The sequence below is a fragment of the Rhinolophus ferrumequinum genome, chromosome 18, assembly GCF_004115265.2.
Source record: "Rhinolophus ferrumequinum isolate MPI-CBG mRhiFer1 chromosome 18, mRhiFer1_v1.p, whole genome shotgun sequence".
NCBI lineage: Eukaryota > Metazoa > Chordata > Mammalia > Chiroptera > Rhinolophidae > Rhinolophus > Rhinolophus ferrumequinum.
In genome coordinates, this window is record NC_046301.1 from 61,453,848 (window position 1) to 61,522,098 (window position 68,251).

The 68,251-nt window shown below is 56.3% G+C and overlaps 3 protein-coding genes across 16 annotated transcripts in view; all 3 read left to right on the top strand.

Moving 5' to 3' along the window:
• Positions 1–12,693: 12,693 nt before the first annotated feature.
• TCF3 (transcription factor 3) lies at positions 12,694–52,092 on the top strand. Of its 12 annotated transcripts, none has more exons than XM_033133696.1 (20): positions 12,694–12,711; positions 17,068–17,184; positions 21,021–21,093; positions 34,195–34,268; positions 34,512–34,590; positions 37,128–37,195; positions 38,299–38,428; positions 39,355–39,404; positions 40,680–40,782; positions 40,858–41,024; positions 41,131–41,260; positions 41,650–41,708; positions 41,816–41,894; positions 42,723–42,796; positions 43,211–43,372; positions 43,447–43,570; positions 47,055–47,190; positions 47,337–47,572; positions 49,997–50,142; positions 50,389–52,092. In XM_033133696.1, the coding sequence occupies exons 2-19, from the start codon at positions 17,113–17,115 to the stop codon at positions 50,137–50,139; spliced, it is 1,959 nt and encodes a 652-aa protein (XP_032989587.1). In that variant the 5' UTR covers positions 12,694–12,711; positions 17,068–17,112; the 3' UTR covers positions 50,140–50,142; positions 50,389–52,092. The 12 variants fall into 12 exon arrangements, with proteins under 12 accessions (XP_032989587.1, XP_032989585.1, XP_032989595.1 ...); XM_033133694.1 differs by lacking the exon at positions 12,694–12,711 and adding an exon at positions 14,767–15,050; XM_033133695.1 differs by lacking the exon at positions 12,694–12,711 and adding an exon at positions 16,676–16,906.
• A 4,759-nt stretch (positions 52,093–56,851) lies between these two features.
• On the top strand, positions 56,852–58,837 carry LOC117037575 (cytochrome b-c1 complex subunit 10). Its single transcript, XM_033133706.1, has 3 exons — positions 56,852–57,008; positions 58,205–58,346; positions 58,686–58,837. The coding sequence occupies exons 1-2, from the start codon at positions 56,959–56,961 to the stop codon at positions 58,320–58,322; spliced, it is 168 nt and encodes a 55-aa protein (XP_032989597.1). The 5' UTR covers positions 56,852–56,958; the 3' UTR covers positions 58,323–58,346; positions 58,686–58,837.
• A 1,999-nt stretch (positions 58,838–60,836) lies between these two features.
• The window catches only part of MBD3 (methyl-CpG binding domain protein 3), a 9,338-nt gene continuing 1,923 nt past the window's right edge, over positions 60,837–68,251 (top strand). The window contains exons 1-5 of one of the 3 annotated variants that reach the window (XM_033134743.1): positions 60,837–60,981; positions 65,803–65,962; positions 66,438–66,575; positions 67,278–67,368; positions 67,709–67,886. In XM_033134743.1, the coding sequence (XP_032990634.1) occupies positions 60,968–60,981; positions 65,803–65,962; positions 66,438–66,575; positions 67,278–67,368; positions 67,709–67,886 (581 nt within the window). In that variant the 5' untranslated portion in view covers positions 60,837–60,967. Of the gene's footprint in view, positions 61,078–65,802; positions 65,963–66,437; positions 66,576–67,277; positions 67,369–67,708; positions 67,887–68,251 lie in introns of all 3 variants that reach the window. The other 2 variants (XM_033134742.1, XM_033134744.1) reach the window with 2 other exon arrangements.

Genomic DNA, 68,251 nt, shown 5'->3' on the forward strand with positions numbered 1-68,251 from the left:
TCCTGGAAGCTCTGGGAGATCTCCAGGCCCCTCCCTGGCTCTGTGCCTCAGTTTCCCTACATTTAGGGCCTCAGAAATACATGACCAAGCCCCTATCCTCAGTGGCAACCCTAGGGTGAGACACAGACAGATCTGGGTTTAGAATCTCATCTTCCAGGCTGAGTCCGCCACCTCCCTGAGCCTCAGTTTCCCCTTTTGCAGACATGTCCGTCATATTTCCTGCCTCACAGGGCTGTTGAGGGAATGAAGCAGGTAGCTGGTGCATACAGTTGGCACTCCATAAATGTTAGGACTGAATAATTGATGGAGATTTGCTGGACGATGAGGCTGGGAGGATTATCAAGAGCAGAAGTCCAATCTGAGTGGTAACAATTTAATTTGCTACTACCACCATTATTGCTAAGTACTATTGTTTAGTCAATCCACAAACACTCGCTATGAGAGCACTTGGAACCGGGCCTCTGAGGACGCATTTGGGGTGAATGTGAGTGGCCATCTGAATCAGCTCCTACTGTGTTTTCCCATGTGTGCGGGGTCTGGGGCTACGCACCCAGGTGCTCAGATGAATGTCTGCGCCTGTGTGGTGGCCATGTGTGTGCAGAGTGGGAAGGGAGCTTATCCTGCACCGCACTCCCATCCGCGTGCAGGTAGCAGGCTTCGGTAAGTGGAGCTTTCTCCATGCTTCAGAAATTGGGGGCAAAGGGGGCGCCCTCAGCCCCCCACCCATCAGGGGGCACATCCTATCTCCTCCCTCTGCCCATCCCACTCACCATGTCCTCAGCCCACTCAAGGCTAGATCTGCCTTCAGCCCTGGCTCCCAAAATCAAATACCTCCCAGAGGCCTTTGCTGATGTAGAAAGGGGTAGGGTCAGTGGAAGGGCTGGGGTCCCCAGATCAGTTCCTTCCGTTCCCTCTCCAAGTAGCCCCACCAGGGAGGATCCCCAGGAATGAGCCAGTGGCTCAGCTCCTTTGGCTTGCAAAAGCTGGAGCCTCAGTTTCCCCACCTGTATAATGGGATCATAGACTCCCCCACGCCATATATTGCAGCCGCCTAAAGTCTTCGCAGGACAGTAGGGCCAATCATGAGCCACAGTTGTTATTTATTTAATGACAATAATAATATGATTATAGTTTTCTATACAGTGACTATTGGATTAATGAGCCCCACACACGCCGGGCACACATGAGTCGCTCTATAAATGCAGCTGGATAAATGGATCTTCCTGGTTATGTCACCTCTCTCTGCGTCTCCGTTTCCAAAGCCACACAATGGGAGCCCCGATGATGCACCCCCTCTTCCAAGGAACACTGGGCAGGCGGCACCAGGGGAGCCCCAGGAACGAGTCCCCCATGTCCCAGGTCACCGCACCCTTGGGGAGCCATTTACAAGAAGCCTTGCTTCCTCCTCCCACCCCCCCATCCTCCCCCCACCCCCCACCCCGGCGGCCCCCCGCGGCCCCCGCCAGGCTGCCGTTCCCAGCCGGGGTAATCTAATCGCGTTTCCAAGGCTGCAATCGATAACCCCCAGGCGGCGCCAAAACGAGGCTCTTAAAGGGCCAGCAGCCCAGCCCCGGCTGGCGGGGAGCGGTAGCGCCATACATAGTCAAGCCCGGACCCCAGCTCAATGCTCCCCCCATCAGCACAGCCATGGCATCCCTCACCCTCAGGCTGTGTGGTCCTGGGCCAGCAGCCTGACCTCTCTGAGGGGCTGCTGCCACGGCTAAAAAATGGGCCCCAGGAGGCCCACTGCAAACTCCTCCATATCTCCATCTGCCCTCATTGCCAGGATGGGGAAACTGAGGCTCAGAAAGGGGAGAGGGCAGCAGAGGTATCTTCTGTACTCTGCTGTACCCACCCTTTCACCCTAGAGAACCCACTCAGCTCCCAAGGTCCCTCTGAGTCCCCTCACGGTGGGCCCAGGCTACCTGTCCCAGGATCTATACAAATGCACTTAGCGATCAATGTCCTTACAGGACCCAGCTCATCAACCTGTGGGGAGGCGGGACTGGGGCTGTGGCTCTCACCCCTCATGGGGCCCTGCTGAGCTGTCCCCACTAGACTGCCAACAAGAGAGAAAGCCTCCTCCTCCCAGGGTGTTTGGGGACCTTCCGCTGCCTGGTCCTACAAGGGAAAAACCTAAAGGCCCCTGACTGCTTCCCTGGGGAACTGGAATGGTGCACTGCTCAGAGCTGGACCAGTGGACTCTTCCAGAAGCAGGGATGGAGGAATAGTCAAGAAGCAGTAATGGTGGACTCTTCCAGAAGCAGTGATGCAGCCAGCTCAGGAGCTAGAATGTGGACTTGGTGTCTGGTGTACTTTGGACAGAGCCCTGGTTTCCAGTGCCAGTTACCCAGACCAGTGCTTGGGTGACCTTTGGTGGTCCAAGCCAAGTCTGCAGCCATGTGGCCTTGTCATCAGCTGTAAATTGGGATGAGGACTGAGCCTTCCTCCCAAAGGGCTGGAAACTGTGCTCAGAACTGGTGAGTGCTCCAAAGAACTGGCTTGGACTGGACTTGAAATCTGGATGTGTCTTGGAGGAAACTGAGGCCCAGGAGGGCCATACTGTCCATGTATGCCAAGGGTCGCTTGACGTCTGACCTTGTTCACCCTACGCCCCAGGGACCCACTCTCCCTCTCTGAGTCTTGCTGCCCTTGCTCTGGCTGAGGGACCTCTGTCCTAACCCCACAGCATTCCCCCAACCCTGGACACCCAAGCTTGACCCCACTTCCTTGTCACCTTCCGGGTCCAGGGGTCAGGGCTGCAGGGGTGAGAGGAGATTGATTGAGTAGCTGACCTCATGGCCACCGTTGCCAAGGAGATGGCCCATGAGGGGTGTGTGTGGGGGAAGTGGCCAGGGCCAGGGGGATGAACTGAGAGAAGGAGGAGAGAGATAGAGAGAGGGGAGAGAGGGACAGAGGAAAGGACAGAGGGACGGAAGAAGGAGCCACAGCAAATGAGCACAGTCATCACATCAGAGCCTCCCGGGGAACTTGTCAGCTATGTTAACAACCATGGGTGCGGCCCAGGAACCAGTTTCCACCTATCCCTGAGGAACCACCGATGACAGACTCCTGTCTGCAGACACGGCTTGGACCACCAAGTCATCCAGCTGGGAGCCCAGGAACCCTGCCTGCTCTCCATGGTGGCCACTCATCTATTCATGCCCGGAAGACCAGGGAAGGTGCCCTAGAAGAGGGGCTGATAGTGAAGGGCCCTGTAGGATGAATAGGAGTTTGCAGGGGCGGGGAGCGGGAAGGAACAGTAAGGAGGGAGGGAGCCCCTCCTACCCTCCTGTAAGTGGAGAGGAAGGGGTGGGTGGGTGGGATAAAGAAAGGTCCCTACTTTGCTGGCCAGCATAATGCTGGAACCTCTGAGGCTGACTTGCTGTGGCTGCATTGTCGTAGCTAGGTATGGATACCTGTAATCACAGGGGCCACTGGGCTTGTCCTTCAGCTAGTTGGGATACTGAGCTGTGTACTGGGTGCCCACTGAGTGCCAGACATGGGGGGTGCCTTCACAGAGCACAGGACCTCATGGTGGGGGACAGCAGCCCAAACCCAGGTCAGGGTAACAAAGACATGGGTTGGGGGAGGGGATCAAACGGGGGCTGGCACTAACCAGAGGTGACACTGAGTCTGCCCATGTACATGTGTGTACATACATGAACATGCCGGAGCATGTGGACACATGTTTGCCAGGACATATGCATGTGCAAATATGCAGGGCCACACAAGAGAACGTGCCCGTGTGACTGCCTGAAGGAGGGCAGGCGACCAGATCAAAGCCCAAGGAAACGTGGACATGAGGGTGTGCCCAGCATGTGTGCACATGTGTGAACAAACATAACGCCTCAGATGTTCAAACATGCAAATGTGAACAGACAAGCCAGGGCACATGTACACGTGTGAACACACCTAAGCACGCCGCACCCAAGGGAACTGTCACAACATGTGTGTGCAGCCCCGGAAACATGCCAGAACACACGTGTAAATGTAAACACACATGAACACGCCCGAGTATACACGAGCGTATAGAGCGTTCACTAATCTGCCACCATGCACGAGAGTTCAAGGTGTGCGCGTCAACAAGACTGAGCACACTGAGCACGTGTGAGCACCGGCGAACACAGCTGAGCTGCGTACATGCACGAACACATCACGGCTCACATGAACTTGCGTTTACATGTGCCCGAGCCCAGGTGCGCCACGCACACGCCTGAGCCGGCCAGTGTACGCGCGCGATCAGGCACTCACGCGGAGATCCAGCACTCACGCGGAGATCCGGCATACGCGTGCGCAGATTGTAGCCACGCGCAGGGGCGCCCCCGCATTTCTGGGCGCCGAGTGCCCTCTGGTGGACGCTGGTCGTGGTACGGGCTCCGCTGCACATTCTTCCCTGCCCGCGCAAAGGAGGGTCCCGGTCGGGGCGGCCCCCTCTCCAACCAGGTCAGGCCGAGGGTCAATGTGGGCGTCAAATGATCACATTAGTGTGAGAATGGGACAGGAAGGTCCCCAGGGGTCAGGACGGGGCAGCCGGGTGGGGCCCCCATGTCCTTCTTCACCATTCAAGCCCTTACATCCCGCCCGTTGGCGCCCGAGCGCCCAGGTCAAGAGGAGTCTGGCCGGTTCGCTATCTCCGCACCTGGGGGCTTCTTGGGTGTCCCCCAGAGCAGGGTGGGCTCCATGGGGCGGGGACTCTTCGGGGCGCCACCAGGTGGCAGCAAGCGCTCAGGTGCGTACCTCAGGCCATTGGGAGAGAAGGGCTCTGGAAGGAGCCTGTGTGACCCCCACCCACCCAGCACCCGGCGGCGCCGTTCTGTGCCTGTCTCCCAGCTTCGCGATCGGTTCGTGGAGGTGACCGTACACGTGCATGGTGCAGAGTAGCACCGAGGGCCTCTGGTAAAAGGTGACCGTGTAGGAGAAGGACGAACACACAGGCGGGGGAACAGCATGTGCAAAGGCCCAGAAGCGGGCCATTGGAGCCAGGCAGAGCTGAGAGGCATCCTGAGGCTGGGCTGAGCGACCCTGGGGCCAGGTGTGGGCGCCAGAGGTTTGAAGGGGGAGCCCACTGCTGAGGCTGCAGAAGGGCCCTCGGGTTCTGCCCTGAACACAGGAGATTGATTTGTTAGCACCATTCAGGGTCTATGACAAATCCAAAGGTTTTAAGACAAATTCTGATCCCAAATTCTCAACTTCACCAGTATGGGATACTCAGAATGGAGCCACCTGCAAAAAATTCCAGAATCCCAGACCTTCTGGCTGATGCCAAAGTTGATGCCTCAATTTCAAAAGTAAGGACACCCTGTTTCCTGATAGGGGTCCCTGTGACCTGAGGGGCAGGGGTGACACAGAGGGGCAGGGATCCTGTACCCACAGACCTGGTGAGGAAGGCCCCATCCTCACCCCCAGAGTTTCTGTGCCTTTAAAATAATGCAGCAAAATTAGCAGTTCTGCCTACATTAATATGCAAAAATGCAAATCAGGGGTGATTAAGCTGCAGCCCCAGGAGGGTATTTCTGCAGTGATGGATTCTACAGTCAGCAGAGCTTTGGCAGATTGATGTGCTGATGGGGTGTATCTGGGAAATGAGGGTCCTGGGGGGAGCCCAGCTCCTGCCCCCCTTCCCCCATCTTCCCCCTCTCCCCTCCTGCTCCCCCCTCTCTCCCCCCCCCCTCCTTGCTGCTAACAAACCCCTTCTGTTTAACTTCCCCAGGGCCTGGCCTCAGTGGCCTGAATGTGGGAGCAGAGGGCAGGGTCAGCCAAGCCAGCTTGCTGTGTGACCTGGGGGTGAGGACCAGGAACTTGGCTGAGGATCCTAGTGTTGCAGAGGAAGCCCAGTGTGGGGAGATGGAGACAGACCGAGACAGAGGAGAGAGTCCTCAGGGCCTTTGCATAGCCCTGTCCCAACCAGGATGCCTCCTGGCCTCCATACCCCCTCCTGGGCACCCTCTGGCTGCCCAGCTCTGGCCCCATGACAGCTTCAGATGCTTCCAGTGGCTCCTTCAGGATTGTTTCCTTCCCGGCTGGTTGCAGTGACCCCCGCCCCCTGCGATGGTCCCACCAGGTGCCTATGCCAGAGAGGGGGCCCACAATACTCTATAGAAGGGAAACAGGCTCATGAGGTGGTGGGGACTTGCTTGGGACCCCCAGCCCATTAGAGGCATCTGCCAGGCTCCCCATATGGGGAGGGATAAAGACCATGGAACAGAGGCAGGGCGGGTCCTGATGGGCAGGTGGAGGTGAGTGGGATTCTAATATCACAGAGTGGGCCCAGTCCCCAGCCCCAGAGGAGGCAAAGCTCTGGGACAGGGAGACAGACAGGGAGGGAGGGGGAGAGAGAGGAGACAGGAACAGACAGAGACAGAGACAGACAGAGACCGAGACGAGAGCCAGCCCCAGCATTGCCCCTCCCAGCAGAGGCTTCAAGCTGGCCCAGGGCCAGCCGCCAGCTGCTGCCTCCCTCCCTCCCCACTGTACTCAGGGTGGGGGCTGGGCTCTGAGGAGCCCCAGCTGCCGCTGCCACACACACAGACCCACAGACTTGTTTGGTGGCCCTGCCAGCTGCCGGGGACCCACACAACCCCCTTAGCTGGAAGAAATGCCTTCGCCTAGGTCGGGGCTTCCAGGCACCACTAAGCTGTAGGACAGGCCTCTGCCTCTGAGCCTCACCTGTATGCCAGGCCCAGGCTGGGTGCTGGGGATGCAGGGGTGGCCAGGCTGGGCCCAGGGGCTGTCCTCGTGGAACTGGAGGTGGGGGTGGGGGACTTGAACAACCAAATCAGATGGTTGTGCATGTTGATAGGTACAAGGAAGAAAGGTAATAAACCAGCCTGACAGGTTGGAGAATGAGGGAGAGAGGACCAGCTGTCAGAAGGACCAGCCGCGCAAAGGCCCTGAGGTTGGAATGAGACTTGATGTCAGAGGAGGAGCCAGTATGGCTGGAGGGAGTGAGTGAGGCGGCTGGAGGGAGGCCAAGCTGGAGACCACATGATAGGTGCTTTGTGCCCCCCAGTTTTCTCCTGTCCTCGCATTATTTCTTTCCCTCTTGGCCTGCCCAGACTCCATCCCTGGATGGGGGTGTCTAGCTAGCTCTGGGTCTCCCTGAGCCCCATCATTACCAACACAGCCAAGCCACAAGAGGGGAGGGAATTAGGAGGTGGTGGGTGAATTTCTTGTTCTTCTCTGTGTCTGTTCTGCATCCTTATAAATGAAGCACAGAGAGGTCACAGGCTGGCCTGGGACGTATTTTTCTACCCAGCCCTTGGGCCAACTAGGGGTGCGAGGAAACCAAGAAGCAGTAAGGGGGCCAGACCCCTCACCAGGCAGTGGGGTGATGGGAAGGCCAGGCCCAGGAAACCACAGCTGGGGGACCTATAGGGGTTGGAGGCAGGGCCTCAACACAAATGGGGAAACTGAGGCCAGCAACCTTCAGAAGAGAGGCTCTGTAACCCAGTTCCTCTCGGTGGTGCTTGGGGCTTTCCCTGCCCTCCGGGAGGGGCCGCCCCTCCCTGCTCCCCCAGCACCTGCCTGGAGATCAGAAGGCCAAGCCTTGACCCTGCTGGGTGTTGTCACTAATCCCCTTTAACTGACCAGTGAGGGTGTGACCCCACTGGACTCCGCAGTGCTCCTTATACCCTGCTCATTCTCAGGATTGCCCTGGGGGGCCTCCCCAGGCCCCAGGGGTTTCCCCCAGAAGACCCTGCCTAGGGTAGCTGGAAACCTGCCTTGGCCAGGGAATGCCCAGGGAGCATTGTCATGGAAACAGTTGCCCCCTGCCCAGTGGAAACCCGCCCCTCCCTCTCATGGCTCTGCAGGGTCACACAGCTTCAGCATAGAGTTGAAAAGCTAAACTTTTTTAAATTAAAAAAAGAACACCAACCCCCCTTCCCCCGACACACACAGGACATACAGCCCACCTTCTGCTAATCCCACCTCTTAAATATAAATATAAAGTAAGAACTGAAAGTACCCCCCACCCAGAGTAACCACTGAAACCTTGGGCATTTCCTCCTGCACATTTTCAATACACGCTTTCTTCCTTTACAAAAACGCTACCCCAAATGGCGCCATGGGTCTCCAGCTTGTATTTTACTTGCACAGCCTGCCTCAGATGTCGTCCTTACTCAGAACACGAGTGCAGACCCCTCTGCTGTAAGGCGAGGACAGTGCTCTGTGTATGGCCATGTCTGCTTACACATCCCGTTTTTCTGGACACCAGTGGTTCTCAAGTGTTTGCTGTAAGCAGCACCCCTGTTCGTGCCATCACTTTGATCAGATTTCTGATTGTTAGCACTGGAATTGGAGGCAGAGTTCAAAGCCATGCAGTGTTTCTGAATTAAGCACTCCCCAGTGGTCCCCACACCCACCTTCACTATCGCAGGATGTGACCAATCTTTTACTGTTTTGCCAACTATAAGGACAAAAGGTGGTTTCTTGTTTGCGTATTTGTTTGCATTTATTTCCTTGTGAGTGACTTTAAGCTTGGTATTCTCTGTCTCTCCAGTGGCCATTTGTATTTCTTCTTGTGTGAAGTAATTGTTCATTTCTGTTTGGTTGTTTTTCTTATTGATTTGTAGGAACTCTTTGTATAGGAAGGATACAAATCCTTCTTCTGTTACGATGTTGCAAATATTTTCTCCCCACTAGTCACACCTCATCTGACCTCATCTGTGGGTCTGTTATAATTCAGAAATGTTTTGTTTTTATGTAGTCAAATTTGAAGATTTTCGTCCTTTTTACAGCTCTGGGCTTTGTGTCTTTTTCAGCCCTGAGGAGAGTAAGCAGGTGGGGGTGTGGGGAGAGGGTGGGCAAGGCCAGCCTTTTCTGAGTCTCCTCCTGTCCCAGGAGTTCAGGGGGCTCAGCCACGTCCAGGCATCTCCCTCTCTCCGAACCCGCCTCACATACACTCCCCACTGGCCATTTGAAAACTGTCAACTGTCGTCCACACAGGAACAAGTAAAGGCCAGGCCTGAGCCCAGACTCCTAAGGACCCAGGTACATCTCCCTCCCTCCCCAGGCCTCTTGACCTATTTGTGCAACTGATTTATTTTCTCTGCAAACATGCAGCTAGGTCACATTGAGCCCCAGTCAGGAGGGAGCACATGGAGTTGGTTGAGCCTCTTTGGGCCTCAGTTTCCTCCTCTGCGAAATAGGGCCAACCACAGCCCCCCCCCCCCACACACACACACTTGCTAGGCTGGTGGGAGGATCACAGAGATTCATAAAAATTGTGTCATAAAATGTGTCACAATGCCAGGCACAAAGCCAGCGCCCAGGTGACCCCATCAACCTGTCCCTTCTGTAAAACAGGTGTACACACACACCCAGGGACCCTGCCCTCAGGTAGTCCTGGGCACAGAACCCTGCCTGGGTTCACTGCTCAGTCATGTGGCTTTGATTAAGTGGCTACATCCCTTTGTGCCTCAGTTTTCCCATCTATAAAACGGGTGCTATAATGGTCACTACCTAATAGGGCTGGGGTGAGATTCAGTGACATGATACACTCGGGAAAAGCACAATACAGGCAGCTCTTGGGGTCTAGCCCCTGATTTTCAGAAGGGGAAACTGAGGCCCCAGAAGGGCAGCCCCTGCCTGGGCTCATATAGCCAAGACAGGGTAGAACTGGGATTTGAACCTGCATCTGTTGGTGAGCCAGGCCAAGAGGCCGGGAACAGGACTCATACTCTGTTTCCTACCCACTTCTCAGGTCACTAGGAACCAGGAGGCTTCCTGGAGGAGGCAGTACTCAAGCTGAGGGCCGAAGGATGAGGAGGGGAGAGTGAGGTACAACTAGAGGAAGGGTGGCCCAGGAGTAGGCACAGGCAGGGCAAAGGCCTGGAAACTCACAGGTGTTTGAGGAGCGGCAAGGAGGGGACCTGGAGGGTTGGTGAGGCTGCAAGGTGGGGAGTGGGCAGAACTGGGGTAGGGAAGGAGGCCAGGGTGGGCTCAGTGCCACTAACTGCCAAGGGCTCCCCATGGCCCTCAGCACACCTAGGGGATGGGTTTCAATGCCACCTCACGGCCTTGTCCCAGCTGTGCCCTCTTCCGGATCACCCTTGCCAGCCTGCGAACACCTCAGCATTTCACGCTCAGCTCCTGTGCCCCTAGTGACATCAACCACATTGTCCTGGCTTTTCCCCGGGGCCCTTGAGTAAGACCCACACTCTTTAGCCTGACAAGGTGCTGGTGACCTGGAATGCCCTTCCCCCATTTCTGGAAGGCACCAAGGATCAGGTGAAGGAGCTTGGGAGGCCAGCTGAACCCAGTGTGGGAGTCTGGCGCGCTTCAGGCAGGGGCCTGACCCTCAGTTTCCCCATCTGAACAATGGGGTGATTCCTACTTCCTCCTGCTTGAAGCTTGGGGGATCTGGAGAAGCCTCAGGAGAAGAGGGTCACCCTCAGTGTGCTCTGCGTAGATAGGGGCATCCCTCATGCTGCCATGAGCTGAGGTCAGCGAGGCTGCCCTGTGGGTGGGTACGTTGGCAGTGGGAATCCAGCCCGGCTCCCTGTTGCCTATTCCTCCCACCCTCCCAGGGAACTGAGCCAAACAGTGCCCATGGGGGGCAGGTGGGGAAGTGCCCCATGTTTGTACAGGCTGCCCCGGAATGTGGTGGGACAGGCCCTGGGGGCCCCTGAGTCAGGAGCTGTGGGCACCAGGCCAGGAGGAGGAAAGGCCGCCCTCAGCAGGTGGCGCTTGCCCTGGTGGTGGATGGTGAGCATGCCGGGGGGACCAGGTGCAAAGAGCTCAGTGTGGTGGTGGGGTTCAGTCCAGGTGAAGGGGTCCAGCCTAGGCTAAGGGCTCAGTCCGGGGTTGGGGCCCATGCTGGGTTTGGGTTCAGTCCAGGTCGGGGCTCATTCATTCGCTTACCTCCAACTGGCACACAGCCTCTCCTGGCCCGCCCTGTTCATTCCTTCACTGCTTGGTGAAGGCACCACTATTAATGCACACAGATCCCCAGCCCCACACTCAGTACTGATGGGTGACTGTCTCCTCGTCCCCAACCCATGGGCGAGCCGTCGTCAGTCCCCCCACAAACCAATCCCAAAGCCACAGCCCCACGGCCCACCCTTCACTCCCTCCGTATCCATCCCACCTTCTCCCCCCTGAACCCTCCTCCACACACAGCCACGGAGATCAAGTCCCTTTCTCTACCATGGCTCTCATACCCTCACCATTAAGACCTGACCCCTCCCTGCGGAGTCTGAGGCTCCGCCCTCCGACCTTGGCTCCTCTTTCCTCCATTTCTTGGGGCTCCAGCCTTGCGGCTTCCTTAAATACACCCTGCGCAGTCCCACCTCCCAGCCTTTGCCCCTGCAATTCCTGTCTAGGATGCTCCCTGCTCTGCCCATCAACTTCACTCCTCCTTCTGGTCACACTCAAGTGTCTTTGGCCAGGGGACCCAGCCCAGGGAGGTCGAGGTCCTGTGGGACTTGTTTAGGAAACCTCCTGGATCTTTATCTGACACTCCAACAATGGGAGGTGTGAGGCTAAGTCTCCGGTCACCTTCAGAGCCCCCTGCCCAGCTCTCATGGCCCAACTGCTCCCCAGGTCCAGTGCCAGGTGGAGGGGCAGGGGGGCAAGGGTCCCCTCCCCTCCTTGTATTCATGGTCCGAGCGCCAGAGAAGTCAGTCCTGGGAGCCACTGGTGGACCTGCTGCTTCACCAGCCACTGAGCACCCACCATGGCTGGCATTTCCTTCCTCATCTCGGGAGAGTAATACCTCCCCCATTCCATCTCCAGGGAGACCCCCAACCCCAGGCACAACCAGCAGGCCTTGGAGGAACCTCACTCCCAGGGAGAATCAATTCATGAATGAATGAGCCCCGACCCAGGTCACTGGTGAGAATGGCCATGTTGGGGTCAGGCCCCTCCATGAGGGTCAAATGGACCAAGAAGCCCCCAGCTCCACACCCTTGCAGGAGCGCATGCTGGGATGATGAAATACTGTGTGTGTGTGTGTGTGTGTGTGTGTGTGTGTGTGTGAGTATGAGTGGGTCTGGCTTGAGTGATAAGCACTCCTCCCTCCTGCTGCAGCTTCTGAAATGCAGGGAGGAGCTGGGTGGGGTGGGAGAGTGGGGGGGGAGTCTGTTCACACCCCAGGAGAAGGGGCCTTTTTTGGAGACAAATGAAAAGGGATGTTGGGAGGGTGGCCCTGAAGTCCCAGTTCCAATTACATTCTCTCTGGACAACCGAGGCCCGCATACCTACTGTGTCTGTCTTCTGGAAGCTTCCACCACCATGCCAAGTTCTGTCCCCTGCCACCCCCCACCCCCATCCCCACCCCGACTCACTGGTGGGAATCTGTCCTTGGCATTAGTTTTTCCAACCAGAAATGGGGTTACCTCCCTCATTGTGGGGTCCCCAGCCTGGGGTTTGAACAGTAGGTGTGGCTCAGGTGGAAGGAGGAGGCAGCAGGTGAGGGAGGCAGGTCTCTGGCTCCTGCCTCCCCAGCCTGGGGCATCCAGAGAACAAAGGCCGCAGTCAGGCAGGTGGGGGCGGGCAGGCTGTGGGCTGCCCTCAAGGGCCCCTGGCACCAGCCGCTGGCTGCCTGTCCCTGTGCCAGGGCCCTGTAGGGCACACCTGGGCCTCTGGGCTGGGCAGATGTGGCAACTTAATGGGGGCCCCATGGGCTGCTCCACCCGGTGACTCAGCCCCACACCAGGCCTCCCCAGGACAATGGTGGTTTGTGGATCCAGGAGGACCTCCAGGCAGGTATGAGCCCCAGGGGGAACTGGGGCCCAAGGAGGAGCTCTCTAAGCCTCAGATTCCTCATCTGGACAATGGGTTTAATCACTCAGGTGTGAGAACCTGACAGCCAAAAGTGTAGATGGAAAGTGCCACCTCTGGGACTAAAGGGGAGCTCTTTAGATGGCCCAGCTTGCTTTGGAGGACAGGGACTGGACAGGTCCCAAGTACCACTGTACCCCAATGCCCAGCATAAAATCTGGCACACAGTCGGTGTTCAATAATTGCATGGTCCATGAATGGACCATTCCCCTCTTCACTGGGTGTGTCCAGGGCCACCCCAGGAACACTGGCCCAACCCAAAGGTTTACACTCAGCATTGGGGGAGGAAGGCTGGCCCACCCGGACTAAGGCTGGGGACCCCAAGAAACCTGGCCCCAGCCTATTCCTCCAGAAACCTCCCAAGCTGGAGGGAAGCCAGAGTAGGCCACAGACCTGTGGGGTCAGGGCTGGGTCACTGGTAAGCGCTGGGGCTGAGAGGGCCCTCATTCTAGAGACCCAGATCCACTAGTGGGGAAAGGCTGATGGATGCAGGCAGGAGCTGTGGGCACCTCCTCTGTGTCCTTCAATTTTCCTGATTGGGAAACTGAGGCCTAGAGTGCAGCCAGAATTTGCCCAAGGTCACAGTGAGATGGGGAGAGAAGAGGGACTCAAATTCACAGCCCACGATCCATACCCCTTTCCCAGGCCTGGAGCATATGGGGATTCTGTGGACCAGAAGGGATCAGGGTGAGGATCACCCCAGTTCCAGTGTAGCAGGAGGGGCTTGTGACTTTATTAAGAGTCCCTGCGTCTCCCTGGGGTCTTCTCCACTCCTTTCCCCAGGACCCCCCCTTTCTACCTTCCTTTCAGCCCAGCTCTCTGGAGCAGCCCTAAAGTGGTGATTCAAGAGCTCTAGGTGGGGGTAGAAGAGCAATGCAGGCAGGGGACACAGCAAGGACAAAGACCCACATGTGGGAATAAGCCTGGTAGGTTCCAGAACTGGGAGGTGGCCCTTTTGGCCTGAGCTCCTGAGCCTCGCGGGCTAGGGGGATGGTGACACCTCTTCCCAAGCCTGGAAGTAGTGTGTAGCTTTCTCTCTGGGAACACAGGGAGCCACGAAAAGTGTGTTTTATAGTAATTTATAATAATTATTCCCATTCTGTAGGGTTTGTGGTCTTTAAAAAGCTGAGGAGCCCTTTGATGTGGGGGGAACTTTGGACCTAAGTGGAGACAGATCACTGAGAATCAGAAGGCCTAGTTTGGCCTTAGTCCTGTCCAAACTCAGGTCCAAATGCCATGTTACAGATGGGGAAGTGAGACCCAGCGAGTCAGAGGCACAGTGCGGGTTACACGCGGGACTCTCTAACCCTGAAACAGAGCTGGCCTCGGTGTCCCCGACAGTGAAATGGGTCTGATTCGTTCGCTCTGGGCCTGGATGTTCGCTCGCAACACTGAACACCGGAGCCAGCCCTAGGAACGCAGACACGACCAAACCCAAGATGCCGCGCGGGCGGCCACGCAAACCTGAGAATAAAACTCCAAAGCCCAGCCCCGCTGCTTCTCGCGGCCTCCCGCTCGGAGAGTCCCGCCTCTTTCTTCGCTGGGCCGCACAGAGGGGCGTGAAGGGGGCGTGGCCTATTCACGAATGGCTTGAGGTCCCGCCAATCAGGCTGTCGCGCCCTCCGATAGGATACCGTCGCTCTGCCTTATCTTTCCATCTCACGGTCCTTTCCCTCTTGCGTCATACAAGATGTGCACTCCCAATCCACGTGCGCCTCCGCGCTGGAAGATAGTCCTTGCTGGTTTCCGGCACCGTTTGCTGACGGACTCGCAGGACGCCCTCTCTTTCAGGCTCCGGGCTCTTCCACGACGCCGCAGCCACCTCCTGCGGACGCACGGGAGGGCGAGCCGCGAGCCTGAAGCGGGCCGCGCGGCCGGCAGCGGCGGAGGGATCCACGGTGTCATCGGGAGGAGCGTGGGGCGGGGCGGGGGCGTGCTCTGGAGTGGGCGTGGCCGGCGCGCGGGCGGGGGGCGGAACATGTCTCCCGCCGCAGGAAGATGAGGCAGCGGCGGCGGCCGCGGGCGTAGCGGGCCGGACCGAGCCCACCGGACTCGGCCGCGGGCACTGCGGTCTCCGCGCACGCCGCCTCAGCCAGCGTCCCGGCAGCGCACGGGCCCCGCGGGGCGGGCACTCAGGGAGGGGCCCGAACCACGCGCCGCGCCGCCCACGCGCGACCCTCGGGGCCCGTAGACGCCCCTTTGTCCGGGGGGGGGCCGTTCATGCGCCGCCCCCCGCGCGCTGCGGGCCGGGCCGCGCCGAGCAGGTAACCGCGTCGAGACCCGGCGGGCCGCGAGGCGTCGGGGGCCCAGTGTCTTTGTGCAAAGTTGCCCCGGGCCTCCCCACGCCGCGGAGGCCGGGAAGTTGGGACAGGGATGGCTCTCGGGAGTGCGCCCCTTGCCCCATGCGGGCCAGGCGCGGGGCAGCGGCGGCCGGAGTCATTGTTCTCCAACTTTGCGCGCCGGGCGGGGGGGGGCGGGCGACGTGGAGGGGTCGGCGCATGCGGGGCCCGCGCGCGCCCCTTCCCCGGTCGGGCCGGCCACTTAACGAAACTTTGCGGAGCCCCGGGCGGGGGTGCGGGGGGCGCCCGAGGGGCACCCAACTTTGTGGGGGGGCGTCGCGGCCCCGGAGCGGGGTTATCGGGGCGCCCCTTCCCTCCGGGAGGGGCCCAGCCGGGCGCTAGAGTTTGGAGGGGGAGCGCGGGAGGGAGGGAGAGTCCTTTTGTCTGCGCGGGGAAGGTGCGGCCGCGCGAACTGCGGCTCAGGTTGAGGGCTGGGGGAGCTGGGGAAGGAACATCTGCCCCGCGTTAATGCGGGGAGAGGCGGCAGCGGCGGCTTGGGGTCGCGAACAGAGCGGCGGTGGCACCCCAGCTTCAGGGGGCTCCCGGGCCGCGCCGCCTTCCCGGGCCGCGGGAATTGGAGGTGTGGGGGGGGGTTGGTTCCCCGGGCCTCGTCCCACCCCTCCCAAAGGAAGACGCCCTGTGCCCCCATGTTCTCAAAGTGGTTCCGAACACCTTTCAAGTTCCCCGTAGTCCTTGTGACACCCCATAAGACTTTTAACTCCCCTACAAAAGCCTGTTTCAGCTCCTCGTTCTAGTCTGTTTTAAAATCGGTTTCAACTACCCCACAAAAAAGTGCGGTTTCGTACTCAAAAAAGTCAGTTTCACACGGCCTCCAAAAAAGAAAAAAGTTAGCGGGGGAGGGGTGCGCAGGGGCAGCCGTTTCACACCCCGTCTCTAGTTGGCAAACAAAGCGGGGGTTTCTCCTTCTCTGAAGTTGGGTCTCCCTCGGCACCTCCTCTCCCCGCAGTCTCCGTGGTGTCCCCGCAGCCGCCCCCGCCTGGGGACCCGGGGAGGAAGCCAGAGGGGCTTCGCTGTCCGTATTTGGGACGATGGAGACCTGACGTGTGCCCCTTTCTGGGGGTGGGAAGGGGTCTGGCAGGTGGATACCCCACCCCGTTCTAGAATGGAGCCCCCTGGGACTATGCGGGGGACCTTGGTCTAGGTTCCCCTCCCCCAGGGGCGGGAGGCAGGGGATGTTTTCAGAGTTGCTTAAAAATAATTACCGGATACATCGTGACAATAAACGTAGGCTTGTTTTTTTCTTTTGTGACTTGGGTTGTTTTTTGTGGGGGGAGGAGATGAAGAATGGAGGGGAGCTTTGAGGGTAGGTCTCTGCGTGGGGCGGTCCCCAAATCAGTCGTGAATCGGGCAGGGGACTTGGTCTTCTTGAGGATTTCTTTCGCTTTGAATTTGGGGGTGACTTGAGACTTAAGCGTGCTGTGACAGCTGCTGGGGGGGTCACCAAATTTCCTCGGGGCGGGGTCTGTGTCGCCCCTCCCCCCTCCAGGGGGCGGGGCCAGGGAAGCCTGGGTGCTTGGAAATGGGAGATGTTAGCGGGGAGAGGGGCGGGTTCTGGCCCAGCGAGCCAGGAAGGGACTGCTCCCTTTCTGCTTCCAGTTTAAAATTTGCAACTTGAGTCCCTGGTGGTCGCAGAGGGAATTAGGAAATCTGTATTTGCGCACATCCCCCCTTCGTTGTTCAGACTCCTCGAGGGCTCTGGGGAGGGGTCTCTCCAGGAGCCCGAATCCTGGAATCCTGGCTGCCCTGCCCCCACGCCCTGGGTGAGGAAGGAACTCAGTCTAGGAGGACCTAGATCCTCAGGGCAGTTAGAAGGGCTTTCTACACAGTTCCCCCATGCCCCGTCTGTCCACCTTGGCCACGGTCAAACCTTTTCTCTCCCATCCCCGTTTCTCCCTGCCCCTCCCTGCATCCACCACTGCAGGCCACCACGCAAGACCATCTGTAGGCCCACCGTTGCAGCTGGAGAATGAACCAGCCGCAGAGGATGGCGCCTGTGGGCACAGACAAGGAGCTCAGCGACCTCCTGGACTTCAGCATGGTAAGCCAAGCCCTGCCCACCTCAGCAACACTTCCTGTGCCTCCAGGCTCCTGGGGAGAAGCGTCTGCCAAAACACCCCCAACAGTTAGGCCTCACACTTGTTTGGATGGAAGGGCCCCCAGGTAGGGCTGGGGTATTGAGGTACCCTCTGATGAGCAGGCTGACCACCCCATGGCATTGTACAGCATTGGGGCCTTTGTTGGCTTCCAAAGACACCTGTCACCCAAATGTTTGCTCAGGCGCAGAATGGGACCAGTCCACCAGTTTATAGATGGGGAAACCGAGGCCCAGAGACCAGGAGGGGCTGCCCAGAGCCTCCGATGCCTCCAAGGGGACTCCTGGTCCTGTGGCCCTTGCTTGGCTTTTGGCACACAGTGGCTCTGGCCTTCTAAGATCTGTAAAACGGGTGTGATCGGGGTTATTTTCTACATCATGGATGAAAAAATACACGAGGAGGGCCCAGCACCTGGCTGACTGATGTGGGGACCCTCAGTGAGTGGGGCAGAGGACTCAGACGGTGACAGTCTGATTCCTCCATTATTTAGCTACACGATGGTTAGCGCAGTCTGGTAATAGGAGGAGACCCCATAAGGAGTGTGGGTGTCTGTGGTCAGTATTCAGCCACCACCACTGTTACTGCCATTGTTATTGTTGGGGAGAGGCGGGCCTGTGAGGGTAGGTGGGGGATCCTTACACTTCCCAGGCTGTTTGATCCACCCCGGAATGGCCTGTTTCCCGGTCAGGCAGATGGAGGTTCAGAGGGGATGCTGGCGTCTAGAGGTCACACAGCCCAGACAGCCCCAGTGAGGTCAGAAATCAGAGCAGAGCTCTCTTGGGTGCTGGGAGTTAGCGTGCACCTTGGACCAGGGGCCTCTCATTTTATCCACAGTGGGCCACTTGTCGGGTGTCAGAGCGGGTAGTCAGGGTTTCCTTGCAAACATAGGAACCCAGTGTGGACAGTTGCTTAAGTCCCTCGCTCCCCCGTAGGTAACATTTTGGTTTGAAATAAGTTGGGGGAGGAAGCTTTCGGTCTGAATATAACTCTCTGGTCTGAATATAACTCTGCCAGTACAAGGCCCAGGTCACTGAGGTCTGTTACAAACAAGTCCCCAAACTGAAACAATGTCAGCTACTCTGCAGAAAAACACAGCCTGTGGAAAAACGCAGTGGGCCGCAGCTCCGGAAAGACCATGCCTGTATTTTTAAGCCCCGTTTTATTTTCGCCTCTCTGGCTGAGTAACCAGGAGTGCAGTTCGGTTTTTTTTTTGTTAAACTGACAAGTCACAGTCCACTGGGCTGGAACAGACCAGCTTGAGTGTGGGAGGGCACAGGTTTAGACCTGGCCCCTTCACCTCCACCATCCTAGAGCCCCTGAACCACTTGTCAGCCTCCCCCTTCTGTCAAGGGTCTGAATGTCTCTGACCCAGTTCAATCAGAAACCCTTTTCACAGATGAAGAAACTAAGCCTGAAGGGTCGGGTGCCTGGTGTCTCCCCTTGAAACCCACAGCTGGATTTATCCTCTCTACCTGTTACAGGAGGGCAGCCTTGCCAAGTCACGGAGCAGAGGTAGCCCCCCATTTAAGCTCACATCCCTCCATCGCAGCCCCTCTCACCTGCTTCAGAGAAAATTAATTTGTTTCTTTGAAACACCTTGTTTTTAGACTGAAACAAAAGAACTTAAAAGGAAACTGCTTCCTTGGCCACGTTTTCAAAAGTAGGAGAGGCAACAATTAATATTAATACAAAGAAACAAACGGTACTGTTAAATGCCTGGCCCTGAGCTTCCTTGGTTAGAAAAGTACAGCAGGTGTTGAGGGCACTTGGGTATTCCCTGAGGGGGCCTGACATGGCGCCTCAGCCTGCTGAGGCACTGGGAGGACGGGGTCAGAAGCGCTTGCCCGGTGACCCAGCTGGGCGCCCTCCTGAGCTAGGTGTGTGCACAGAGGCCCTCACGTGCACAAGACACCCACGTGGTCAGAGCCCTGCATCCCTTTCACAGAAGAGAATACTGAGGCTGGGGATACAGGGGCCTATCTGGGCTGGTGATGAGATGGCCTACGGGTGCCCACAGGCCACGGCCCAGTGCCCCTGTGGCAAGTGCCATGTCAGAGACCCTGGCACTTTAGGGTATGAAATAAAGGTAAGCCCTATGTGCTTGGCTGCTGACCTCCAGGTTTGGGGTCCAGTTGGTTCTGGTCCTGGCTCAGGCCAGCCCCTCCCCAATACAGTCCTTAGTTCCTCCAGTGGGAGAGGGGCCCATCTTAGAGAAATAGGGCCCTGGAGAGGTTGGCCCAGTTGAGTGAGCATAGTCATGCCCCCTCAGGCCATAGACCTGTGAGAACCCACTGCCACCCCTCCTATGGGCCTCTGCTCTAACTCCTGGAGCCAAGTGAACATGTGGCCTCAGTTTCCCCTCCTGTAGGATGCTGTGTGGGGGATAGGACCCCACTTCCTGGGCCCCTCCCAAAGCTCACGGTGCCCACATGAGAATCACACCCCTAGGTAAGAGCTGTGCTATCACCTCTTGGCTGGCTGGGGAAGGTTTGGGGGACCGTCAACTACTTTCTAACAAGCTCTGCCTTTGATTCTGGCTACTTTTAATGACCCAGACCCCAAATGGAATCTGTAAAACCGAGACCCTTGAGGCAGGGCAGGGATGTGTTTTATTTTTTCTGTGGCGTAGGGTTTATTGATGTTGGGTTTTCCTATTTGTACTGCTGAGCTGTTTAATCTTTGGGACTTAAATCGTTGGTTTGGATGGGGAGAGTGGCACCTGGGAGAGCCGCCTAATCATCCATGAGGGTGTATAGCCTTTCTCTGGCCTCTGCAACTTACTGCCTCTCTGAGCCTCAGTTTCCCCTAATGATGGTCAGGCATCAGTGGCGAGAGTACAGTGAAGGCCACCCAGGCAGCCACTGAGCACAGAGCCTGGCACATGGGGGACACTCGACCCAATCACTCTCCCTGTCTGGCGGAGGCTGGCTGTCCTCCCCACATCTGTGTCACTTGGGCTCAGAGGCACACAGGAGGTGACTCGGGGCTTGTCTGAAAAGGTCCTTAGCGGGGTGGTGGGCAAGACGGGCGGCTGGGGGGCGGATCGTAGCTGGTCTACCTATTGGGTGTAAACGATCTCACTTTTTGGAGCTGAAACGCAAAGAAAACTTTGTATCACCTCTGCGAGCAGAAAAATTGTATCACGGTCTAAATATTAGGTTGGTACAAAAGTAATTGTGGTTTAAAGGTTAAAAAGGGGGGAAAAAACGCAGTTATTTTTGCACCAACCTAATACCCTGTTTCCCCGAAAATAATACCTAGCCGGACAATCAGCTCTAATGCGTCTTTTGGAGCAAAAATTTATATAAGACCGGTCTTATTTTACTATAATGTAAGATCGAGTTTTACTGATATGATATGACGTGGTATGACGAGATATAATAAATACGATATGCAATATATATAATATAATACATACAAAATACCGGGTTTTAAATAAATTTTTGCTCCAAAAGACGCGTTAGAGCTGATTGTCCGGCTGGGTCTTATTTTCGGGGAAACACGCTACTTGCCTACCCCTAAAAATACAACCCCCTTGTAAATAGCTGCCTTTTAACATACTGGATACTGTTGCCAGTGTGGATGGTGCTGTGAGTGGGTTTGTCCCGTAGAACCTTTCTCCAGGCAGGGGCAGACAGTGGGGGACCCCTGGCTGCCTTTTTCTGCCTGGGCCATCAGGACCCATGGGGTGCCTGGGTTGCCTGATGGGACAGGACCCCTCGGCACAGCTGCATTCCCAGGTGTGCCCTCCCACCCCACTCACCTCTTCTTCTCTTCGCAGATGTTCCCCCTGCCAGTGGCCAATGGGAAGGGCCGGCCCACCTCACTGGCTGGCACCCAGTTTGGAGGCTCAGGTAGGATCCCACTGCCTTGGGGCTGCACGCTTGCACGGAAAGATGAGCATGTATAGAGAGTGGCCTGGGGCAGAGCCCGGGGGGCAGAGCCCGGCAGGAGGCAGCGCTGGGTGGGGCTGCACTGGGGGTCAGCACCAAAGCCCAGCCGCTGGAGTGGAGGATGGGGGCCTGCAGTGCACAGGAGAGCATGGGGGTGGGGGCGGGCAGCCTGAGAGAAGCCTGAGAACCAGTTACTGTCATGGTCATGTGACCTGTGTTGGCATTGAGTGTAACAGGGAGCCTGTAGGTCAGCAGTGTCCCCTGGCTGTTCTGCACATGGAGCCTGGGCCCTTGGCTTGGGGGTGGGGGCCCTTGTGAGGCCAGGACTTGAGCCTCCAAGGTCCTCTTGGCCCCATGGGGTCCTGAATCTCCAGTCTATCCCCAAGAAGGAAACTGAGGCCCAGGAGGGCGTGACATGGCAACCCAGCCCTTCACAAATCGTGCCCTTCCTGTAAGCCCTGTGAGAGGCCCAACTCCCCACTGTTTACATGCAAACGTGTGAGGCACTTATTGTAGACAGGACCCAGCACTGGACTGACTGACCATCCTGGTTTGCTCAGGACCCAGGGGCTTCCTGGTATCTGAGACATGAAGCGTTCAAACGGGGTATGTTCAGGCCAACCTGGACGAGCCAGTCATCCTACCGGGCACTGGTGCTGATGATGTGGCCGCAGGATGACAGAAAGTACGGCCTGCAGGGACTGGGGAGAGCACTGCCACAAAGCCAGGCCGATCAAGGATGGTCTCCAAGGAGATGTCTGAGAAGAGACCTGGTGGAAGGAGTGTTCTAGGCAGGGGCACAGCACGTGCTAAGGCGCTGGGGCAGGTCGGTACCTGGTGTGGCTGGAGCAGAGTGAGCGAGTGAGTAAGGGGGAGAGGGAAGAAGTGAGGACAGGGCCTTGTGGGCTGTGGAGAAGACTTGGGCTTTCACCCCCAGGGAGATGTCATGTTAGGGAGTCCACTCTGGCTCTCGGGCTAGGGGGTTTGGGGGATCCCCTGGGGAAGCTGGCTCAGACTCCAGCACATCTGCACGGACGTTGGTCTTTCCGCGGTCTCAGAATTGGGGCCGTATCCTTCCATGTCTCTGGGATCCAGGACAGAAGGTTCTTAGAGTTGTCTGCAAATTCCATTGAGGAATCCAATGAGCTCTGGCTGGAGGTAGATAGGGTTTTGAGGGGGTGGTTTGTGCTCATGCACCCCAGAAAGGGAGGAGCATTGTGTTGCCGCCCCCATTACCCTGCACTGGCCTTCCTCTCTGCCTGAGGAAGTAGCCTCAGGGCTGGCCGGAATCCTAACTGAGGTGTGGAAATCCCCACCCCCACCCCCCGGAAACAGCCCCCAGGAGCTGGGGTACTGCCACTTCCCTGCCTTGGGCAGAGGGTCAGTCTCTGGGGTCTTCCTGGAGGAGGTGGCACAGATGTGCCCTCATCTCCCCACATCCTTCCCCCGGCCTCTGCCCTGGGCTGTCTTTCCTAGTCCAGTGTCCATTCAAAAGGTCAGCACCCCTAAGTAGCCAAAGCCATGGCCCAAGGGAAGGGTCCCTTCCAGGATGCTCCATGCCTGGCCTGACCTCCCACGCACTGAACACCTGGCACAGCCTGAGTCCGACCTTGTGAATATTTGCAGATCGATTATCTGTGGTTTCTGCAGCCCCGGCCCTCCCTTTGGCCTTGCCCTGACCCCTTTGGATGGGGAGGGTCTTGGCTGCTCCTCCCCACTTTCATCATAAGTGGGTCACCCCCCTTTCCAGACGGGCCATGTCAGCTTAAGGGGGACACCACCATTTGTCAAGAGTTTCCGGGTGCTAGTCGGTCCCCTAGCCACGGTCTCCCCCTCACCCCTCTTTGTATGTCCTGGTCTGGCGTTTTTCCTAGTGTTACTGTAAGTCAACTTCTCTTAAATTCATTCCAAAAGGGCAGTTTCTATCAGAAAATCAGCAGCCTGGCCCGAAATGGGAGACGTCTCTGAAAATAATTGAAAGTAGCTGAGTGGGGTGTTGGGGTCTGTGGGCATGCTCGCCGAAGGGCTGCCTGGGCCATCTACTGTGTTTCCCCGAAAATAAGACCTAACTGAACAGTCAGCTCTTATGCGTGTTTTGGAGCAAAAATTAATATAAGACCTGGTCTTACTTTAATGTAAGATTCAGTCTTATGTAATGCAATATATAAGATCGGGTCTTATATTAATTTTTGCTCCAAAAGACACATTAGAGCTGATTGTCTGGCTAGGTCTTATTTTTGGTGAAATGGTATGTTTTTAAAAACTGGTGTCAGTGAGGCATTGAAGACCCATCAGTGCCAGGCAGAGGCTTTCTGGTTGTTCTCTGGATGGGAAGACATTTAAAACAAGAATTTTTCTAGTCCCTCCCCTTTGGGAAACCCCGAGGCAAAGATCTCTGCCAAACACTGCAGGGTTGAGGCCACACAAGACAGCGGGAAGTGCTTGTGCCACCAAAGGAAGCATCTCTCCTATTTTTAATTCCCCAGCAGCTTTCTTGGTTTGTATTAAACGTAACGCATGCTCGGGTAAAAATCTAACACTTAGGAGAGGCGGCTTCCACATTTCATCTTTGTAAGGACTCTGGACTAGCACAGGTGTGTGCACTGTCCTCTGGAGAAGTCACTAGATGGAAAACTGCTGTCTAGGGAGGTGTGTGCACCATGAAAATGCCCTCCAGGTGTCCCTACCGCTTAGCCAGCCCCAGGTCTTTTTTAATCTCTTTCTGTTTAACAGGTGGAAAAGAACGTGTTATTTCAATGGACATTTATTTGATTAGTAATGGGTGATTATATTTTTAAAAGCTGATAGGCCCATGAGTTGTTTTTTAAAGATTTTTTTATTGGGTGAGGGGAACAGGACTTTATTGGGGAACAGTGTGTACTTCCAGGACTTTTTTTTTTTCCCCCAAGTTAAGTTGTTGTCTTTTCCATCTTAGATGTGGAGGGTGCCGTTCAGCTCTAGTTGCAGGGGGCACAGCCCACCATCCCTTGCGGGAGTCCAACCGGCAACCTTGCGGTTGAGAGGACGCTCCAACCAACTGAGCCATCCGGGAGCTCAGCGGCAGCTCAGCTCAAGGTGCCGTGTTCAATGTTAGTTACAGGGGGCGCAGCCCACCATCCCTTGTGGGACTCAAGGAATTGAACTGGCAATGTTGAGGTTGAGAGCCCACTGGCCCATGTGGGAATCGAACTGGCAGCCTTCAGAGTTAGGAGCACAGAGCTCCAACCGCTTGAGCCACCGGGCCGGCCCCGGCCCCGGCCCGTGAGTTTTTGATGACTCCTCCCGCCCTCTTTTTTTTGGAGTTGATCAACTTTTTAGTGTTGGCTAACTTACTTAGAAGTTAGTCATCATAGATACACAGTAAGTTGTAAAGAAATGTATAGGGAGGTCCTGTGCCCCACCTCTCAACCTCCCCCTGCGGGGACGTTGTGTGTGTCTGTAACATAATATATAACTGGGAAGATGACCTTGGTACAGTGCACAGTGGTATTTGTGTCTCCCAGTGTATGTGCAGGTGCACGTGCGCATGCTTGCATGTAGTTCTATGCAATTTTGTCCCACGTATAGCGCTATTAAGCCACAACTACAATCGAGATACAGAGCTGTTCCATCACCCCACGATATCCCCCCTGCTGCCCCTTCATAATCACCCCTACCCACCACCCTGCACCCAGTGACCACTGATTGACTGTTCTCCATGCCCACATTTTGTCATGTCGAGAATGTTGTATACACGGGACCACACAGCATCTCACTTTCTAAGACTGGCTTTTTCCACTTAGAATACTCTCCTGGAGATCCATCCAAGTTGGCTGTTTCAATGGTTGCTTTCTTGTTTTGCTGCCTGAACTTTTTAACAACAGGAATCATAACACTTACCACAATGACTTATGTCACCACTTCTTAAGCACTCTACGACAGGCATCCAGCCTGGATCATTTATTGTAAGTCTTCCTCACAGGTCAGTGAAGTAGGTGCTGTTACCATCCCCATTTTACTTATGGAGAAGCTGAAACTCAAGAGAGTTTAGTAACCATCCAGCTAACTCACCAGTGCTGCTTCCCTGTAGTGTCCCATACCTATGACCCATGCTGTGCTCATTGATTTGCAAGAGCTCTTTATATAGAAAGGATGCTCGTCTTGTGGGATCTCTGTTGGCAGCTTTTCTCCTAACTCTTCAACTGTTGTTAGTTAGTGATGGAGGTTTTTTCCATTTGTGTTGGTGGTTTACGGGTTTAGTTTTTATGTTGTCAAGACTTTTTCATTTATGGTGCCATTTCTGAAAAATCCTTAAGAATTGGATGACAAGGTCTGTTCTGCAGTGCAGATGTGACAGTCATGAATGTGCCTGCTCCTCGTTACATCAGGTTGAGGAATATACGGGAAAGGTGCCGGAGGGCAGGAAAGTATGCTTTCACTGTCCTCGGCCAAGCAAAGACATGAAAAATAAGTGGGAGGGAGGAACCTTAATGGTGATCGAGGCTGAGCTAACATAGCCGTCTCCATCCAAGTACACACATCCTGCTCACCTGTGGAGCTGCTCAGAACACACACCCCTGCAACCTGGCCCCAGAGCCACTGATGAAAAGGCTGGGATGGGGCCTGTGAGAGCTGGTTCCAGGTGGTTCTGAGGGAACTTCCAGTTAGAAGTACTTATTCTTGAAAGGTCTGTAAGTAAAGGCCTATTACTCCTCTTATAATAATAATTGACCACATACTCGGCACAATGAAAGCCTCTAAAATTTAAAAAAAAAGCCAAAAAACAAAGTATAAACCCATGTTTAAGAACAACGCAGTAAATCTAGAAATAAAAGACTAAAAAAATATAAAGAAATAAAAAGCCTGACCACTTGGAAATATCAAAATTCCTTTTTACCCACTTCTTGAGTTAAAGAGGAAATTAAAACAGCCAAGACACAGAATAACATCAGCAGAAATGTAAAACACATTGAAACTATGAGGTACAGCCAGAGCTGTACTTGGGGAAGAATCATAGCCTTTAATTTTCTTCTCATTAGAACAGATAGAATGAAAAGAAATGGATTAAGCTTTTAAGTTAGGAAGTTCTAGAACAATAAATTCAAGGAAACCTTCCTTAATGGTTTGAAACGTATTATAGCATTTTCTAAATTACAATTACCCACAGAGTTTTTTTTCTCATCTTTTCACCTTGCTATCTGTTAACTACCCAGTGTTAATTACTGTGGCATTACAGTGTTTTTGTAGTCCTGTCTCAGTTATTCTTTTTCAGGTTTTTTCCCCTATATTTTTCAGAGATGCTAATTCTTTTCCATGATCTTGAGAATAATTAGGTCATGTCTCTTCTCCTCATTCCTCACCCCCACAAAAAAAAACCTGTTGGGGTTTTGATAGTATGTTAAATTCATAGGTAAGTTTGGAAAGAACCTTTTTTTTTTTTTTTAAAGTAGTGAAAGAACAGTTTATTAGAAGAAAAAGTACACTCCAAATAGTTTCGAGCTGGCCCCAAGCAAAGGCAAGGCTCAAGAGGGGCCCCATTTGTCTTTAAAATACTGCATTTTCCCACTATAAGAACCTGGCATCCTTTTCATTTAAGTTTTCTTTTTTTGACTCTTAGTAGTGTTTAAGATAAACTTTGAAAATTGAAGTATAAGGCACTTAGGTCGTTTTGTAGTTTTTTAAAAAATTTGATCATGTACTTTTCTGTTTGAGGGTTATTTCTATGTATTTTAGGATTTCTCGTGCTGAGGTTCCAGATCATTTTCATCATGTTTTTCACCTGGTTGCCTCCTGCCATCCCTTAATTGTTTGCATTTTCCTCTGGGTTCACTTTTCCAGGTCAACTATCCTCAGACACCTAGCTTCCCCCATTCCACCACAGCTGCCATGTCCGTTTCCTCATCCACTCATGTTTGTAGAACCACACAGCCCGTGCTGTTTTTCTTGTCAGCAGGACCAAGCCTGACACTGGCTGTCAATTCAAGATAGATCTGGCTGTTTATGTTAAGGGTGTTTCCTTCCAGTCCTATGTGACCATCCACAACAAATGTCTCAGAATGGCCCCTGGTTTTCCTCCTTCACCGTGTTGGGATTTTGTCATTAATGGTTTTTGTCACCCCAAATGCTCCTTGAATTTCAAATATGGTCTGTTTCCTTTATTACTGTGTTTCCCCAAAAATAAGCCCCAGTTAAGATCGTCAGCCAGACGGACGCATTTAGTACGTTATGACAATGTTCCAGAAGAAGATGACATGACTGTATTTGAATAAATGTAGATTGTTGTACGTGAAAAAATAAGACATCCCCTGAAAATACGCCCTAATGCATCTTTTGGAGCAAAAATTCATGTAAGACCCGGTCTTATTTTCGGGGAAGTACAGTATAAGACCCTATCTTATTTTCGGGGGAACACGGTATATTAGTTAGACCTACTCTGTGTTTTGCCTGTGTTCCTATGTAGTGTCGGGCTGTGGCTTCCTTAGGCACTGCTGTGTTTCTGAATCAGTTTCTCTGGAACAGTCTCCAATAAGTGGGACCCTGTACCTTGCTGTGTGGAGACCCAGCCCCGCCCCGTGTGCACCTGATACTTCCTGGAGTTTCCTCATTTTCTCATACGATTGGCCTGTCAAGATTTCATCCACTCCTCTTGTCGGTTTTAGCATTTCTTTAGGGAAAAAAATCCATCCACTTCAGGCACACTTAACAATGGCTAACATTGCATTCTTTCATAACGGATACAGTCACTTGTCCCTGTTTCAGGAAATGGCATCCGTGTCTCTGTCCTAAATCTACATGGTTTTTCTTTTTGCTCTTTTGTTCTTGATTCAGCTGCTTCGTGCCTTATCTGTTTTTGATCTTTGTTCATTGCTGAGTTGATACTTGTCAGTCAACTGCTCTTCTTTTCTCTCTTCCATCTTAATTCTCTTTTTAAGGTTCTCATTTGTTTTTTTTTTTACCTTCTCTCTTGTTTAGTGACCTGTGTCCAGGGTTACCCATTCCCTAATGAAACATTTTTTTTCCTCTTTGGATCATTATTTTGGAGATTCCTCATTTCCTGGTTGGAACTGGACAGCTTGTCTCTGGCCTGGCACATTTCTAGGTCGCCGTTGCAGAATCGATGCAGCGTGGGCAGCTGCTCGTGTCCAGGCAATAGAGAGCATTCCTGCTCTCACTTCATTGTTCTTCATGAACACTTAAGGGACATTTGGACATGGAGCTGTGAGGTCTGCGTTCCCGCCTGGCCACGTTTGGGTCTTCAGTCTGTTGAATATCAAGGACCAAGCAGCCTGTTTGCCCCTTCATGTTTGTGGGTCTCCGAGTGTCCCTGGCTTCTGCTTATTGCATGCTGGGTTATTGGTACATGAAACTGGTTGCTGGGGCTTTCTTTGTGGGTCGAAGAGTTGCCTCTTGAATTCAGACTTTTATATGAATGTTACAACCCTCCTTTGCGTTTCATTCCTTGGTTTGTTTTTCTGCCTTCGATTCTTTCTTGTCTTCCTGGGTTCCAGAATGTCTCCTGTTGGTGCCGTTGTTTTCGAGAAATTAACTGTGAGGCTTACATTTCAGCCTCGCTCCATACGCTGGTGTCCTGTTTTTCTGTCTTCACACTCCCTCCTGTACTCGTGTGTGTCTGGCCTGTGTTTTCTGGAATTGTCTTTGGAAGGTCTGTGCTGGTTGGCAGCTCACTGGAGGTTATTTTCATGGCTTTAAAGAACGTGTTGAAACCATTTCTGGCTCTTCCTACATCTTCCTAGGCTCTTCCTAGATGCGAAGTCACATCTCCCTCCTGCAGGCAAGCAGAGAAATGAGCCTCTGCGTTTCTTCTCCTGCCCTGATATTTGGTATAAATAAAGGGCCACTTTTAACAACATTGTCTTTGTTGGCAGTTGTATATATTTGTATTCTGCCGGAAACAGTCGGGGAAATGGAACAGAAACGGAAACAGTCGGGAAACGTGTGTCAATGTTGTATCCTGCCCCTTACTAGGAGGCCTTGAGCAAATGACTAAGCTTCACTGAGCCTCGGGGCCTCATCTGTCAAATGGGGATATTTGCAACCATTGCAAGGATTCAGTGGAGAAACCATGAAAAGTGCCGGGAGCATGGCCCCTGTGGGTTCCAGTCCCATTCTTGGTGCAGTGGTGTCTTCACTTCAGGGCTAAATGGGGTCACCCTCCCGACTCACATGGCCATGTTTGATCCCTCCCAGTCTGGAGTGTTTCTTCAGGGGATGATTTCCAGCAAGGGGGCAGGGTGCTGTTCTCACATGTGACGCTTGGGTGTAGAATCCCTGGGCCATCCCCTTTCCTACCTCCACCCGTGCCCAGTCTTATGCAGCTGTCCACACGTGATACTCCGTAAACGGGCACACGTTTATTTTAACTTTCTGTGCTTTTTCATTCGTTTTGGGGGTTGCTGGTGAGCCCTTGTGGTCTGCAGCTCAGAAATACTTGGTCAGCTATGTCTTCCACTCCAGTCTGGGATGTTTTTTTTCTGTTCTCTGCAGAGGTGCTGGCTTTCTTATGTTGGGTCTCACTTATGTCGATCGTCTCAGAATCCCTTCCTTCTCTGTGTTTGGGGGCATTTCCAGAACTTTCCCGCCTCATTGATAATCTTTTATGCACTATTCTGCATTCGCTGCCTCTGGTGTTGCTTTTAAAATTGGTGATAAAAATCTGAATTTGTTGTATGAACTTCTTTTCTTAGTTTTTCCCCCACTTCCTCCCTTTTTCTCTCTAAAATATCATCTTTTTTTCCAAAGAATTCACATGATCTGTAATTTCCTTTCGGGTGCATGGTGGTTGCTGTCTTAGACATGCTTCTGTTTCCCGGGATAAATCCTGAATCCATTAGCTTGATCCATCTCTTATGTTCTGTGTTTGTTTCCCTCTCGTGTCGGCTTCTTGCATGGAGGTCACAGGTTGGCCTTTGAGCTCATATTTGGGGGTGGGGGTACAGATTCTCCTGTCCCACACTTGGATACCACATGGGCCCCTCTGGAGCCTGGAGCAGAAAGGGGTCTTTCTGTTATCACTTTGGTCATTGATCTGAAATTTACAGGAAGAAGGGTGGGGCAATTTCTGCAGGTGAGGGATCCCGTTTCTCTGTGAATTACTCTGTATTTGTGGGGACACCCCAATCTGAGGGCCAGCTCTGCCTACCAGGAAAGCCCTGGGTTGGGGGTTGCCACCCTAGGGGTTCAGGAGAGGTTAAATTGGAACAGAGCCCCAGTTGGGACCCCCTGCTCTTAGAAAGGGTGGAGTATGGCCTCCGCTCACTTCCTCTGCAGCCTCAGATCTGCTTGTCAGGCAGCTTGCGGCCCTGTCTTCCCATCCCCCACTTTCAGGGACACATACGATGTTATAAACAGGGCTGATGATGAAATGGTTGAAATACAGATGATCTGGGGTTCAGACACATCCTGGCACTCCGGCAGCTTTTTCTCAAGTCTGAAATGATATGAAAATTAAAAACTTGCCCAAAGAGATCACAAGAAGAGACCCCAGCAGTGGTAGGAGCCCTCAGCCCACCTGAGGAAGGGCTGACCCCCAAATTCCAACCAGCATTTATCTCACTCACCCCTGCAACCCTTGTGAGACTCCAGGCACCATAGTGCCAGACCCAGGCAGGGCAGCTGAGTGGTCAGCATTCAGTTTCTTGGAGATTTTCATTTTAAGGGAAAAGCTGGAGGGAGAGCTGACAGGCTTGGAGTCGCATCAGCCACCTGGTAAAACGCAAGGAGAAAACATTTGCAGGAGCACTGGCCGAATAGTTGCTTAAGGCTTTGTTGTTAATTTCTTAGATGTGATCGTCATCCGTGGTCGTTACTTTTATTATTGTTGTCACTATTTTAGTCTTTATCTTTTGGGGCTGTGCTATCCAGTACGAGCAGCTACTACCCACACAGGGCGATCTAAATTTGCGTTAATTAAAATCACATAGAATGGGAAGTTCTTTTGCAGCCATATGGCTACCTTATGGGACACACTGTGATGGTTGGAGGCACGTTAAGTTACTTGTGGGTGCGATGAAGACATAGAAAACAATGGAGGCCATTTGGGGAGGCCATGTCTGTTCAGGCGACACGGGTTGCAGAGAAGGCCCCGGGCTAGGAGGGGACACGTGACTTCCCTGAAGGGGGATGACGAACCAGCAGGTGTGGGGACCACCAGGACAGCTGGGCAGAAGGAGGGGCAGAAAGGAGGTAAGGGAAGAGCCTAGTCTCTGCTCTGAGGGCAACCGTGAGCCCTCAGAGGAAGGAGTTGGAGGGAGGAGAGCCAGGTTTTGCTTCTGAAAGCTCTGTAGGGCTGCCTGGGGTGGAGTATGGGTGAGGACCCTGCTGCAGGGATGCAGCCAGCCGGTCTGTGAGCAGAGGCCAGGTGGGGTGGGCTGTGGGGGAAGGACGGGGTCGGCACTTGAGTGAGAGGGCGCTTAATTACAGAGCTGGGCTGCAGGGTGAAGGCCCCAGGCTGGGCCAACGGCCACCTGGTCGTACTGGCAGAGTTTCGGGGTGGGGAGGGTGGACAGGGCTGTGCCTGGGGCCCTGTGACAGCCTGGGTTTTGCCTGTCCCACACGATAACCCTGCTCCTCGTTCTAGATTCTGATAGTTGGGCTTCTTTACACAGAGGAACCGGCTCCTGGAATCTTCACCACACCAAGGTCAGCTGACCTTCTCCATGAAGGGCCAGGCGGCCTCTACTCTGCTGCTACAGCAAAAGCTGCCGTAGACAGTACAGGACAAATGGGCATGGCTGTGTGCCAATAAAACTTTATTTATAAAGGCATGTGGGGCCAGACTTGGTCCGAGGGCCCTGGTTTGCTGACCCTGCTCCAGAGGAATCCAGCACAGGACATGGGCCACCCGGTCTCAGCCGGTATCCACTGAGCACTTTTCAGAGCCCACTCCCCCAGTTTATCAGGCAAGGGCCAGCCCTCAGTCATGGCGCGGTACTCAGCTTGGGATGCCAGCTGTGCCACCTGCTCTGCCGTGGTCCTTGCCATCCTTGCAGCACCCCTGGCCTCCCCCATTTCCTGTGCCCTCTGCTCCTCCAAGTCTCCTTCTTTGCAAGGCAGGCAGGCTGGATATGAGCAGTTTTTCCCAGGCGCCCCCCACCAGCATGTCACTTCTAGCATTTTAAAAAAAGAAATCATTAAAAAAATGACACTCCGACAGCAATGTCTTACTGTATTCATACATTTTAATTAGAACATGAACAAGGGATGTTATGAATATTCATGGTCAGATTATTAAAATGCATAATTAATCGGTGGGGGCGTTGATAACTGTATTAATGGGAGTGGGGCTGTCCCTATTTTTGTCATTCTAGAAGGGAGGATGGGGGCTGGCTGAGGGTTTTTTCCCCAGAAACGACAGAGCAGCACCCAGTTGCCTCTGCCAGGCACTCATGGAACCGATGTGTGGGGAGTCCCTGAGCCCCACAAGCCCCCTTCACTACTGCCAGGCCTTCATGGGGTGGGGGTTGCTCCATGGGGGAGAAGACAGCAGACAAGTGCACATAGAGGGAAACTGACGCTCTGGAGGTGCTGGTGCTTTGCCCAAGGTCACCCCAACCTCACTGGCTGCTGTCCTCCTAGGAGTCCAAGTGGGAGTCCAGGACCTTGGGGTATAGACATCCCAAATCTGGCAGCAAATGCCAGATGGATTCCTGGAGACCATGGGAGCCCCCTGCCAGGTCCCCCACCCGCCGAGGCAGCCCTCCAGCTTCCTGCTGTAATCACATTGGAAATTTTTGATTAGAAAACAAAATCTAAATGAGATGTATGAATATTCATCAAGCCGGGAGATTAATATGCATAATTATGCAAATTAGACAACAATTAAACACCAGTTCTCTGGGGTAATGATTAACACAAAGGCACCAAAATAGAAGTATGCAATTTGAAGGAAGTTTCTGGACATGAGCAGGGGAGGGCGGGAGGCAGGGTTTAGGATTTGGGCCGGGTGCATGGGACGGCCAGAGTGTGGTGTTCAAGGGTGGGTGGGAGCAGGGTTGTACTGGTACATGTGGCCCCCTCTGCTCCATATCCCCCTCCAGCCTGGCTTAGGGAGCCTTTGGACTCACAGTGGGCTGTGGACACCTCCAGGGCTGCCAAGTAGGTCCTGTTAATAACTCCATTTACAGAGGAGGGAAACGGAGACACCAAGAGTGAAGGGCCTGAGACTGCTCCCTTCTGCTTGTCTAGGTCCTGCGCTCTCTGACTCCTGATGGATGGGGTTGGAGCCCCTGCCTAGGAAGGATGCAGGCACTGGCTGCCTCCCGGGGCGGGGGCGGGGGGGCGGGAGAAGATTGAGTCCTGGGTGGGTGCCTGGTGCCTGGGAGTGTCTGGGGAGATAAGGCCCCCCCCACTCCCGACCAACCCTTGAGACGAAGGTCCTCTCCCCAAGCTGGTCTCCCAGCCCAGCAGGCAGGTCGCAGGAGCCCCAGTTTGCTCCTCACTGGGATTGGGTTCCACGCTGGAGGAGCCACCAGCCTGTGCCTGGCGGTAGGTAGTCAGTGGCAGCTGCCACTGTTATTTCAACAAAGGGACAGTCTCGCCTCTCGTGTTGGCAGGGCTAGATAGGCAGGGGGAGACTCCCACTTGCCTGAGATCAGAGCTGCTTACGCATCCTATTTGCTGATGTCCTCATGAGTCTTTCTCACGGGGTCAGGAGGGATGGGGCACAGATCCCATCGCCAAGTGGTATGGTCAGGGCAGGACCCGAAGATGGGGCCTGGGGCTGGGGGAAGGAGACTTGGTGTGCGTGAGGGCTCTGCCTACGGCGGCCATGGTGGGTAGGTCTTTGATGGATAGGCAGGAGTTTGCCAGCAGTGATAGCTCATGGAATTTTTTGAGCCACTGACCTGGAATTGTGCTACGTGCCAGGGTGTCTGGGGCACTTGCCATTGACAGTGGTATCTGTGGACAGAGCTGGAGTTGGGTGAGGCCCGACAGGCTCCAGGGCCAGGTTGGACGAGGGAGGGCCCAGAAAGCCTGCTAAGTGGAGGCAGGACCACCTGAGTCGTAAGGCGTGGTGATGCAGAGCTGGGTGGGGTGAGGTTATCCTCTCTCTTCTGCCCACAGGTCTGGAGGAGCGGCCCAGCTCAGGCTCCTGGGGCACTGGCGACCAGAATAGCTCCTCCTTCGACCCCAGCCGGGTGAGGAGCCCTGTGGGGCCTGAGACCCTAAGTTTCCCTTTTCCGGGGGAGGGGGACATACGAGGAAACTGAGGCTCAGGGGGGAAGTTGGACGCCAGCCTGGTCTGCAGGGACTTTGGACTCAGAGATGTGGGTTTGAGTCCTGCCTCGGGTACTTACGAGCATGCCTGCCTCCTAAGCCTGTTTCCCCAGCTTTAAAACGGGGTGCCCTGTCACCCCTCACCCCCACCCATCTCTCTGCAGACCTACGGCGAAGGCAGCCACTTCACTGAGTCCCACAGCAGCCTCTCTTCATCCACATTCCTGGGACCTGGACTTGGAGGTGAGTGTCCGCAGGGCATGGCCCTTCTCCCCAAACCCGCATGGGGTGCCCAGGGCGTGCTTAGCACACTCAGAGTACCAACTCGTCCAGGACGTTTACCCAGAACAGAGGGTGCAGCAGACACAGCCTGGACCCCCCGCCCCAGGTCATTAGTGGGTGTCCCGGTGACTCGGAGGCAGTTTGAGCCCGCTGGCCCTTCTAGGGCTGGCCTGCTCTCCATGACCACGAGGATCAGGACTCAGCCAGCATGAGCTCCAGTCTGTCCCACTGGGCCACTGGCGAGGCTGGCCCCCCTTGAGCCTCGGTTTCCCCACCCGTGAGGCAGGGATGCTCACAGAAACTTTCATGTAGTGGGTGGTGAGGCCTTCCCCAATGTTCCAGGCCCTGCACCCCCACCTTGTAGAGGGTCAAACAGGCTCAGCAGAAAGGGACGTGTCAGGGATGTGGACTGGTCAGGGCCTGCCCAGCACTCTGTCCTCAGGGGCTGGACTGATGTCCTGTGTGCTGTCCTCTCACCAGGAGATGGAGGGACAAAGGTAACGAGCCCTGTCCCACCCACACAGTTTTGAGGGAGCCTCGAGGTGATTGGAAAGCTGGCGTCTCGGGTTTGGGGGTAGAAGGAGGACCCCCGACCCCTGAGACAGGACGCCCTTCCACGTGAAAGCTGGGCAGAATCGGGTCATAGAAGTGCCATCGTTCGTAGTTTATAGGCTAAGATGGCTGCTGGGGGAGCAGATGTGTGAACTGTGGGACCCTTGGTATGACTAACTGGTGGGGAAACTGAGTCTGGAGACCTTCGTGCTGAACCCTGAGGGGACAGCGTCTGCCAGACCCTGCAGGTCATATGTCACTTGCTGGGCCCAGGACTGGGCACACAGTAGGGCTGGACATGTGAGTATGGCCCGAGAGGAATAATATGAGGGGGTGGGGGAACAGTGTCCATGAACGCACTGCGTGGCGGAGTCTGCCTCCATTTTCCAGAGCAGGAGGTGAGGCCTGGCCTCCGTAGCCCAGGGTGGCCTCTGCGCCTGCAGCTGTTCCCCTCTGCTGTTCCTTCCTCCCGCCTCTTCCTGGCACGGGCGGTTCCCACGCTGGGACTGGTCAGCAGGGCCCAGAGCCAGCTGTGTCCCACACCAGCTGCACCCCCTGTGGCCAGGGAGCTCAGGCCAAGCCGGTTAGGGAGGTGGGTGCACCCTCAGCCTCACTGCGCCTGTTTCTCACCCGTGGACCAGGCTGGACAGGGCTGGTGGTGGGTGGTGAGGGCCCTGCTCCTTGGCGGGTAAAGCCAGTCTGTTCCCATGCGGTCTCCAGCCCATTCTGGCTCCCTATACGCCCCTGGTGGTTTTCTTCTCTGCTGTTTGTCCCCATGCCCAGATGTGAGGGTCCAGCACATGGATTAGGCACCTGATGTACCCACGGGGCTCCCCTCCCAGAGCCTCAGCATCCTCTCCTTGCCCTCCTCACCCTGCCCCTTGGCAAACCCGTATTTGCTGCCTGCTGTATTCAGGGCCTAAACCATGGCAGCCCCATCTTGCACGGTAGGCCAAGAGTCTGGGAGGTGAAGCTGCTTCCCCAGGTGGAGCCCAGAGCCCTGGCTTTCCTCCCACCCTCCCAGGAGAAAGCATTTGCGTCACCCTCTGTTAACTCAGTGGACAGAAGACAAGGCCCCTCTAGTCTCCAGGCCTCGGTTTGCTCAACCCTAAAAGGGCCCAGCACCACCTGCCCTGTGGGGTGCCTGTCCCCTGTCCCTGTCAACTAGCTCCAGGAGTCTAGTTGAAATTGTTGTACTTTTAATATAAAGAAAACGAGATTTTTTTCTCTCCTGAGTTGGTGAGTAATTCAAGTTAGTGGATCGAGTGTTATGATTCTTTGCTCATGTTGAGGTTGTTGCCAGTCTAAGCCAGAAACAGACATAAATGGCTCAGTTACTGACTGATCCAGGGCACCGGCTACAGGCAAGACTGGGTCCAGGCATCTGTGCAGTGGCAGGAGTCATCCACACTGGTGGCTGTTAGACAGGCTGTGTCCCCACAGCTCAGGCGTCACCTGCCCACAGAGGGGAAGGGCCCCTTCTCACCAAGTCCGCAGGGATACCACATGGTAGTTCATGAGCTAAACCCTGGTTGGTGCCTGGGCACTGACCCTCACAGACCCCAGGGACCACCACCCACTCCAGGCTGTCCTCTGGGAGCCCAGCACCCTGGGGAGTCAGTACCTCACTACCTTGAATGGAGGAAAGGAGACTCAGGAAGGGCAGGGGGTACTGAACTTGGTACTGGCCCACCTCAGGGACGGGACATGGGGGGGGGGGGCCCTGGTGGATTTGCAGAAGCCCCTGTGGGTCACTGGGAAGATGTCTGGCCAGACCCCCGCTTATCCACCAGGCCAATGGGGAGATCAGGATCCCACTGCGGTCCTCTCCGTGTTGTGCACTTAGGGAACACCTGCTGTATGTAGACATGTGCCAGCGCGGGGTCACCTCCTTGGGACGTCCTTCCTGGGGTCAGCTCTGAGTGACCCTCTTTCCTCCTCTCCAGGCAAGGGCAGTGAGCGGAGTGCATACACCACCTTTGGCAGAGATGCAGGTGTTGGCGGCTTGACTCAGGTGAGGCCATGTCTTTGGGGTGCGGGTGGGTGGTATCGTACTCTAGGGGTATCGTAGTGGGGACTGGCCCGGGGTTGGGGGACTCAGTGGGGGCTGCAGTCATCTCTACCGTTCCCCCTTTCCTACCCACCTTCGAAAATTTTAAACAAATTGGTCACAATTTCCTCCTGATCTGTGGAAGGGTCCCTGGCTGATCTGAGTGCTGGTCACTTTCAGCAGCAGCTAAACTAGGACCAGGCCAGGCTGGGGTGGCCAGGAGTGGACGGGGCGGGGGAGAGGCAGGGGAAGCCACGGCCCCATGGCCCTCCAACATTGGGGCCAACTTGTACAGGTGGAGGGGCTCAGAGAGACATCTGCATACCCCTGAGTGCAGAGAAAGAAACTGAGGCCAGCCCCGCCCCACACGCCCCTAGCCCAGGTGAAACTCTCACCCATGCCTGCTCCAGCTGTGAGGCCTACAGGGAAACTGACCAGGCACCGTGGTCCCATGTGGCCTCCTGTCCTGCTCACCCCTTGGGCATCCTCCCCCACCCACGCCCGAGGGTTTTATTCCTGTCCCCACCACCATCTGCCGATTCTCAGGTGCAGCTAGACCTTGTCTCAGGTGGTGTCGCCTCTGCATATGTAGCCTGTTGAGCACCGACTGGGTACCAGGCCCTGTGCCAAGGCAGAGCTCACCTGGCCTCCGTCAGTCTCCACCACACCCCCTGAGCCGACATACCTGTTTTACTGATGGAAAGGGTCAGGTGTAGAGCGGCGACTCCCATGAGGCCTTGAACCCCCGTCACTTATGCTCCTTAAGGAAGAAAGCCCCTTTCAAACTAATTATGCAAAATTAAACCATCTGCTTTAACAAAACAAAGACACCCACAAACCGAAACAGTGAGATTTCACTGCCTCCCAGATGCACATGTTTGCACGTTCTGCATCCCTTTAGGCTTGCTGGCAACGGTTTTTCTCATGAGAGTAACACTGCTGTGTATGGTTCATGGGTGACGTGTCAGGAGAGAAACGTCCTGAGCAGGGGTCACTGTCACCTCTTAGCTGGGCTGGGACTGGGCACCAGGCCAGCCCCTGGTGATGACCTCCCTTCCCGTCCCCAGGCTGGGTTCCTGTCCGGTGATTTGGCCCTCAGCAGCCCTGGGCCACTGTCCCCCTCTGGCGTCAAGGGCGGGTCCCAGTATTACTCCTACCCTGGCCATGCTCGGCGGAGAGCCGCAGACAGCAGCCTGGGTGAGTGGGGCAGCCTGCGGGGCTCAAGGGTGGGGAGAGGGAGGGCCCCCCTGTGTGCCTCCCAGGTCCTGGCTGGACTGGGAGCTTAGGCAGTGGGGGTATGGGTAGTGAGCCAGGAAAGCAGCAGTCAACTCTGGTCATTCATAGAGGTTCTGTCCTCTCAAATCCACAAACACTCAGTCCCTGCTTCTGGGGAAGCACACGGGTGGGTTCGTAGGTTCTTGCCAGCCTCTGGTCATGACCGATCCACACGTCACCTCGTGTCAGGTTGTTCCTGTCTGAACACCTTATTTCATCGTGATTCATTGACACGGAACTCACCAGTGGTGCTATAACTGGGGCCTGAATGTAGCTGGTCTGGCACATCAAATCACAGTATTTGTACTCAGGGCCACGAGCCAGCTCTACGGCACCATGTGTGGGGGCCGTTTTAAACAGCAAAGCCACCCACAAAAAGCACGAAAATCAGGGCTCTCAATAGACTGACAGAAGGACCCTGGTCTGTAGCGGAATTGGAACTTGTTCCTCCTCAGTGTGCACGTGTGCAGGCTCTCGGGGTTCCACTCTGTACTGCAAGTATGATTTGAGGGGACCAGTTTTCAGCAGATTTGCAAGTCAGGGACCTGTGAATAAGGGGATGGACTGTGGGAGTTGGGGTGGGGGTGGCAGGGGGTGCTTTGGAGCAGGGACCCAGCTCAAGTATCCGCTGATTGCCCACTTCCAGACTCCGCTGCAGATCCCCCCATGATTCTGGCACTTTGTCAGACCCTTGCACATGGACCTGAGCCCTTGTTTAAGTAATTTTATTAAAAGGGAAGCTCAAGGGCCTCCTCTCCAAGGTGTAGGGCAGGCATGTCCCTGGGCCCTGAAGGGCCCCTGGGTGTCCCTTGCTGTGTGGGGTGGCTCACTCCTCTTGCTCCTAACAGATACGCAGCCCAAGAAGGTCCGGAAGGTGCCGCCAGGTCTCCCGTCCTTGGTGAGTCATGAGATCAAGTGGGGACCCCACAGACCACATGTCCCTCGTGCTCTGCAAGCTCAGGGTTCATTCCCCTCCCTGCTGGAGGCCACACAGCACGTCAGTGGGGGCACTGGGCTACGTGTGCTGCTGCCACTGGGAACACATGTGGGTCCATGTGGCTTCCTAAGTGTGGGCAGGCCCCTTCTGGGTTCTGGGTCGCAGCCCCACTAGACTGGCCAGTTAGCCGGAATCCTGCTCGAGGCCTCACTCTGCTCGCCTCTGAGGGAGCTGAGGAGGTTCTTCCTGGGGTCTAGCCTTGATCGTCCCTCCTGTGTTAAGAGAAGGTTGTGTCCTGTGGCATCTTAGAAAGGGTATGAGTAGGGGTCCTGGGAGTGGGAGTAGACAGGGGCACCCTGGGGCTAGTTTAGAGGGTCTCTACCCTCACCCAGTCCACCCAGGTTCGAGCCACCTTCTGTCCCTACCCCAGCAGATGGTGCCGGGCCATCTGCAATTTAATCATGGGGAAAAAAGGCAATTTGCCTGTTGCCTCCACTTGGTTCCTATGCAGCCTCCGGGAGTCCCTGGGCCCACGGCTCAGGCAGATTCCCCTACAAGCTGGCCCAGACCACTCCAGGACGCCACCCAAACTCAGGGTTAGCAACAGAGATTGACATTCCGTAGCCATGAGGTGCAGTCAGGCTCAGGCTGTCTTAAGACTTGACTCTTGATGTCATTGTCTTCCCATTTTCCTCACCTGACCCCCCCCCACCCCACTTCCCTGGAGATGAGAGCTCCCCTAGGCCCACCTCCTCCCACCAGTCCCACCAGCACTGTGTTCCAGTGCTGGGGCAGACATTACTAGTTGATCCCAGCACTTTTATCCTGTGTTCTGCCTCAGTTCCAGGCAGTGCCAGCCGATCAGAGTTGGCACTGATCCTGGAAGCCCTTTGCTGTCTCTCTGCTCTGGGGCAGTCTGGGTGGAATGTCAGTCCAGGGCCCTGCCTCTGAGGCCCCTGGGTCTTATGTGATCAGGGCTGAGGCCAAGGGAGGTTCCAGCTCTAGGGAACAAGGAAGAAGGAAGGGCTGGGGGCATTGCAACTGGGCTTTGTTTTGATGGATCAATAGGAGTTTGCAGGGTTAAGGAGGGAAAAGGAGTTTGCTGGGTGGGCACACCTGTGGGCAGGAGAGAAGTGGGTGGTGGGGTAAGCTGCTATGCAGGTGGAGGGCAGTACTGGGGCTGGGGGATATGTTAGTCCTGTTCCTCCTCGACCGCATCCACCTACCTGCCCACAGGTGTACCCACCCAGCTCAAGTGATGATTACAGCAGGGACACCACTCCCTATCCATCTGCCAAGACCCCCATCAGCGCCTACCCATCCACCTTCTACATGGCGGGTAGGTACATGGGGGCTTGCCTGGGATGGCTGGCAATCCCTCTGTCCTCTCACCTCACTGTGCCTCTCTCTGCAGATGGCAGCCTGCACCCCTCAGCAGAACTCTGGAGTCCTCCGGGGCAAGCGGGCTTTGGGCCCATGCTGGGTGGGGGCTCGTCCCCTCTGCCCCTCCCGCCAGGCAGCGGTAGCACTGTGGGCAGCGGCAGTGGTGGCTTTGGTGGCCTTCACCAGCACGAGCGCATGGTAGGCCCCTCAGGGTGGTGTGGGGCTGTGCATGTGGGTAGCCCCGGTGTGATCCCCTCTGACTCCATCTGACCCCCGTTTGCTCTCTGACCCTGTCCCACCACAGGGCTACCCACTGCACAGCTCAGAAGTGAATGGTGGGCTCCCGGCCGTGTCCACCTTCTCAGGCCCCACAGGCGCCTATGGCAGTGTTGCCAGCCACACGCCCCCTGTCAGCGGGGCCGACAACCTCATGGGTATGGCCTCCGACCCCACCCCGGACGCAGCACTGGTTATTAGCACCCTCCCTCTCAGGGGCCCACCATCCACGTCAGCTCAGACCCCTCAGCTTCATCATGGATGGGAAAATGGCTCTTTGAGGAGTGGGCTTCCCCACTTTACATCTGGGGAAAGTGAGGCTAAGAGGGAATGGCTCGCTCCTGGTCCCGTGGCCTCTGTGGAGGCAGGTGGTGAGATGTCAGGCAGAAACCAGACCAAAATCGGGCTGCCCAGTGCTGGGCTGGGGCATCCGTGCCAGGCAGCTGGGCATAGAGGGGACCTCCCCGTCAGTCCGGGCATCCAAGTTGAGCCAGGTGCTGGGGGCACTGCATTCCCGAGGTTGGCTCTCACCTCTCTCCATCCACAGGCTCCCGAGGGACCACGGCTGGCAGCTCTGGGGACGCCCTCGGGAAGGCACTGGCCTCGGTGAGGCTCGGGGCCTGGTGGGTGGCAGGGACAACTGGGCCAGTGACCAAGAGAGGCCAGCACCTGAGTGGCTGCCTGGTGGCCCTATATCCTCATTCCCATTGCAGATCTACTCACCGGATCATTCAAGCAATAACTTCTCATCCAGCCCCTCGACCCCCGTGGGTTCCCCCCAGGGCCTGGCAGGTCTGTGTGGGGTGCTGAGGGGGAGGGGGCTGTGTCTGGTGCCCCCAGCTTAGGGTGGGCAGGGAGGGGTCAGGCTGCATCATGGGTTGGGGAGCTGGACAGACCACCCGCCTTGGAGTTCGTGTTTCTGTGGGCATGCAGGAAGGCTTCCTGGAGGAGGTGGACTCTAAGCCGGGATTTTTAGGTCACAGCACGGGCAAAAGCCAGAGGCAGAACCCAGCAGTTCGCACTGTGTGAGCATGAGGGGCAGGTGGGACCCAACAGAGCCAGAGCAGTGGGCCTGAGACTCCTGCCCAGACTCCAGAACATGCAGGTGTTTGTGTTTGAACACCCCACAGATAAAAGGCACCAACTGTATGCCCCGTGCCAGCTCTCCCAAGGGGTCCAGGTCCTCTTGTCCCCTGCAAGAAGGCACCTGGGGATCAGCCAAGGGCGAGGAGGAATGAGAGCAGAGGTTTCTGGAAGGCCTCTGTGGTGCCCCCAAGGCTAATAACCACTTCCCCTCTATGCTCCAGCCATCAGTGTGGCAGGACTGGGAGGGGCCAGCCTCTAGGGCACCTACTGTGTGCCTCTAAGCCAGCCACCTTCCCTGTGGTGGAGGAAGGGCTGTGGATTCTGCAGATGGGGAAACTGAGGCTGGGAGATGTGAATCTACCCAGACCTGGTCAGGCTCAGGGGTAGAACAGTTCTGCAGATGTGGGCACCCCTGTGTGGCCAGCCCAGATACCACAGGCCGCTCTGCAGCTTCCCACCCTGGCCTTCCAAATTACTCCCTCTCCAGGTCAGGCTGCACCAAGTCCCCCCATTCATGTCTCCTACCCTTTCCAGGGACGTCGCAGTGGCCCCGAGCAGGAGCCCCCGGTGCCTTATCGCCCAGCTATGATGGGGGTCTTCACAGCCTGGTGAGCTTCCTGTGTGGCTGGGGAGGATGCGCCCTGGTGCGAGCACCCTGGGGTGGGGGGGTGGAGGCTTGTGTGACAGACACAGGGTGCGTGTGGGCAGGCACAGGGATGCCCATTCCTGGGGCAGGGGAGGCAGCCATGGGACGACTCGGCATGTCTGCTGTGGCCATGTTTCACGTGACTTTGAAACTGAGCTGCGTAAGAGTCATTAGGTCTCGTGTGACCAGCAGAACTTGGAATAGGACAGATGCCTCATTGACAAGAATGAACTTTGTAGTTAATTTGCCAGGAGTAAGATCCAGCACTATTCCGTGTCTCTGTGGCCAGTGCCGGCACATGTTTCAAGCCAGGCCACATGGGACTGGGCAGGGTCCAGTGGCACAGGCCCCTCACCCTGTCCCCCCATGCCCGCAGCAGAACAAGATGGAGGACCACCTGGACGAGGCCATCCACGTGCTCCGCAGCCACGCTGTGGGCACTGCGGGTGATGTGCACGGGCTGCTGCCTGGCCACGGGACGTTGGCCTCGGGCTTCACCGGCCCCATCATGCCACTGGGAGGGCGGCATGCCGGCCTGGTGAGTGCTGGGGGAGGGGCTGGGAGGGTGGTAGGAACCAGGCCGGCCCTGACGAGCCCACTCCCCGTCCCTAGGTTGGAGGCAGCCACTCGGAAGATGGCCTCTCAGGCAGTGGCAGCCTCCTGCACAACCACGTGGCCCTCCCTGGCCAGCCCAGTGCCCTCCCCGACCTCTCTCGGCCGCCCGACTCCTACAGTGGTAAGTCCCAGTGTCGTGCCTGGGCAAGGCGGCTGGCACCGCAGCGTCACCTGTGCCCTGCTTCCCTCTGTGGGGCGCAGTTACTGGGTCACTCCCCCTCTGGAAAACGGGGATGACAGAGGGCTTGTGATGGACTGAGAACGACCAAGCTGAGCGAGCGTTTGCTCTCTGCTGGACTGGGGCTGTGACTGTCCCACTTCCGTTTCCAGGTGAGGAAATAGGCACAGGCACAGCAGGAACTGGGGAAGCCCTACCAGACAGGTGCACAGGATCCCAGCAGGGGTGAGCTGGGCAGCTGTGGTCACTGACAGAGGCACCTGGAGTCCCAGAGAGGCTGGCGAGGTCACTGGTCAGCTCCTTCCGGAAGGGAGACAGGACCCAGCAGTCTCTGGCTGCTCATTGGGGCAAGTGGTGCTGTGGCCTTCGGGGCCCTGCCTTTATATTCACTAGTCCAGCACTCGAGTGAATTGGGCTCATGCCCAGTGTGTACCTGGGGCTTCTCTAGGCTCTGGGGAATAAAATGGAATCCCAACAGAGATTGGCCACCCTGGGGGTAAGGGATGGACAGCTACGAAGGAGAAGATGGGGAGGGGAAGGGCTGTAGGGGCGTTGTAGTTTCAAAGATAGTGGGGGTGGCAAGCTTGTGACATGTAAGCAGAGCCAGGTGTGAGGAAGGGGGAGCCCCTGCAAAGGCCCTGGGGCAGGTCTGTGCCTGGTGTGGCTGGTGCAGAGGGAACAAAGGGCAGAGAGGGAGGAGGTGAGGGCAGGGAGGGGAAGGCGCAGGTCGGGCAGGGCCTTGTGGGCCACGGGGAGCACTTGGACTTTTACCCAGAGAGAGATGGGAGTCTGGAGGGCTGTGGGCAGAGGAGGGACAGAACCTGACTGGGCTGTTCACAGGCGCCCCCTGCTGGCTTTGGGGAGGACAAGCTGTGCAGGGTGAGGACCACACTGACCTGTGCTCACAGGCGCCGTCTGGTGGCTGCTGCGGGGAGGACACAGGGCAGGCAGATGCAGGACTTGAGCTTGTTTGCAGATTCTAGCAGGGGCATTCTGCTACTCACATACCCTTGACTAAAAAATGCCCCTCTCCTCTATCAGGGAAGGTCCTCCTCTTCGACTAAGCGCGCAGCTTCGGGAGGGACGCATACAAAGCAGTGAGGGAGGAAGGGGACACCAGCCAGGTCAACCAAAGCAACCTGGCTGTCCTTGGGGTGACAGATGTTGCGGCCAGATCGGCCTCACATTCAGGGAGATGCAGTAACTTGACTCGGGTGCTCACAGAAGCCCTCTGGTGGCTGCTGTGGGAAGGACAGACTAGGGGAGGACAAGGGCGGCAGCCAGGGACCTTGCACAGGGTACTGCTCCGGGCGTGGCATGGTGGGTGGGTGCCAGCTATTCTGAAGGCAGAGCCCACAGAAGTTGCAGTCGTGGAGGACGTGATGGGATTCAGATCCGGCGTCCAGGCTGACAGGCCCAGGTGTCGCTGCATGTGGTAGAGTTCAGAGCTGGGCACCTGGACGGGTGGTAGGTGGTGTGGGCAGAGCAGAGCCGAGGCCTAAGCGTCAGGCCGGAAACGGGTGTGCGGCGCGGGAAGTGGAAGAGGGTGGACTGTGTCCGACGCAGATGTGAGAACCCAGGCTAGACTGAGGTGGGGTCAGAGCGACCGGGGCCGAGTGGCGTCAGTACAGTACTGGGGCATTATCATCCAGGGAGCAGGAGCAGAGTGGGTGAAGTCTAGAGGATTTATTTCAAGACTGAGGAGGTGACAGCACATTTGAAGGTGCTGGGGCCAGCAAGGGGAGGCCCTTAGTGAGCAGGACATCTGTCCGCCTGGCGGGAGATCTTCACAGAGCGGGAGGCAGGAATGTGGCAGGGCTCATGGCAGGGCTCACAAGCATCTACCCAGGATTGGGGTCCTAGGTCTCCTCATGGCCAGTCCCAGGGTCAGTTAACGCCGATCCTGCTACAGCAGGAGGGATCGAGGCCCAGAGCGGGCTCCCCACCAGGCTGTGGCCGAGTCTGGCCTCCACCCCGAACCTTCCACCTTGTGAAAAATACACCACACACATCGCAGTAATGTGTTGATATGTGAGGAGACTGCGTAACTGCCGAGTCCCCTGGGAACCTACCATGCAACCCAAATTAGAGCAGGCGCGCTCATGCCTGCCTGGGGACCCTCCCTGTCCTGCCCCACACATACCCCAAAATCCAGCCAGGCTTAGGAAAAAGTCAATACTTCCATTTTTCTTCCTTTTATTACTCCACACCCAGAATCTCACCTGAGGGACACCAGGTGGTATCTGGGGACGTCTGTGGTTGTCACACTGAGGGTGCTCCTGGCATTGAAGGGGTGGGGGCGGGGAATGCTGCTCAACACCCCGCACTGCTCAGGATGGCCCCCCACAGAGTGACCCGGCCCTGATGTCAGTGGTGCTGTTGCGGGACCCTGAGCTCTTATCCACAGCTTCTTCCCTTCCCCTCCTTTCTCTGCAATTCACCTGTTGATGAACCTGGGCTGTTTCCCGGTCAGCCTTCGTCGACTGCATCTCCTATGTAGTTGAAGCCATGTGTTTTTTCCCCATGGGTTTGGGGTCCTACCCATGTTCCTCTTCACCTGTTCGCTTGCTCACGTTGGGTGTGACGCCTGCTGTGCTGCCAGTGGCTGGGGATGGTCCCAGGCCCAACCTGGGGCTTTAGGTCACTTCCTTCTCTGCTTTTGTTGGATGCTTTCCAGAACATTCTGAAACATGTCTCCTGGGATACATACACGAAAGTTTCTCAGGGGTGGTTCCAAGTTGTGGAATTTCTGGGTGAGCACGTGTCTTTTCCAGATAACGCCCAGTTGTTTCCCTAAGTAGTTGTACAGACCTGCCGTGCTCCATACAACACTGAAGACGGTCAGACTTCTCGATTCAGCCAACTCAGTGGCTGTGACGTGTAGCTTGTTGGTCCTTATTCGCACTTCTTGATGTGATGACGCAGATTTCCACATGGCCACATCCATGTCAGCGTCTGAAATGCCCGCTCCATGCTGCCTCTGTTCCCGTTGAACCATCTGTCCTTTTCTAGTTGATTTGTCGGAGTTCTTGACAAATTGTGGTGATCTACCCTCTGCTGGTTTATATGTGATGGATAACTTCTGTCTTGTGGCCTTCTTCCTATTTTCTTGGTAGTATTCTGGGGATCTGAAATTCACAATTAGGATATAGTCAAGTTTATCGATTTCCGTATTTCCTTTTGGGAACAGCCGTGTTAGTGTTTTCTGAAACAGTTCCCTGCCCCGCGGCCTCACTGGGGACCCGCGCGCTTGCTCTTGAAGGTTTCTGGAATTGATGCCTGTGTGCTGTGTGGTGGGTGCTTTGTCCTCCTTTGCAAACGGAGGCCTGGCTGTCCCAGAAGAGCTCACCGCCCCGCACCAGAGGGTGGCGGGATGTGTCCAGTGGCCCTGGGGGTGGCCGAATCCTAACCCCCTTGCCTGTTGCAGGGCTCGGGCGCTCTGGCGCTGCCTCAGGCGCCAGCGAGATCAAGCGGGAGGAGAAGGAGGACGAGGAGAACGCGTCGGTGGCCGATAACTCGGAGGAGGAGAAGAAGGAGCTGAAACCCCCCCGGACCCGGACCAGGTGCCAGCCCCTCCTCGGTCCCTCCCCTCCCGTCAGGACGCACGCACACGCACGCACATGCACAGGGCGCCCACCACGCGAGGCACCCGGCGGGCCCCACGCCCGTCCCCCGCCTCACTGTCTCCCTCTGGCCCCCGGCCCCGTAGCCCGGACGAGGACGAGGACGACCTTCTCCCCCCAGAGCAGAAGGCTGAGCGGGAGAAGGAGCGCCGGGTGGCCAATAACGCACGGGAGCGGCTGCGGGTCCGAGACATCAATGAGGCTTTTAAGGAGCTGGGGCGCATGTGCCAGCTGCACCTCAACAGTGAGAAGCCCCAGACCAAACTGCTCATCCTGCACCAGGCCGTGTCGGTCATCCTGAACCTGGAGCAGCAGGTGCGAGGTCAGTGGGGGCCGCCGCTGCCCGCGCTCTCTCCTTCCCCTCCTGGAGCCCGCCTTCCCTGCAGTGACTGTCCCCCTGCAGTGACCATCCCCCTGTCCTGCCCTGTTCTCCCCGTCACCGCCTCCCCATAATGACAGCCCTCACTCACAATGACCGCCCCTCCCTGCAGTGACCTTCCCCTCACAGTGATTCCCAGTGACTGTCTCCCCTGAGCCAGCAGCCCTCTCTGCCTGGCCTGCCCCAGTGTCCCCTCTGGAATGGGAGGATGGAACTCTGGATCCCTAGTCCTGCAGACCTGGGCACTTTGGCTCAGAACTGCGTCCCAGACCCCAAGGACCCCTGCTCATCCCGGCCCTTCCTTCTCAGGAAGTCCAGAGCCCGGCCAGCAGGGGCCAGTGTTTCCTGGGTCCCAGAGATTGTCACTGTCACTCTGAGTGAACACCTTTTGGGACCCATCTGCTGGTGGGGTTCACCCCCATTTCCCAGGGTTGGTGAGGATCCAGAAAGTCCCCCATGTGACCCCCTAGCTGCTTCCTTACCGCCTCCCCTACTGTGCGCCCGGTAACCCTCTCTCTCCTGCAGCGCTGTTGCTTGTATTGGAGCTGGGGCTCTGGCCCACCCTGCGCTGTCCCCTCAGCTCTGAGGTTTCTGCATCTGCACTCGGTGTGGGCGTCACGCCGTGCCCCTGCGTCCGCCTCTCTGCTCTCTGCCTCTCGCGCTCTCACCCCACCCGGCCTATCTGTCCCCGCTTCCACCGGCAGCCCCTCCTCACCTCGCACTTGCTGCCCAAGCACTGGATGGCAGGCAGCGACCTCAGGCCTTTCCTCTCCCAAAGCTCCCGGTGGGGACTTGAGGGAAGAAAGGGGACCGAGGAGCACCAGCCTCTGGGCCTGGCTGTCAGTTTGGTCTGTGCGCTTGTCCTGGGCTCCGGGGCCGGCAGGCAGGGCAAGGGCAGCAGCCGCCGCAGCACAGGAGCAGGACAGGGCGCTGGGCGTCTGGGTTCCTGCATCTCGGGCACACGCCATGTGCCAGGCCTTCACCCATGTTTATCACCGCAGCCAAATGTGGCAGGCATCCTGACTGCCATTAACCCCCTTCCTACCAATAAAGAAACAGGCAAAGAGTGAGGTCATTTCTAGAGCCATACGGTCATGCAGCTGTTAGGGCCTGGGCTGGGTATGGAGCAGGCCGGCAGGTGTCTGGGCGAGGGGCTCACCGCTCTGCCCAATACACGTGGGTACTCCGTAAATTGGAGCCACCGCTGGAGCCCCAAGTCCGTAGATCGGAAGCCCCAAGCCCAGAGTCGAGGCCTGTGGGCAGAGCTCACGATGGCCAGTCCAGGCCCAAATGTCAGGGCAGCCCAGCTCTGGGGCTCTTGGAGGGTGTGAGCTGGCTGGCTGGCTCCCTGGGGGACTGGACGTCCTGGGCCACTGCTCAGTACAAGGGCTCTCACCAGGCCTTTGCAGGCCTACTGAACCAGTCTCGTCAGCCCTTCCAGCCTAGCTGGTCAAGCCAGCCCTCCGCCACTCAGCAGGCGGCTGCTCGGAACGGGAAAGGTCATTATCCCCAGAGGGGCGCCAGGCCTCCCCTCCCTTCCTGGCCAGCCCGAGGGCGCGTGGGATGGGCAAGGCACAAAGGATAGATAAAAGCAATCATCTTGGGGAAGCTCCAGCCTTGGTCATGTCCCTCAGATATGACTACACACACAGCCTCACCTGGAACCAGTCACATACAGGCACACTGCGTCCGGTCTCTGCTCCAGGAGCACATTTCAGGGCGTGAGCACACACTAGGCACACGCACCTTCACTGTGGTGCCTGCCCCACACAGCCAACAGGCTCCCTCTACACCCTGGCCCTGCCCGCCCGCCCTCCTGCCCACCGCGCCGTCCCCGCACCTAACTAACGGGGGCCCCGGTGCTGTGACCCAGCAGTACGGAGGAGGTGCTGTCCCTGGAGGAGAAAGACCTGAGGGATCGGGAGAGGCGGATGGCCAATAACGCGCGGGAGCGGGTGCGCGTGCGGGACATTAACGAGGCCTTCCGGGAGCTGGGGCGCATGTGCCAGCTGCACCTCAAGTCGGACAAGGCGCAGACCAAGCTGCTCATCCTGCAGCAGGCCGTGCAGGTCATCCTGGGCCTGGAGCAGCAGGTGCGAGGTAGGCGCCCGGCCGCCCCGCCCCCACCCCGCGTGCGTGCGCGCGCCGCTTCACAGGAGATGTGCCCCGGAACGCTCAGCCTGTTCTCTGTGACCCCCAGCCCTGCACAGTCTAATCAGGGAAGGGGGCAAGTCGAGAAGTGGAGGTGGCCACACGCTTGGGGGCCCTTGCCTCTCCTGGCATTCTTTGACATGCTCCCAGCCCTGCCACCTCATGTTCTCATTCTCCAGGGGACCCTCTCCCACAGTGCTCTCCCCCTCCTCACAGAGCGTAACCTGAACCCCAAAGCGGCCTGCTTGAAACGACGTGAAGAGGAGAAGGTGTCAGGCGTGGTCGGAGACCCCCAGATGGTACTTTCAGCTGCCCACCAGGGCCTGAGCGATGCCCACAACCCTGCTGGCCACATGTGAAAGGTACGCTGCTGTGGAACAAGTGACCTGACCTTAGTCTCACCTGGGACGGTCATACCAGGTGCTGGGTCCAGCTTCAGTGTTGGCCCGACAGTGTCCACCTCACAGACGGCTGTGGCCAGTGTTGAGCCAACACTGACCTAAGGAGGCTCTGTGTGATGGGGGCTCTGGAGGTGACACTGGGTACGGGAGCATCCTAGGGACCCTGCTGTCCCCTCACCAGTCTCACGCCCTCACCCCCACCCCCAGGTCTCAGCTGCCCCCATGCTCTGTGACACCAGATGGATCCTGAAACTGCATCTTAGCCTTGCCACTCAAGACCTGGCCCGAAGTTGCTTTTTGTTTTTTGTTTTTTTTTTTTTGTAAAAATCAGAAAGCAAGAAACGTTACACTGTCAGGAAAAAAAAATGCCTTAAGTATAAAACGTGGAGGAATTGAAACATATCACCTGCTGGAGAGAGACGCTGTGCAAAACTGGCTTGTTCAGAAGCCACCAGCAACTTGTGCCTATGCCTAATATTTTTTTTAAGGAAAATAAAGAGAATGCTAGTTATGAGATTTTTTTTTTAACGTAGAAGAAAATTAGCAAGGAAAAAATGCCTTTGGTGTTTTTTTTTGTGGTGTTTTTTTTTTTTAGCTTTTTTGCATATGTTTTGTAAGCAACAAATGTTTTTGTATAAAAGTTTCATGTCTCTTGCTATTTCTGCTGCTGTTTCTAGAAGTGACTGTTGCATTTCATGAGCAACCAGATTATTAAAAGTTGTATTAATGAGGCCCAATGTAAAGCCGAGGTGCCTCTGGGTAGCCCAGCTGCTGAACAGGGATGGTGCATCTAGTTTGGTGTAAAGTGGTGGGTGGGCCTCTCCCCACCCCATCCTCCCTGCCTCCAGATGGAGGACACCCGGCTTCTCAGGGCAGGGCATCTGCAGGGAGGTGCCACCCTTCCAGGTGAAATGCCAAGGGTCCTCCTCCAGAAACAGCCTGGTCCCCGAGGTACCTTCCCATGGCCTGCTGGTCCCCACAGCCCTCCCAGGGACCCCACAAGCTGCTCACCCTGGAGCCCACAGATCTCTCCAAGATGGGGGGTTTTGTTGGAACTTAACGTTCCCAGGCACGAGGACCACACTACTGGAGTCCGGTCCCAAGGTGTCTCCTCTGACCTGGGAACCCAAGCCCCTTCTCTGCACCCTGGCAAAGGGGTTGCGGCTTGAGGCCTGCACAGAAAACTGCCCCCCCCCACCAAGTGGCCGTCCTGCTGTGGACGGGTCAGAGGTGGGTGTGGACAGAACAGGGAGAAGGTGCAGGGTCCCTGTGCCCAGAAAAGGCCCCAGCCTGTGCACCTTCCCAAATGACTGCCCAGCTGCAAAACCAACAGTGGGCCCCATGTCCCAGGCCTCCCCAAGTCCCCGCTCTGGTCACACGTGTCAGCAGGGGCATCAGTTGGTCCCTGGCTACACGTGAATGTCCCAGGTTTATACTGAATGTCCCTGGTCACCCTACATGTCACCCAGGTGCAGGGTCATTCATGCTGGGGTCTTGGTTTCTTCCCTTATCACCCCCTGTGTCCCCCACAGAAGCCTTAAGGACCCCCAGGCTGGCTGTGTTCACCAGCAGCACCCCCCCACCAGCTCAGGCATCCCCTCCAAAGACCCCCCTCAACCCTGTTCCCAGAACACCCGGGGGCCTCCTGATCCCACATGACTGGAATTCCCCAAGGCTGGGGAGCGGGGTGCCCCAGAGCTGGCACCAGGGACATCTGAGACTCTGAGCTCATCAGGATGGCAAGAAGCCATTGGCTTACAGGGGCTACCTGGTGACTCCCTTGGTCTGTTGGGTCTCGTGTCTCTTTTGAGGCACTTGCCTCAGTTTCCCTTACTCTGCTTCTGGTTTTGCGCGTCGGTCCAGATGGGCAGGGTCCAAGGATCTGAGGCCCCCCCCCCCCCGCAAGGCCCACAGACTTTGGAACTGTGTGTTATATACTGAATTTAAATTACAGATATATAAAAGAAAGATGAACCCAGCACATAAGAAGTAGCACTGGGGAGGAGGGGAAGAACCAGAGTTATTTGCGGGGGGAGGGGGTTGTGCTGAATGCCTCAAGATAATTGGTTTTCAAAACTTTTTTTTAAGAAAAATTTTATACAGGTGTCCACATGGCTGGCTAAAGTCTGGAATTTTTACACAATGCCCTTTCAAAAGTAGGTTGGAGACCTGTTCTGTACTTAACAGCACTGTAGCAATAAATGTGACATTTTATGCCAATGTTCAGTTGTGCCCCGGATCTCTCGGTGGCTGTGTGCTTATGAAGGGGAGGGGGCCTGAACTCGTGTACATGGGGGCAGCTTGTTGAGTGGCCTGAGCGCATCCTGTAAAGGTGGCACTGGGGATGCAGGGCTTCTTGGGGGTGTGAGTACCCTGGGGTGGCCACACTCTTGAGGGAGGCATAAATCCACAGGGATAGATTCTCACATATTCTGCAGCTCAGAAATCCAAGATCATGGTACCACAGGGCCCTGCTCCCTCCCAAGGAGCAGAGTCCTTCCTGTCTCTTCCAGCTTTTGGGGACTCCTGTGTCCCTTGGGCTAGTGGCCACATCAACCTATCTCTGCCTCTGTCTTCACGTGGCTTTTCTCTCACCAAGTGTCTGTCCTAATAGCCCCCTCTATATAGACACCTGTCACTGCATCAGGGCCACCCTACTCTAGTATGACCTCATCTCACTGACATCTGCAAAGACCCTCTTTCGAAATAAGATCCCGTTCACAGGCACCAGTGGTCAGGATTTCAACATGTCTTTTTGGGGGCACACAAATCAGCCACAACAGGAGTCTGACCGGGAAAGGAGCCCACAGTGAATCCTTCTAGAAACAAAGACGTGCATGAGGCGGGATCCTGCACTTGTATTGGGTTCCTGGTGATTTGGGACCGGGAGTGGCGCACGCAGAAAAGCCGTTTCCCAAGATGCTGCCTGTTGATTTTTAAAAGGAACTGATACACAAAAACCCACTAAGTTGTGCACATTAAATGGGTGAATGGCACGGTAGGTGAGTTACAGCTCAAAGGTATGTAAAGGTGCCAAAATCCTCATCAAGTGAGGCGTCACACCTCTCCCAGCAACAGTTGGCTCCTCGGAAATTTCTAGGAGAGATTGCTTGGCTCAGCTCAGAAATGTGGTGGGCAGGGGACGGGGCATGGTGATAATGTGTACAGTTCACTGGGTGCCTGTCACAGGCCTTTGACCAGGCCCCAGGGCACCCTGCGGGCTCTCTCGAGGCTACACAGCCAGAGACTGATGAGAACCCTCAGAGCCTGGCCTCCCAGAGCAGTCCTGTCACCCATGAGCCAAGAAGGGAAGGGACATGCCAGACTAAGGTGGGCTCACCCCCTCCCCTCCACGGTGGGCATTCTCAGCCCATGCTATGCTGCAGTGGGTGGTGATGGCCCCAAGAGAGATGCCACATCCGCCCCTGGAACCCGTGGATGGGACCTTACAGGCCAACTGCAGAGACACTGCAGGCTGGGTCCCAGACCACCGCAGTAAAGCAAACCATAACCTTTTTGCTGCTGAGGGTCTGGCCTGCAACTTGTAAAAACTGCGTCATCTGTGAAACCCAGTAAAGTGAGGTCTGCCTGCATCTGGAACTAGGTCTTTGCAGATGTAATCAAGGGAAGGCTCTGAGGTGAGGTCATCCTACATTATCCAGGTGGGCCCCAAATCAATGACAAGTGTCCTTTGGGGAGACACAGACATAGGGAGGAGGCCATGTGAAGGCGGAGGCAGACCCGGGTGCTGCCGGGTGCTGTGGCCAGAAGCCCAGTAACACTGGAGCCCCCAGCAGCTGGGAGAGGCAGGAAGGATTCTCCCCTGGGGCCTCAGGAGGGAGCGCTACCCTGCCACACGGGGATCTCAGACTCTCCCCAGAACTGGGAGAGCATTGATTTCTGTTGTTTTAAGCTGGCCAGCATGTAGAACCTCTGCAAAATGAATAGCATGTGCCCTTTTAAAACATCGAAATGCAACAGGACTCGCACACGTGGCTGGTGGGAATGTGAGCGGATGCAATGCTTTACAAAAGTGGCGGTACCTATGAAGTTAGTGTAATGTCCTACGCCAGTTATGCCGCAATTAAGAGAAAGTTTGGCGGTTTCTCCAACAGTTAAACAGATGCCTCCCTATGAGCTGGCCCTCCAAATCCCGGCACCCACCCAAGAAAAACGAAGACACACGTCCACACAACGACTGGTCACGATGGCTCATCGCGGCTCCATTTGTAATAGAAAAAAACCTGGAAGCAACCGGAATGTCCTCTGACACATGACTAAACACACAGGTCCACACACTACATGGAATGCGACTGCACCAGAAGGAACAAACCACTGGCACGCAATGGCTGGGTGCCTCCCAGGGTAGTTACATTCTGGGGAGAAGCCAGACGCCAAAGGTTCCCTTTACAGAAAAGTCTAGAAAACACAGACTAACTGACAATAGACTAACTGACACAGACTAACTGACAATAGAGGGCAGATGAGTGGTGGTTAGGGCTGGGAGGGGTGGGGGAAGTGTGCCGTCATCTCAGTGGTGGTACTGGTTTCACGGGCATGCACCTGTCCGAATGCCAAGTTGTATGTTTTAAATACGTGTATTTTTGTATGTCAAATATACCTCACTGAAGTTGTAGAAGTTTAAAAAGCATTCATGGACAGATGACTGACAACACAATGTGTGGCCCATCCACACAGGAGTGTTATTCAGCCGTGAAAAGGAGGGAGGCGCTGACACTCGCCACAACGTGGATGGACCCTGAACACACGGTGCTCCTGAGAGAAGCCGGACACACAAGGCCACACAGTGTGGGATTCCACTTACGGGAAATGTCCAGAACAGGCACATCCACAGACAGGAAGTGGGTTCATGATTGTCGGGCTGGGGGAGGGGGTGGGAGTGACTGCTGATGGGGACAGGGCTTCTTTTAGGAGAAATGAGAATGTTCTGGAACTACACTGAGCTCCTTGCAAATGCACTCAATGCCACTGCATTGTACATTTTAAAATGGCTTGCTGTCCACCTTCTCCTCTGGTCATAGAATCCTAGTTATTCCCTTTTGGGAATCCCCTCCTCCCCCAGTTTCAGCCCATGTCCTCATATGAGAGGGGCTGACTCTGCCGTTTCCACAGCAGGCTAACAAGGACCAGCCTTGGGACATGTTCTGTGATTACTGGGAAAGAAGTACCATCTTCCTATAAGGACTGGTGGAATGTCAACACAGTTTCCAGTTGATGCTGAACAGAGAGGGAGGGTGACACAGAAGAAAGAAGAGCTAATTGATGGAGAGCGATTTGTAATGATACTGCTAGACTCCTGGATCCAGCCATGCCTGAAGCTATCCAACATGCCATAAAACGTCCTTTTTATCGCTTATGCCGTTTTTTTTAATCACTTGAAACGAAGAGCACTCCGCCCTGTGAGATAAAGTACATTATGCAGAAATGAGTGGTGGAGGCAGGGCTTCAGGAACTGCTGGATCCAGGACCTGCAGCCCCAGGCCTCCATGCCCACCTCTGCTCTTCTTTTCAGGACGCTTTATTCTGTCTTTCTCCTCCTCTCTCATAATCTTTGTAACAGCCACTACGTCCCCCTTTTTAAGTTTCCATCAACGTCAGGCTTTTTCAGGACCTCTCTGATACTAAGCTCAAAAACTCCCGGATAACTGGAAAGACCAAGAAACCAGATCACAGTCACTACTGTGTTTCCCCGAAAATAAGACCTAGCCGGACAATTAGCTCTAATCCATCTTTTGGAGCAAAAATTAACGTAAGACCCGGTCTTATAGTAAAATAAGTAAAATATAGTAAAATATAGTAAATATAGTAAAATAAGACCGGGTCTTACGTTAATTTTTGCTCCAAAAGACGCATTAGAGCTGATTGTCCGGCTAGATCTTATTTTCGGGGAAACAAGGTACATACTATTGCTGGCTCCCACCCCCAGTTCGGGGCCAGGGGCAGATCAGAACCCACAGCCCCTGCGAGCTGAGTGTTGAAGGCGCTGGGAGCGGACCCCAGGGGGCCGGGCAGGGCCCGGCAGGCAGCCCACGGCGTCGGGAGCTTACCTCCTGACCTGCTGCATCGCTCCCGACGCTGGGCCGGAGCGAGCCTGGGCCGGCAGAAAGCCAGAAGCGGGTGGGCCTGTGCGGACGGCGCACCAGCTAACGGGAGACCTGGGTGTTCTCGGCACCGAGCCGGCCTCCTTCCGCAGCCGGGAGGAGAAATCACCGCGCTCTCAAACGAAAACGTGCCGAAAATGTCCGACAACAGACAATTCGCGAGGACCAAACAGGTTCGGGGAGTAACTGTCTTTTGGCCACAGCCTTGCTGACAGCGGGTCAATGACAGCTCCAATGCTCCAGAAGTGGGTTCAGATCGCAGTCTGCCCCTCTGTGCGACGCTGGGCTCGTCCCTTCTCCGTTTGGCTTCAGTTTCGTTAATTGTCAATGAAGTTCTGGCACGTAGTAAGTACACGAAGTCACCAGCCAAATTTCATGGGTCGTACTTTATTGCCAGAGGCCGCGCGTAACTGGGGGCCATTCTAACCACGGGGGCGGAGATACGTAGAACTGGAGCACACGGATCACTCCAGCCCACGTCTAACCTCACCTGAACCTCCCCGGAAGTAACTGTAGTGTCTTCCGCGTCCGCGCACGCAGAGGCCGCGGGTCCAGACGCGGGGTTGGCTGACCCGGGGCGGGGCCTCTGCGCGCGTGCGCAGTGCGTCCGGGCTGGGCGGAACCAGGGTCACCCTGAGCCACAGACGGCGCCGCGATGCTGAGCAGGTTCCTGGGCCCGCGCTACCGCGAACTGGCCAAGAACTGGTGAGGACGCAGCCCCCGCCCTTCCCGGTCCGCGCCGCCGCCGCACGGCCCCCATCAGTGCGCGCATCACTGCTCCTGGACCGGGGCCTGAATCGTGCCGGGCAACAAACGAAAGAACCAGGCGCAGAGAGGCGGAGCGGTCTGTCCCGGCACACGTATGTGGCGGGCTCTTGACCCCGTGGCCGAGCCGCTCTGAACCTGTTTCCCTGCCTCATACGAGACGCCCACCCTGTCCCCGCCCAGCACCTTCGGCTCAGCTCTTTGGGCCTGAAAACTGGTTCTGTATGTTCCTGGCTGTGCTTTTGACCTTGTGATCTTATTGGGGTGACCTCTGCAGGGGGTTGCCTGGTGTCCACAACGTGAGGCGCTAAGAGGGGCCTACACTTGACAGTCGTGTCCTCGAGCTCTGGCAAGGAAAGGGGTGGGAGATGCTTCTGGATAGTGGCTCTGGCCTTCAGGTAGACACTGTTGGTGGTGAATGACAGCTGAGGCAACCTGGCCGGGAAGGTGAAGGCCATCCCTGGTGTTAGGCGAGAACCACCAGGGCCCATGCAGTCTCTCAGGCTGTTGGCTCGGACTTCCCCTAGCTCAGCTGGTCCAGTCTCATCTGGGCTTGGTCAGAGCAGCGACACATTCATCCAGGCTTTCATTCAGTCAGGAAGCACTTACTGAAAACCCACTATGTGCTAGCATCTAGCACTGTTGGGTGCCAGAGACAATTAGCGATTAACAGAACCTTTGTGGCTGACGACGTTCTAGTCAGTGGACCAGAGAAAGTAAACAAATGAGATCTGTGGTATGAGACTGTGTGTCCTCAGGGGACTGACTCACCCTCTCTGTGCCTTGGTCTCATCAGTGATACACCCTGATACACCTGCCTCCTTCGGTGTAGGCTGTTGCAGGGATCAGCAAACCACTATAAATTGTGCGCACGGTGCCTGCCCACAAACAGTAGGTGTTGTTACGGTGGTTATAAGCATGGGTTGTTTTTTTTTAGCATCCGATTCCTCAAATAGAACCTTAGACAGATCCCAACATGAAGGCAGATGGGAGTGGTCACTTCAGGGTCTTCTGCATGTACCCACCCTGCAGGATGTGTCCACGTACTGGGCAGGGGCTCAGAATGGGGAGGGGTTCACATGTGCTGCCAGGAGGATGAGTTCCCAGCAGAGCCTGACCTCTGCTGTCCTTTGCAGGATTCCCACAGTGGGCATGTGGGGCACCGTGGGTACCATAGGGCTGGTGTGGGCCACCGACTGGCGGCTGATTCTGGACTGGGTGCCCTACATCAACGGCAAGTTTAAGGACAACTAAACCTACCCTCCTTGGACCTCTCTGGTAAGGCTCAGCAGCTGTTGGCGGTGAGCCCCATGATTCCCGCATGGCAGAGGGGTGAGCTTCCACAAGGTGGGTTCCCTGTGCTTTCAGGGCAGGGAGGCGCACCTGGACTATTCACCCTGGAGAATCCTGCCCGCCGGTGGAGCTCTTGGGTGGGCTCTCCAGGCATCTCCAGCCTATCAGCACAGAGGCCGGCCACGCGTCTCCTAGGTGGCATGGCTAGCTCTGGTTTTGGAACCTGGCTGCAGCGTCTGTGTCCCCCCTCACTGCTCAATGCCTCTTCTCCTGTAAGAACAGGAGCCGAGAGCCCTCTGCTCACTCTCCCTTGTCCCCATGCAGGTGGCTGGTGGCGATGTCTGCTGCGTCTAGAACAACGTGAGCCCTCAGCACAGACCTCAAGGAGGTCCACAGCGTGACTTAGGACTTTCTATAGTTTCCGAAAATAACTTTGATGTGAGTGTACACAGCATTAAACTTCACTTTGAAACCTGCGCCGCCTGGACATGGTGATGCTGGCGACTTGGTTACCCTGACAGTAGTCCTGGTGGCTCGGGTGACCCGGCAGTCCTTTCACCTCCAAAATTTTACAAATCAAGTTGTTTCCCAATCGCTGGCAGAAACTGATTATTTAAGATGTGTTTAATGGATGACACCTGCAAAGTGTATTTATCACTACCTTAAGAAACTGTCCTATGAAAAACATTTTCAGTATCTGTGGGTAAGAATTAGGGAGTGATTATCTGGGTGGTCCTGCCTCAGGGTCCCTCATGAGACTACAGTTAAGCTGCTGGTGTGGACCGCCTCATCTTGAAGGCTGTACCAAGGCTAGAGGGGCCCCTTCCAGGATGGCTCCCCGACATGACTGCTAGCAGGAGGCCTCAGCTCCCCCATGGGGCCCCTCCACTGATGGCTGCCCTCCCCCCCACCCCTCCAGCGAGTGATCCCAGGGAGAGAGCAGACAGGAGCCACATGTCTTTTATGACCTCCCCTGGGCAGTCTCATTCCATCACTGGATTCTGTTGTCACTGCACATTCCATTTGCTAGGACCACATCCCTGAATCCAGCCCACACTCAAGGGGAGGGAGAATCAGGCTGTTTTGAAAGGAGGAACTTCCGAACTTACAGACGTGTGCAACCATCACATAAAGGGTACAGTGTGGCCTGTCCCCACCCCGGTGCCACTGTGCAGTTCTCTCCAACTCTTGCCAAGTTCTTGAAAATTCTAGCAACTTTCTATACAGAGATAAGCATATCTGAACGTGTTTATCTTTGTAATTACAATTTTTAAAATAAGAAAGTCATATATGCTGGAAAACACACCTAGCAGCAGTTAAGAGCAGTGCCCTCCACGGAAGGCCAGGATCCCGGAGTCCTGGGTTCGGTACTGAGCTCTGCAGATAGGAATCTAAGGCATCAAACCAGCTTTGTAACCTGGTGACAGGTGCCTGCCTGGCCACTTAGCCCTTCAGTCTGTGAGGGAGCAGCCTTCTCACCAGAGGCAGCAGCTGTCAGCCAGCTGCCCCTTGGGGAACCCTGGAGGATAAGGGGCATAAGGAATCGTGAGAAGTAGCACTCTCCTGAAGACTTTAAAATAAAGTGACACTTGCCTGTTGTAGGGTTGGGTTTCCCGCCCAGGACCTGCCTCCTACCTGAGCAAGAATTACCGGCTGGGCTGGGAAGACACCTGTGAGGGAGAACCAGATGTGCAGACCACCCCTTTGCCTCCTAGGTGGAGTCCGGGGCCTTCCCACCCGCATCCTCCCCACTCACTCAGAGGGCCGTCAGGAGATCCAGCCTGCTCCTGGCGCTGGCCACAGCTGTTCACTCATTGAGCAATCTTAAGCACCTGCCCTGGGCCAGCCAGGCTCTGCCATGTTGGAGCACTGCAGCCAAGGGAGAGACTGAGGGGGGAGCGCCACCTGTATCCCCTGGCTAAGGAGGGGAAGAGGTTTTGGGGAGAGGGAACAAGGGGGGAACGAGGTTCCACAGGAAGATCCTGGACCCCCAGACGACAGATGGTAGATGAACCAAGGTGGAGGTGAGGAGAGGGGGTGTGTATTCCCGGATTCTGAGGCGTCAGAAAAGCGTTGGCTGGGACTTGGGGTGGTCACCGACAGTGGCCACCAGTGAAAGAGACTGGACGTTGGGAGACCAGGGGAGGGGCGAGACAAAGGTCCGGCATTAGATGAGCATCCTAGAAGCAAGGCGAGGATGAGGGGACAGGCACCGGGTTGCAGGGGACACAAGCCGCCTGATGGCGCCCGCAGCAGGGGGGGGCGGTGCCTGGGGTAGGATGCCGCGTGCCAATGTAGGCCCCGCCCCTGTCCGCATGCTGATTGGCGCCGCTGCCGCGGGGCGGAGCCTGCGCGGAGCCTGCGCAACACGCGGCCCCGCGCGCGGGCGGGTGGGCGGAGCGGGCCCCCCGAGCGGGGGCTGGCGAGAGCGGGGAGGGGGCTGAGAGGGCGGCAAAGCCGGCGCGCGCCCAGCTGGGGGTGGAGGGGGCCTGCGGGCCGGAACAGCCACGGCAAGTGGCGGTGGCGGCGGCGGAGGCAGCTGAGGCGGCGGCGGAGACCGGGGGTCCGGGCGGCGGCGGCGGCGGCGGGCCGAGGAGCCGGGCGCGATGGAGCGGAAGAGGTGGGAGTGCCCGGCGCTCCCGCAGGGCTGGGAGAGGGAAGAAGTGCCCAGAAGGTCAGGGCTGTCGGCCGGCCACAGGGATATCTTTTACTATAGGTGAATGAGCGTGTCGGCCGGGCAGGGCCCCAACGGGCGCCTCCCAGCGGCCTGTGCGGCGGCCTGGGCGCCCCGACCCGGGCCGGGGCCTGGGCCCCGCGCGTGCGTCGTGCGTGCGTGCGTGCGTATAGTCGCGCGGCGGGCGCCCGGGCTAGTGCGCGTGCGTGCCCGCGCGGGGCGGCCCTCCCCCCCCCCCGGCCCAGTGCGCGTGCGTGCGCGGCGCCCCCCACCCCTCGGCCCAGTGCGCGTGCGCCCCGTAGCGCGGCCGCATGGCGTGCGGACTGGCCCCGGGCGATCCCGTAGCGGCCTTTGTTGTGCGGCCGCGACCAACCTGTCAACGGGCGGAGGGGCGCTCGGCGCGGGCCGGACGCCGCTGGGAGGCGGGGGTGGGGGCTGGGTTGTCCCTTTGATTCGCGTCGCGCGTTCTAGGAGCTGTGCGCAGCCCGATGTGGTTGGCGATCAGGGATTTCGGGGAACAGGGTTTCCTCTGGTGGCCCGGGAGGACGTGCTAGGAATGTACGTTCCTGGTCCTTTCCCAGGGTGACCGGGCCCCCGGAGCTGCGTGTTTTTAAAGGGCCGCCCCTCCCCATCTTTAAACGTGTTCCGAGGGCGCCTTCCCCCGCCCCCCCAACCCCCCTCGCTTGTGGTGTTTTCTCCGTTCGCAGAGATGCGGGAACGTGAGACCTGCACGCACGTTATTGGTCTGGGGCTTTCAGAGTTCTACCCCAAATTGGAGGGAGGGGCTGCCTTCGTCTCAGGAGAAGTGGCCGGAGTCCCCTCCGTGGAACAAAGAATTAGTGGGAGGCTCGCAGCCCAACCCCAGACGGTGTGCCACCTGCTGTTTGCCTTCTCCCTCCCTTTTTTTTTCCCTGGCAGTAGATGTTTTTGTTTCTGAGCCAGGTTGAATGCCTCCCTCCGCTTTGCTTTAGGTCCCTGGTGAAAGAGCGAACTGGATACCTGCCACGTGTTAAATACCAGCGGGTGCTGCGGGTTTTACGGCCGGTTGTAGGCCCAGTAATTTGCTGGGTGAGGCTGACGAGAGGCAGAACCCCCAGTCCATCCTCTAGCTCTGGGGGCCACCGTGGACCTTTGCTAGTCCGTTTTGGGAGAATGAGTGAGGAAGTGAGCAGGAAAAGGATGGTAACTCACCCAAGACAAGCTGAGGATCTGTGCAGGGCAACGATTGGGAGCAAAACTAGGCCCCCAGATGTGTACTGTAATCAGCTGGACTCTAACTTAGGCATTGACAGTGGCGCTGTGAGCAGCCGTTTCTTAGGGACAAGTGTGCATTCTCCTCCGCTGCCACCTACTGTGACATCACTCCCTTGCTGGTTCTTGAGAAAATCTAAATCCCTGTAGTTATGTCTTCCTGGGTCAGTAGATTGGTCTCAGGCTAGCTAGAAACCATCTGCCTCATTTGATTGGAAGCTTGCTTGTGTGCTGGCTTCTTTGTTTTAAATCTAAAGGCTGAGGCCAGTCTTTGCCTCTAGTCCTTTGTTAATTTAACAAACCCCTCTGTGGCACCTTCTGGGTGTCTGGCACAGCTGGGTCCTGGCCATTCAGCCGGGAGTGAGACCCTGCCCTCCCCTCCTGGTTGACGGCTGAGGCACCAGTCTTCATCTTATTACTCCTGTAGTTATCTGTGGTGACAGAGGTTGAGAAGTGCAGGGATCTAGTTGAGGCTAGGGCAGATCAGGGAGGGCCTCTCTGAGGAGGAGATGACACAGCTGACCCCTAACAGTGGAGTTAGCCAGGCAGCAGGAACGGCCTGTGCAGAGGTCTGGGGAAGTGGAGAGCTGACTGCAGCTCCAGCTAAACCCAGGCCACGTTGGCTGGAGTGCCCTGAGACCATCATCACCCCACCTTGTCCCCACCCTGAGGCCCCAGCCCTGAACATCGGGTCCTGGAGGTGGGGAGAAGCTCCTGGTTTCACACAGCTCCATTGAGAGTCAGACTGAAATGGGAGAGGAGGGGGCTTGGGAGCCAGCACCACTCCCAGGTCTCTGTCCGAGTGACCCCGGCAGGTGTCCCTGTTCCAGGGATGGGAGATCTGGGGGGGATGTGACACGGAACTGGAGTGTTTTCTGGAATGTGGGTTTCTGGCCTCCTGGAGCCTTCTGCTGAACCAGGCGACTGGGCAGGAGCACAGATTTTCCTGGTTCTCTTAATGCAGAGAGGAGGCTGCTGAGTCAGACAGACCTGGCCCCTGCTTCTAGCCCTGCCTCTGGGAACATGCAGGCCTTGCTTTCCTGCTCCAGAGAATAGAAGGGAGTGAGCGTGTCCTTTGCAGGATTGCCATGGAGAGGTGGACTGACCCCACAGACCATCACTGAGGGACTCACCCACCTACCCTTCCACCTTGAAGACCTGGGCCTAGCTTTGATCCCTGGGTGTGCCACGAGGGTAAGGTGGCAGGGAGGGGCATCTGGTAGCAGCTGGGTGTTTTCTTTGTGAAAAGTCTCACCGCTTGACATTTTCTATCCAGGCAGGAAATTGAGGACTTGGGAGAAGTAAGTACCCTAACCTAAGGAATAATTAATTCTTTGATACGTGCAGAATAGAGAGGACTTTTCCAGAAGATCTCATTTTAAAAGTAGAAATATACTTACGAAGAGCAGAAAGGGCTTAGCATATCTGCCACTTCCCTGGGCAGCACGCTGAGGTTGGCCATAACTAGCTGTGCCTTGATATTTGGGCCTCACTGGACGGTGAGGTCACAGCCTCCTGGGTGTGCTGTGGACGCCCACTCACTGGTCCTGGCGATCCTCGCAGCAGCCCTTTCAATAGATGAGAAGCAGAGGTGAAGGGAAGGAAGGGGGACCGAGGCCAAGTTTCTATCCTGCATCTCCTCAGGCCCTGGGTTCCACGCTGGGTGCTGGCCCCCATCCCCACGGTCAGCCACACTCACCGCCACAGTGTGAATATCAGGGACGTCTTCCTGTGTCAGTACAGATCTGCGAAACCTTTTTTGAAAATTGAGGTGTAATTCACGTGCCGTACAACGTACCCGTTAAAGGTGTACAACTCAGCAGTCTGCAGCCCATTTCACAACATGTGCACCCATCCCCACTCTAGTTCCAGAACACTCCCATCACCCCAGGACGACTCCTTGTGCCCATTAGCGTCGCGCCGCGTCCCCTCCTGGAGCGCCTGGCACTCATTCCTTTTAAACAGCTTTATGGAGCTAGGGTGCACGCACCACACAGATCACCCACTTAAGGGGTACAATTGAGTGGGTTTGGCGTATTCACAGACACCGCCATCACCGCAGTCAATTTTAGGACATTTTCATCACCCCAGAAAGAACCGCAGGCCCTTTAACTGTCTCTGCCCCCACCCCCAGCCCTAACCACCCGTCTGCGCTGCGTCTTTCTCCCTGTTGTCTTCATTTCTAAAGGCCGACCAGCAGTGGTGGGGTCACTGCAGGCAAAGAAATAGTGGCGAGCGTTTCACAGGGTCCCTTCTTCCCTCTTTGTGGCTGTGTCTGAAACCCGAGTCAGGGACTTGGGTTCCTTTCTGTTGCCCTGGGCACGTGGGCCGGGTGTTCACATCAGCCCGCACAGCGCAGAATAGAAAAGTGGAACTTGCCGAAGAGTCCTCGATGGCCTCAGAACCCGAGGCCGTGAGGGCCCTGTGCCGGGGCGCCCTGTCCCAGTGGATATGGCCAGGCCCAGGGAACTAGCACAGCTTCCTGGTTCCCGGTCTCCTGGCTGTAACGGTGCCCTGTGTTGTCCCTCATCTGCCCTGTGCTGGGCCGTCTGGAGCAGCCCTGGAGGGGGCAGGCAGGCAGCTGCTTGAATTAGGGGCTTGTCCTGGGGGTTTTCAGAAAGACACACCATGCCCCTTAGCTGTCACCTCCCACCGCCTTCCCAGCCCCTGACAACCGTGAACCCACTTCCTGTCCCTGTGGACGTGCCTCTTCTGGACGTTTCCCGTAAGTGGAATCACACACTGTGTGTCCGGCTTCTCTCATGAGCACCGTGTGTTCAGGGTCCATCCACGTTGTGGCGAGTGTCAGCGCCTCCGTCCTTTTCACGGCCAAGTAACACTCCCCAGTGTGGATGGAACACACTGTTTGCCATCAGCTACGGGACCTTTGGGCTTGTCCACCTTGTGGCCATTGTGAATCTAATGCCGTGAGCACTGGGGTGTGTTTTGCATGGGCGTATTTTCATTTCTCAGGGAAATGCCGCGGTGCAGAAGTGCTGTTTGATCCTTTAAAGCACTGCCGGGCTGTTTGCACAGGGCGGCCTGAGTTGAGATGGCTGTAGTGTTGCTGCGAGCTGGGTGTTGACTGCCCTGCGCAGCGGCCCTGTGGGCGGGCGTCGTTGTGTGCTAGAGAGCCGAGCAGCCAGGTCCTGACGGCGCCTGCTTTCCAGCTTTCCCAACAGGTCACACCTAGGTGGCTGTCTGGGGTCCTGGCCCCAAATCTTAACATAAGACTTTACCGCCCAGCCCCCCAGTAGGCCCTGTAACTACGAGGAGACTGCTATAGGGCTCGTTCCTCAAATACCTGCTATCTTTGGGTCTTTTCTCAAGAACCAGGCATACTTCTGTCTCTGGAATGTTCTGGAAATGTCAGCCAGGCTTCCAGAGCTGGGCCCCATCCTTCTGTAGGTCTGGGCGTGTTCATCCTAGCTCTCGGCCTCAGCGTCTGCGGTCGGCCCAATGTTGAGGGGTGTTGTCCAGTACCTCCTACAGCTGCTGACCCCTCTCTGTCCGCAGCCCGAGCGGGAAGAAGTTCCGGAGCAAGCCCCAGCTGGCACGGTACCTGGGCGGCTCCATGGACCTGAGCACCTTCGACTTCCGGACGGGCAAGATGCTGATGAGCAAGATGAACAAGAGCCGGCAGCGGGTGCGCTACGACTCGTCCAACCAGGTCAAGGTGAGCCAGCCGGTGCCACGCTGGGGTGGGAGTCACCACTTTGGACCCACTGTGGGTGGGAGAGAGCTGATTCCAAAATCGAGTTCACTTGCCCTAGAGTTGAAATCATAAGGACTCCCTGAGGGAGGTTTGGAGGCCACAGAAAAGCAGAAAGAAGATGAGACACTGTCTGCCATTCTGTCCCTGGAGCGGCCCCAGCACAGTCCCAACTGCTCTAGGGCACCCAATGACGCTGTGTCCCCCAGTCTCTGATGGACGTATGTTCCTTGTCCCTGCCCCGGCAGCAGGACAGAGCTAGCACAGAAGGCGAGAACAGGGCAGGTGTGCGTCCAGAGCCTCACTGAGGGCAGCGAGTAGGCAGGGCCTGGACTTGGCGTTGCCTCCAGGTCCATGGGTACCATGGGGTGTGCTAGTAACTGGGGGACACAGGAGCCAGGCTCTGGGGGCCTGGGTGCCAGCGTGCATGTCTCCGCAGGGCAAGCCTGACCTGAATACGGCCCTCCCCGTCAGGCAGACAGCTTCCATCTTTAAGCAGCCAGTGACCAAGATCACCAACCATCCCAGCAACAAGGTGAAGAGCGACCCCCAGAAGGCTGTGGAGCAGCCCCGGCAGGTGAGCACACACCCCGCATGCACACACACACACCTGTGCCAGGCCACGGTTGGCCTGCTCTCTCAACCCTTGCTTTCTTCCCGAGCTCAGTCCACTCTTCAGAGCCGGCGTCTGTGGGTCCCTCGGCCCAAGTGCTGCAGTCAGGAGTGATCACCCCAGAACCAAGTTCCGTGGGGAGCAGAGCCCTTCCCTGGCCCCGTCCAGCACACAGACAGCTGCAGGTGCACCTCGGGCCTCTGCAGGCCGCTGTTCTTGAATAGGTGGCTGAGTTTTGTGAGGGTTGTTTTAAGTAAGGTCATGCATATATAGCTTTATAACTTGTTTTTCAAAAACCAAGAACTGTCCGTGTTTTCGTGCGTATCTAGAAATGCCCACTGGGTAGCAGAGTATGCGACAGTCATCTTTTGGGAATCATTAATCGTCAGTGTGAACGGTGCGTCTGACATCCTAGGTCTTTGTCCTGCCCGAGGTCGGGGTTGGCGGTTCTCTGCCCTGGGAGGACAGGCCTGGGCGCTGAGCCCCCTGAGTCTCCTGCAGGATGGCGCCCCTCAGGCTATGATGCTCTCATTTCCCACGTGGGGGCGCCAGCAGCCCCAGCCAGTGCTTGGAGTCAGGCCATCTTCCCAACTGCCCTGGGTCACCTGCATGTGGGTGTGAGTGGCCATCCCGTGGGTTCATGTCTGTCTGTCTGTCTGGTGGCAGCTCTTCTGGGAGAAGAAGCTGAGCGGCCTGAATGCCTTTGACATTGCGGAGGAGCTCGTGAAGACCATGGACCTCCCAAAGGGTCTGCAAGGTAACCCTGGCCCCCAGGGTGGATGGGGGCGCCCTCCCCCTTCAGCCTTGGACCCGCGGGGCAGCCGCCTGGTTCCTCGTCAGCACCAGCTTCCCAGCCTGTGCTCCTGGGCCTGTAGATGGCCTCTCGGGCCAGGTGAGGGCTGGACCCACAGCATGTGTCTGTCCTAGGGGTCCCAAAAAAATTCGGGGTGCAGTTTTGCTCCCCCTGAGCACACAGCGTCTTCCTTTTATGTCGTGAGAGCAGCTGCCTGCCTGTAAGGGGGAATGGGGAACAAAATCCGGGGCTGAGGGGCAAAGGTCAGTGCTTGGTGGTAACCACCCCTCCTGCGTCCTTCCAGGTGTGGGTCCCGGCTGCACAGATGAGACCCTACTTTCGGCCATTGCCAGCGCCCTGCACACCAGCACCATGCCCATTACTGGGCAGCTCTCGGCCGCCGTGGAGAAGAACCCCGGAGTGTGGCTCAACACGGCCCAGCCCCTCTGCAAGGCCTTCATGGTGACCGACGAGGACATCAGGTAGCCGCCCTCCCTCCCCGCCCTCTGGGTTGGGGCCCATGTACCTCACAAGTGCTCAGGGGGTGTGAGGCCTTCATGGTGCCTACTTAGGGGGTAGGGTACTGGCTGTGGGTGGGCACAGAGGAGGAGGCTCCAGAGAATGGCAGGGAGTGTGGCACATGACAGGAACAGGAAGTACTGGGGGTAAGAGATGAAGCTAGATATGGCCCAGGGCCTGAGTTGCTGGTGCCCAGTGTAGGTAGACTCCCCGTGGGAGGCATCCTGGCAAAGCACTGGTACGAACTGGTACCAGACAGGAAATAGGCAAACACACCGAGACTTCACAATGCCAGTGCACAGTTGAGGGCAAAAGAAGTCAGCTCTCT

Excerpts from the sequence above, each read along its gene's own strand:
- TCF3 (XM_033133696.1), top strand. The coding sequence starts at position 17,113 with ATGAACCAGCCGCAGAGGATGGCGCCTGTGGGCACAGACAAGGAGCTC. Across the intron at positions 43,373-43,446 it reads GAGGGCGGCATGCCGGCCTG|GTTGGAGGCAGCCACTCGGA; the intron begins GTGAGTGCTGGG and ends CCCCGTCCCTAG. Across the intron at positions 43,571-47,054 it reads GCCGCCCGACTCCTACAGTG|GGCTCGGGCGCTCTGGCGCT; the intron begins GTAAGTCCCAGT and ends TGCCTGTTGCAG.
- LOC117037575 (XM_033133706.1), top strand. The coding sequence starts at position 56,959 with ATGCTGAGCAGGTTCCTGGGCCCGCGCTACCGCGAACTGGCCAAGAAC. Across the intron at positions 57,009-58,204 it reads CGCGAACTGGCCAAGAACTG|GATTCCCACAGTGGGCATGT; the intron begins GTGAGGACGCAG and ends TGTCCTTTGCAG.